Genomic DNA, 65,911 nt, shown 5'->3' with positions numbered 1-65,911 from the left:
TCCAAATCCTTGCCCTGAAGAGCCCAAGATGTCAGGATATATTTCAAGGGGTCTCTTAAACACAAAATTACTAAACTTTTGGGAATGGTACAATTAGGAATAAGGTACAATTGCTACACAAAGCAGTGGGAGAAAGGAGGGGGGAAGACATGAGTCATTCAAATATGAGTCAAAGAGGCATATTAATAATGGAAACTTTGGAAGAAACAAAGACCAAGAGACATTTCTCTGTCTACTTTTCCCATCTGTCAGCTATATAGCACGTTACCATAGGCCTCACTGATCCTGACACTATCGCAGCAGCCATTTCTTCATGTGGATGAGTTGTTCCTGAAAAATGCAGTTGGCACAGACCACTCTTATTTTTCACACAAGGAATGCAGGTCTTCCTGTTCCACATATTTTTCTTCAATGAGCGTAGTTATTGTTGTCACTGGGAGGAAAATCCTCTGTCTGTCTGCTAAAATACTTGAGAGGGGGAGATAAAGCATGAAATCTTTTTGTTGTGGCTGAGGATTTCCTCTGCAAGCCTCCACTTCAGTGATTCACTGCTCTTTTCCAAAAGAAATGCAAAGCTGGGTTGGGTATTAATTACGATTTGCAGTCCCAGGCTAAATCCTCAGCTGGTGCAACTCAAACGTTCACCGGCACCTATGAAGAAGATTTAGGTTGGCCTTGATGGTCAGAGCTCAAGTATGTGCCACCTCCTCATTCTGCTCTGGGCTCAGGGATGTGCCGTCACGCAGTCTGGGGAGCGCTGCTCAGTGCCGTTGGCGCTGAGGGGCATTGCCAGGTGTGGGACATGGTTTGTGCCGTACCCTTCGGCGTTTGCATGGCAAAGCTCAAGGCATTACGCAGCAAACTCTCTTTGGAAGTCACCTGCCAATCCGCATCACAGCATGGGGTCTGCTTTTGTATTTTTTTTCTTTTAGTGCAAGAAAACTATGCAGCTGATGGAGTCGTAACAAAATTTGGCAGGGTTGAAGCAGAAAAATAAAGGCAAGTGTTCTGATTTTTCTCTAAAGTTAGAGCTATTGTTCATCTGGGCAACTTTCTGTGTACGAAATGAAGGCAGAGATCTGTGTTTTGGGGGAGAGCCACACTGTGGATAAGTGCAAAGGAATTCTGCCACAGCTTCACCATGAATTATATGTTGTCTGAAGGATTTAACAATATCACAAAGTTCATCAAGAACAGGAACACTCATTTTCCTATCTTTTTCTGCCAGCAAAATGAACAAGCGATTTAGCTTCCTTAAAGAAATTCCATTCGGTAGCTGTGCCAGCTCTGTCTTCCTCATGTTCGTGTGCGTTTGCTTTGTTCCTGAGTCCCAGATGGATTTCTGAAAATGGCACAGGGTTGCCAAAATGCATCTGAAGACACATATCATCAGTATGCACAAATTGTAAAGAATGTAGCCCCTGGAGCGATGTGTGATTTCATCAAAAGTGACTTTCCAGCTACGCTGAAACCTTTCATGTCTCTTGTGCAATCTGCAATGCTAAAGCAAACAATTTGAGTGCCAGATTGTCATAAGTATCTGAATGCTTCAACTTATTAAAGGGCCACAACCTTATCAAATCAGAGAAAATATGAAATCTCAAAGAAGATTAAGCTGCTATAAATACACCCAGGTAGATATAATCAATTTCTCTCCCCTAAAAAAAAAAAGAAAACAACAAAACATCCAACTCTTTTAAACCTATCCTAGGATTTTTAATTAAAGCACAAAGGTATACTTGCCAAACCTTTGGGTTTCTTGAGCCCTTGGGCCACATTTTTTGTGCAGTGCTGTGCTTCTGGTGGCATCAGTGGAGTTTTTTTCAATGTCTCACCTGGGAAAGAGCAAGGAGATTTTGGATTTTTGGTGGAACTGTGTAGTGTTATTGCCTATTTTTTTGTTTTGGATATGGCAGCCTGTATAATCTTAAATTAGGAATATAATAAAAAAATAACAGAGGAAAAAGTGGATTCTGGAGGAGTTATGGAAAGTTTTCAAAAGGGTGGGTGGGCAGTAGAAGGTGTACTGTTTAGTATACATTGAAACTGAATCAAGTGCAGGAGTTTTTTGGAGCTGGGGTGCAGGGACAAAAATGTGTACACAAAAGTGTACCCTTGCAGAGAAACCCCCACAGGTTTGGGCACCACATTTTGTGGAAAAGGAGAAGAAATGAGGAAGCAGGAAGAGAGCAAGAGAGAAGATGCAAGCCTAGGAGGGACAAGGGTAAGGGCTTGGTGCAGTAACAACCTCCGGATATGTTAGTGGATGGCTGCAAGGAGAAAGGGAAGGTGTTGCTCTCCATGTCTCTTAGCCATTGAAAAGGGTGTGTGGCCTTTGAAGCAGAAAGGAAGGAGGCTTATGCAAAAACTTGCTGGTGAGGAAGATAGTTTGCTCAGGTGTGGAGCAAAACCTCCACCAGCGGGAACTTCCCAAAATATATGGAACAAATCTCTGCCCGAAAATGTGTTTGACCTGCTTTAAGGCAGGACAATGGACTGGACTTCCTTGTGAGGGCTGCTGAAGCCCAATTTTCCTCTCATTAGAGGTGGCTACAGCCACTGACTTGTGTTGTGGTGCCTTTTTGTAGCGTCTGAAAGAGGACAATGCCTCAACACAGGGAATTGGATATGGTGCCTGCATTTTCCCCCCCTCCCATCTCCTTTTCCAGGCTTTGGGAACAAAACTTAAATGCTCATCAAGTTTCAAGACAACAAATTAAGTAGGTCACCTCATAACTTTGCCAGCTGATTTGTTGTAAAAGAGTAAACCAGTGATGAATTCCGTACAGTCTGATTTCTCTTTCAGTACAGACACCATCTCTTCTTCAACTCAATTTATGGTGTTAGAAGGTCAATATTTTCATGGCACTTTTCTTCAGCTTAAAAGGAGATTTTTATGAAGACACCTTAATCACTTTCCTTCTTTCATCTATTTTTTTAAAAACAAATTACGAAGGTTTTTTGTGTTCAAAGGCAGTGCTTATATTCTGGTTGGAAACTTCTTTTTTTTTCTTGCTGAGGATTTCAGCTGGATCAGCTTCCTGAATTGAATTGCTGAATTAACACCAGGGTGAACGCAAGGGCTGGCAGGAGAGAAGCAGTGAGCACATCTGGCTGGAGGCAGGGGGTAAGGGAAAGAGACAGTCTGGGTGGGGAGAACAAAGCAGATCTGACCCCCTGGGTGCTTTTCCGAGGGTCTACCTGCACCACCAAAGGAGCTCACAACCGCAGGGTGGAAACTTCTGTGCAATGGCAACGCAAAGGCACAGCTGTCCCCAGAGCTGATTTTAAGCTGTGGCTTTTGTTTTCCTTCCAGACCCTGTGGGGATATGAGCAGGTCCCTCTCTGAGGTCGAGCAGCAACGGCGGCACCGCAGGTGTTTGGTCTCCCTTTCCTCTCCCCTGGTGTGGCTCTGCTGGCAGCCTTGTTTTTCCCAAGCAAAAGCCGGTTGATCAGGCCCAATGCAGAAGAGAGGCAGGATCCGGTCCTGGCGAAAGGCCGCCTGCCCCGCTGTGGCTCCTGTCACCGGGCAGGTGTTTGGTCCTGGCGAAGGCTTTGCAATCTGCGGAGCGGGGAGCAGGATCAGAAAAATGCTGCTCAGCTTGAGCCAGGACACGCTGCAGCCCTTGCTTCTGTACGTTTTGCATCCCACAGTCTGGGCTGTTTGCAATCTGCTCACTGGCAAAAGCGTCCTGCACCGGCAGCTTTTGTTGGTAGAGCTTTAGGGATGCTCATCCCTCTTCCCCTCCCTTCCCTTTTTCCTAATTTATCTTTTGAAAGGGACTGGAGGACAGGAGCAGTGAGAAGGTGGGCTGAGAGCTGATGTGGCCAGTGAGGCAGAGAGAGGCAGCACCGTATCCGAGGAAGGTAGGTGGCACTCACAGCTCCCCTTTTTTTGCCCAAATCCTGAGAGCTTTATCACTGGTGTTGTGGGGAGGTTGGGTGCCAGTGTGTCCCCGCCACTGCGTCCGTTCCTGCTGTTCGCTTTGTTGCTCTGTGGCTGGTTTGTGGCCAATATCTGCATGGGGCATCTACACGAGCCCTCGCTGGCATTGGGTTGGGGGGTGATGGATGGGGACTATGCCCCAACCGCCCACCCATGCCCATCAGAAGGGCTTTGTCAGACCCAAGCAATCCTCCATGAAGAAAATGCATGTCCTCTGTGCTTTCATCATATGCATGCTTACACAACTGGCTTTGTGACTCATCCTTTTGGCTTCTGCAATTACATTTAATAAACTGAAGGCTGAGGTTTCACCCCACAGAGAACAAAGCCCTCCTGGATGCAGGACGACGTATCATCGAGCCGCCCCGCGAGCGGTGCATTCCTGAGAGCTGCTGAGAGCAAATGTCTACACCGTGGGCCCGTCTGCATCAGCTGTGTGCTCCCTCCTTCGTACTCTTCGAGGCGTGGAGGATTTGTACGTGTGCTGCTTTGAGGTGTGGAGAGGGTTTGATATGGGCACAGGCTTCTGCCTCGCACAACCTGGTGGCTGCTCAGTTTCTGTCTAAACTAATGGTGGATGTGAGACAGAATCACTGAAATCTTAGGGAATATCAGCATTAAAACCACTTACGTTCCAGTCATCTTCCCTTGTAGTGCTTAAGCCTTAAGAAGTAAGAAGGAGATCTATGGGAAAAGCGATTTACAGTCAGGTCTCAGTTTTGCCACAACCCTTCATCTCTGACTTTGGCCAGGTTAATTCTCTTGACATCATGAGTTTCTCTAAAAATCATGAGGATAATATTAATTTTCATGCTTTAGAACTGTGGGGAAAATTAGCTCATGAATATTTGTAGTAGCTGAGACTCCTGAGAGGGACTTAGAGAGGTTTTGTGCTGTGGTGTAGAAACGTATTGAATACAGAGAGCATTGCAAACCGTACTGGGTATGGTTGTGGTCCTGCTGCCTAAGCCTGCCTGTCCCACCTGAAGGGCTGTAGAGGCTGACTGTTGCTCATAAGAAGCCTTGGCAGATAACTGATTTTGTTTTTAACATAATGCTCATGTGAGAAAGGCTGTATTGGTGGAAAAGCCCCAGCTCCTTCTCCATTTTGTCTGGAAATTCTGCCTGTGGTGGAGGAATACTCTTGGGAAGGGGTTGTATGAGCTTTGCTATATGGGTATAGTTAAGCTAACAGCTCGTCATCCCCTGAAGCCCTTTAGTTATGTGCCAATAATCTAATGAAGTTTGCATTACCATTGCCTATGGTTATAGGCCAGTTCCTTTGCATGGAAGTACTAAAAAGCCTCACCCATGTGTGTTTGTGGGGGATCACCAAGAAGCAGCACAGTCTTTATGTTTGCTCAGGCTTTGAGCTCTTTGTCTAACAGCGCCAGTTACAACAGGCTTTTGGAGTGGGGCTACTTGTCCAGGAGAACTGAACTGGGACTGTCAAATGGTCCCAGTTAGCTATGGTCTGGTTAGCAATGGTGCCAAGGTATAGCTAATGCTGTTTCCTCCCTGAGGAGAATCTGAAACAGTGCAAAATAAGCAACGTTTCATTGGCTGTTTCCTACTTTTTCCTGCCTCGATGAAACCATCTCACCTTTCTTTCCACATTTCTTTCACTGCCAGGGCGCAGTGCAGGTGGGTGTGCAGGACCTCCCCACGCCAGGTGAAGGGAACCGGTGGGCTGTCAGCAGATCTCTGCCCGGGAGGGAAAGAGCCTGTAGCCCTGCCACGGGACTGGGGAGGCCAGATTTTGGGACGCTGCTTCGGTTTTGTTATAGGCTCCTCTGTGACCACCAACAGCTCTGCAAACTGCCCTCTATTTCCAGTTCTCTGCTTCCTAAACCATTTGCTTTGCAAAACTATTGCAGAGTAGTTTGATTCACAAAAGTGCTCTGAGGCCTTGGGTGTGAAATGTTATGACAAAAGAAGGCTTTCCAGCTCTTTATTACATCGCAAATTTTAAATCATGGAAAATTGGTCTAAAATACAATAAAATTAGCATAAAAAGGAATGCTTTCCAATTGCCTGTCAGGATCCCTTCAGCCTCATAACTGTTTTCGTGTGAAGCAATGAGTGTAATGCTTGTTGATAGTTGTTTGTTCCCTTGTTGTCTCGAAGTTGCTGGAAGCAATTTGCAAGTTACTCTTGCTCAATGTCTAGGAAGGGAAGAGAATGGAAAATGTTTACTTGTTTCTTTTTGGTAAAGAGTTCATTCCCGAAACAACGGACTGGGCTAAAGATAATTTGAGCCTCGCCGTTGACTTTGGAGGGTGAAGGATCTGGCCCTTTGTATCCCCATCACTCACCATAGGTGGCACTGAGCAGAAATGTGGGTGTCAGGCCCACGTGCCCAGTGCTGTGCCTGAAAGTTTCAATGGCTATTTGTGCCATTCCCATTAAGGAGAAGGTTGTTATGGCAAGATGAAGGACAGGATCATTTACTGTTTGGTTCTATGTGTTGGTATAGAGTATCTTTCCCTCTGGTGCGCAACACAGTCCCATTCATCCAACCCACTTCGGCGCTGGCTGTGCCGCTGGCCCTTTACTGCCAAAACCAGCATTTTGCTCATCTGGTGCAAATCTGAAGACAGTATTCAGATACTTTTGGATCAGTCAGGGTTTGTTTTCCCGCATTAGCTTCACATATGCATGTCTCTTCCTTGAATGAGGGATGGCGTGTGGACCTGCAACGCAACGACAGAGTGTCTGAGGACTTTTTAAACTGCACTCTCCCTTCACACCTGCCCAGGGACACCGACTCAGTGCTTTGGGGAAGAGATGCGATCATCTCCCGGGGACTGCATGTCTCCAACAGCACCGAAAGCATCACAGTTTGTTCTATTTCACTTCCTGCAGACGGTCTAATTATATGAAAGAACATTGCTCTCCATTTGGTCAGAAGATGTATTCTTAGCTAAGTTTACCTAATGCTTTCCTGATTTGTGTGGTTTTTGCTCTTTTTTTCCCCCTCCTTGAGCTGGACAATATGATCTTAGTCCAGCAATCAAACATGAAAGAGACCCCATGTGTATAAAGTACCCTCCTCATGCTGGAACTTGTCCAGAAGAGACAAATTGTCTTCATGCAGGAGGTCTGGTTTTGCCTCTTCCCATTAAAAAAAAGAAAAATCTGGCATGAGAAGCATCTTGGGCTAAGCCAGGGCAATGCAGTGACCATTGCCAGTAGTGCTGAGCTGTGCTGTGGGACCCGAGAGCTCAGAGATGCAGTGACACCTGTGCCATGAGCGACTGCGTTCATGCAAAGCTGACACGGGACAGGTTAGAGGTAGGAGGGGATGCTGCCACTTGTCCCCTGCACCCCAGGGTGAGCAGCAAACTTACTGGCTTGGTGTCTTTCAGAGGAGACTTTCAGATGGTCTTCACTGGTTGCAATAACATTCACTGAAGTCCACACTTGGCTTCACCTGAAAAACTCATTCAGTGGGTAGAAAAGCTGAGAGTGCTGGTACCAAGAAGGGCTCAGCAGCTCTTGGCATTTCTGGGGGTGCAACGATGTGGTGGATGTCATTTAGCTGTGTGTGGGGTGATAGTGCTGCTGTTCCCCTTCTTTGTTTTGTTGCCAGACAATGAACCTCTTTGGAGGGCTCTGGCTTTGAAGAGGATGGAGAGCAGCTATATGCCTGCTGAAAGCATTGGGAAATTTTCCAGAAGGCAGTCTGTGGGAGCAACAGGTGGATATTCTTGAGAGGAAAAAAAGAAAATCTCACAGTTTCTATCAAATTTGCTGTACCCTATTCAAGCTCCGGTTAAAGAGACTTTTACAGCTCACAGTATAATCGCCAGCCTGGAGGTGTCAGATGGACCAGAGGGTCCTGTGGGAATCCCTGGCCTTGCAGATCTCCTCTTCTACAGCCAGAGTTATTTGGTCTCATCTTTGTAATGCAGGCCAAACACCCCCTGACAGTGACTCAGATGTCAAAGCTCGGCTCTCCTTCTGTGTGTCCCTTTGGCGTGGGTGAGGCCCAGCTCCCTCTGTGGCTGCATGGGTGCTGTTTCCATTCCAGGACTGAGGTTCAGCTTGGCAGCGTTGGATCTGGTACATAGCTGTATCCTGAAGTACGTAGCTCTTGGAACTTCCCACCGTCGTTCTGCTCCCCATCAGTGCTGGTGTTGGTCAGACACGGAGCTTGCCGCTGCTTTCCTTTTGGCTCACAGACTGAACCCGTGGGGCAACCCCACTGGCTGCAAAAGCAACGCTGTATTTCTGACCAGGCCACCCAACCTAACAATGGCAGACAGTTGTGTCTGAGGTTGAGTTTGGGTCAGCTTCCTCTCCCACCTCCAGCCTGTGCATCTCTGGTGGCTTCATGCCTCCTGTCTGTGTGCTAGGAAGATGAGGCCGGGTGGCCCCATCCCTGCAGGGAAAGAGGTTAGTTGCAAAGTGACCCAAGCCAGTGCCCCTGCTCTGTGGTGCAGCTGGGGGTGCTGGGAGGGGGGCAAACCTGCTGTCCTGGGTGGTTGATACAGTCGTGAGAGAAAGGGACTTGACCTTTCGAGCAAAAGCCGCATTAAATTACAAGAATACGGATGGCTGTGCCACTATGGGCACAGGCAAAACATAGTTATTTGTCAAGGTTAACCACTGCCATCGACCTCTCGCGGACAGCTAAAAGCTGTGGTACAGCTACCACTGTGCTGCGGCCTCTGTGAGCATGAGGCCGTGTGGGCTGTTATTCAGGAAAAAAGGCTCAGTAACTTTTCCTCCCCTTACACCTTTTAATTTGGCTTTTCTGGTATTGTGTACCTAGCGGTGATTAAACATGTGGTGAAATAGTCGGGGAATGGGCCTGCGAGTGGATGGCCAGGCAAGGGAAGCCCTCAGCCTGCTGGGGATGTTGGCACTGCTTCAGCATTTCCTCTGCTAAGCTCCTTTTCCAGACTTGCTGCCTTCCTTCTGCTCTCCCCTCTCTGAGGCCATCCTCCTTCATGCTATCATTACCCACACGCTGATTTAAATTTTGGTGACCCTTAATGAGGCCGCTTTGTAACTCAATGCACTGTTGTTTCGTCTCTACACCGGCCAGAAGGCAGTTCCATTCCTGTTACCACGTGCTCTTCCTCAACCCGAAGAGACTCCTCCTGTTTCTACACACTTTTTCTGTGTGTTTCCCAGGTAGGTTGTAGGATGAGGGTTGTGTAGGAGAACTGGGGCACTGAATTCAGGCCGGACGTGGTTTACAGCTGCAGAGGCAGACATCGCTTCGGCTCCAAGCCGTCACTCACTGGAACGTCTGGATGCGCTGGAATGGCCAGGACACGTACCCGTGAGCCGAAGCTGTGCTTCTGCCTCCTGGTGGGGGCTGGCTTCAGACGGGGGCATCACGCTAGGCTCCATCTGGGGGGTGATGGGGACCGTGGCAGTGCTGGGAAGCTGCTTGAGATTCACCCTCATGCTTTGTTGGCAGGCAGGAGGAGTATGAAGCCAGGCTGTGCCATGGCTGGAAGGTGCTCCCCATGGACTGCCCGATGGGAAACGCTGCCACGGCCAGTGGGACACCAGCATCCCTGTAGCTGCATGAGCAAGTACATTTGCACCTTTCCCACCTTCTTACCCACCTCAGAGAGTCCTGTTCAGCCCAACAGGGCTTGTCCCAAGGCCAGCTCTGCCCTGGTTCTGTTTTTTTGCAGCTGAGCAGTGTCCCCGCAAGGGCTGCCCCTGGGAAGTGGGGAAGGGGGAGGGGTGCAACTTGGCTTTGGGGGTGAACGAATGGGTTAAGCACAGCTGTGCAGAGGCAGGAGCCAGCCTGCACGATGGTGCTTGAGGGGGGAGCTGGTTCCCAAGCCTCCTCTGCTCCCCAAACTTTCTGACTCACACCCTGCATCTACCACCATGGTGTGCAGATGCTGTCCCTTGCTTCAGGCATGTTTCAGAGTCACACCAGAGCCCTCCTGAAATCTATAGAGTGAAGCACTGTTCCGCTCTAAGCGAAGCATTGGTCAGGCCCATAATAAACAGCAAACTCTGACATTTAACACATGTAACGTTGTTTGCCCAGTTTTAAAAAGGAAATATTATCTAAGTGTTCCTCTGAAAACTAGAGCCACCCACACTTAGTTTTGTTAGGTTTGGCCAGTTTGACCTGTGTAATATTGCTATCACTTCCAGAATATAACACTCTGAATCCCTTATAAACTGTGCACTTTACTGAATGAAAAGCTTTACTGTGTGTTTAAAAATCCCCCCCAGATCCTTGTTGTGATAGAGAACAAGTAAGGAAAACATTTATAACTCCCTAAACTGATAGAAAATTAGCAGAGTCATAAAAGGTGTATGTGGCTTTAGCAATGAAGCTGAAAGGGAAAAATGAATAAACCTGCCACTTGCAAAGGAAAAGGCAGAACCGAAGAATGACTGCTGCCACTTCGGCTGCCCGGCCCTTCTCCCACCATGTCAGTGCAAAACCAGCCTCAGCCCCCTGTGCAGGCCGAAAGCAAAGTGCTCTTCTGCAGGTCCGCTCCTGCCGACACTACACTCAGCAACGTACTGCTCTAAAGTGCATGACTAGAGGATATCCTAAATTAATTTACATGGATATATAAATATATGCATGTGTGTGTATTTTGTATGAAATATGAAACCAGCGATTTCTTAGCCAACCCCTTAATTTGTCTGAAACAGCGCAGGCATAATGGAAACTGCCCACACATTTTTCCATTAAAAGTTACAAAGGAAAAGGAGGGGGGAACTGGTGACAGAAAAACACATGCTCTCTCAGCTGTCACATAAATGCCAGGCAGCCAGGCAGCAACATGTACTCACACCACTTTGCTGGGAAAAGTGTCACCTTTATTCTGGTGCTTACCGTTGGTCTCCCTGCCTTCACCCTCCCTCCTGGGTGCCATGCGTATGGCGGGGAGGGATGGGGCCATGCTGGTGCCTGTGCAGGTGCACACAGTGAGCATAAAGAGACCTGAGCGTGGCCACCTCTGTTTTGCAGGCCTCCTCTCCCGGGTTAACCAGCGAGCGCCTTGCCTCGCCATCCCTCGCGCCATCTCTGACAAGCATGCAGGTGACTGCACGGAGCCCCCAGAGTAACGCTTCCAAATAGGCTTGGTCCTGCTGGGAGTGGTGCTCGCCAGGTTTCTGTGCAGTTTGTCCATCCTCAACCTGAGTAATTTTCCCTGATGATGGACGGACAGAATCACAGAATCATCTCGGTTGGAAAAGACCTTGAAGATCATCCAGTCCAACCATTAACCTCACACTGACCGTTCCCAACTCCACCAGATCCCTCAGCGCTGGGTCAACCCGACTCTTAAACACCTCCAGGGATGGGGACTCCACCACCTCCCTGGGCAGCCCATTCCAACACCCAACAACCCCTTCTGGAAAGAAATACTTCCTAAGAGCCAGTCTAAACCTTCCCTGGCGCAACTTGAGACCATTCCCTCTTGTCCTATCGCTTGTTACTTGGTTCAAGAGACTCATCCCCAGTTCTCTGCACCCTCCTTGCAGGTAGTTGTTCTTTTTGTAGTGAGGGGCCCAAAACTGAACCCAGTAATTGAGGTGTAGCCTCACTTTACCCGAGTACAGGGGTAAGATCACTTTCCTGTCCCTGCTGGCTGCGCTATTTCTGATACAAAATCATGACTCTGAGCCACATAGCATGAGCCAGAGCAGTGCCACCCTGCAGGAGGAAGATGGGAGGGGAGGTGGGGGGGCTGGGGGACGCTGGCAGCTCTGCAGCCTCAGGCAGCTCCTGGGCTGTTGCCATGAGGTACCGGAGCTCCCTCGCTGCCTTCCTGCCTTCAGCCACTGGGGAGATCATCCCAGGTCAGCGGCTGCGGTGTGAGGTGCGAGGGCTTTGGCAGGGGCACCCCCTCGCTACATGGCTCACAGACATGCTGCTGTGACGCAGCAGATCCCTCAGCGGGGGAAGGTTCCTCTTGCCCCACGCCCACCTTCAACACGCCTGGCCCCACGCGACTGAAGGGGTCAGGTGCATCAGTTATTGGCTGCAACCAACACCATCTCGACGAAAATGCTATATATGGAGAAGGCAGTCCTGTGAACTCACTAGCATTTTTTGGAAAGAATGCGTTGTGTTGACAGCGCTAACCATTTTGCACAGCGGGGGGAAAAAATGCAGCTGGTAACTAACGCAGGACTGTGGGGATTCGTGAATGTGTGTATGTTTTTGTTTTTCACTATATTGTCCTATAACCCATATGCATCACTGCGGGTTATGCTAGTGGAATTTTGCTGCTCGGCAGCTGTTCGGGCAGTGTGAAGCCAGGCCCGCTCATCCTTGTAACCATCAAAGGGACACGCTCCAGCCATTTATGGCTGCCTCGGGCACTGCTCCACGCATCTCTCCCGGCAGCAGCGCCGGCTTAAGGCGTCCCCGCCAGCTCGACTCTAAAGCTGTGCAGTAACTCTGTACCTCTTGATTGATTTGGGTTAAAAATAACCTGGATGACCTGACCGGTTCCTTTATCTGCACAAAGACCTGTGCCTGCCCCAGAGAAAGGTAGTGCAGAGGGACAATAGGCTGGGAGGTGCAAACACTCTGCTCTGGCTTTGCTGGTGAGAAATAGGTAAACGGAACCACTCAGGTACGGAGGGGTTGCTGTAAAGTCTGTATTTTGTTTTCCTGTGGGAAGCAGGCTGCCTACTGGTGGGGTGTCTCCGAGGATTTCTCAGTGCTGAGACCACAAGCCCTGTTTAGTCCTGCTTGTTTCAATTCCCCCTGTACTCTGCACTGGTGAGGCCACACCTGGAGTATTGTGTCCAGTTTTGGACACCTCAATACGAGAGAGATCTCAAGGTGCTGGAGCGAGTGCAGAGGAGGGCAACGAAGCTGGTGAAGGGCCTGGAGAATAAATCCTGTGAGGAGCGATTGAAGGAGCTGGGACTGTTTAGTTTGAGGAGGAGAAGGCTGAGGGGAGACCTCATCACTCTCTACAACTACCTGACAGGACATTGTAGAGAGGTTGGTGCTGGTCTCTTCTCACAGGGAATTAGTGACAGAACAAGAGGGAAAGGCTTTAAACTGCAACAGGGGAGGTTCAGACTGGACATTAGGAAAAAAAATTTCAGAGAAAGAGTGGTCAGACAGTGGAATAGGCTGCCCAGGGAGGGGGTGGAGTCACCATCCCTGGATGCGTTTAAGGGTCGTTTGGATGAGATGTTGGGGGATGTGGTGTAGGGGAGAACTTTGTAGAGTAGGGCTGATGGTTGGACTCGATGATCCCAAGGGTCTTTTCCAACCTGAATGATTCTGTGATTCCTCATATCTTTGGTTGGGTCTTCCAATACACCCGTTCTGTGCTAACTTAGAAATGTAAGAACAGCTTCTTCTAACTACTAACCCGTGCCTAGGAACGTAAGACCACAAACCCTTCCTTGGGTCTTTTTCCAGGATGAAGAGCCCTATATTTAAAAGACTGAGCCAAATTTGGTCATGGTAAACTCCAGCACCTTGATAAGGACTACTACACGAAGTCATTCCAGGTACAATTTTAGTCCTTGGGAAGGCGATAAAGAAAAGAAAAAAAGCAGCCCAGCCCTGAATGGCTCATAATTTATTATAAAATAGGACTTTGTTTTTCATAAAGACTGTTGCTTAAGACTGCAGAAGTGCAAATACTCTTTTGATCTGCGCTCCAGGACTCATCCTATGAAAAACCTGGTAGGTCCTCATCAGTGGCTGTTAGCTCCTGCAGAGTTTCTAGACTTGGCAAATTATGAGTGGTAGCACTTGAAACTTTGTGTGCCATTTCATTTATTAGAATAATTTTTCCTCTTCCCTGACACTTTGTTACGTTCAGTATTAATGGTGTAGCAGCTATTCTCAAAAGCCCCATAATTTACTAATCCATAAACTACAGGGGTGTGTTCTATATTTCAGGAATTGCAACCACCCTTTCATCGCCTTCCCAGAGAAACCCGAGACTGTTTTCACCCCCCTACTGCTGAGTGAAGTAAAAAGCAGAGCTTTCTCCCCCATGTTGCAGAAAATACCTGTCTTCCCTATTAAGTGACAGATCCTGGAGCTGCTTATGCCTTTCATCCATCTGCTGTCAATTTAACTGCCTCCGCTAGCTAGTGGCTCCTACTTATGACCTTGCAAGAATTTACAGAACCTGTTTTTTATAAAAATTAAGGGGCAATCCCCATGTTTACCCTCTTGCTCAACTAACCATGCTTTGTTACTACCAGCTAGTGCTAGAACATGCCCCCGTCTCTCCCCACCTCTGACTCAGACCTGCATCTGGGAAGATCCGATGACTCAGCCACGACTTTGGCTGCTGAAGTTACCTCAGCAGGTGCGTTGCTGTTACATCTGTGCAGTAGCTTTGCCCGGACCGCTGTGTTTCTGGGAACGCGGAGCGTAAGCGGAGCGCTGCGGCTCTGCAGCCTGTCGCACTAGGTCTGGCAGATCCGGGGAGTGCCTTCGCAGCGCACGCACCACACGTTTGGTCAGAGTGGGTGTCCAGGTCCAGGCTGCTTTTTAATCCCCTGATTTGCTCCACATAGGCAGACCAGCACAAGCCTGACACTTCCCAGACTCGGCAGACTTACTATGCACATGTTAATGCTGGGGGACCGTGCACACGTCTATCCGGGAAGTCGCAATCAACTGGTGCCTGAAAGGCCAACAGAGCTAGAGAAGAGATTTACACTATACACGTGTGTATGCATATAGCAGAAAGAATCATCTTTCATGGCTGTCCTGAATCCTTCATGAGGCCGGACTGCAGCGCGAGACCGGCTCTACCATGGGGTGAGGTTCCACATGCGGGGCACCTCTGTGTGTCAGACAGCGTAACCCAAAACCAGGCACTGCTCTAGTGATGCTGAGCCTGAGTTTTCCAAATGAAGACATTGACTTGCAGCAAGACGGCCTTTTACAGGATGGAACCGTAAGTATTTATTTACCCATGGTGTAATTTTTATCTTTCATAAGAATGCAGGTATCAGCTGCTTAATTACAGGATAATGTATGTAAACTTGCACTTTATAAAAATTTGGAAGTAAAACCTTTGCCTAACAACAGTCTTATTCTTGGCAATCAAGTTCCATCTACAGAAGCCTTTCGTGTTCGAGACATATCCCGCATGTGAGTTATTGTTACAATTCAATAAATACTTTACAAAAATAATGCTAGCTTTTTAAAAAAATTAAGACATTTTAACTCACCAATAGTTCCTCCCACACAGCTTCCTTAAAGAATAGCTTCTTCTGTAGGACACTGTGAACCCAGCATATGATAAATGGGGGAAAAGGGCTGATTGCATGCTTTATCTCAGGGAACTTAGGAGTGTGTATCCCACTTTTCCTGTTCTTTAAAAAAATAAACTTTTTCCTTTTCCTAAAAGAATCAAGCAGATCTAAATGCTCTTCATATTAAAACTGGGAAGTAACTGTGATTTTGGGGGTGGTTTTTTTTATCCTTTGAGCTAGTTTCCTTCTTTGGCCTCACTCCTCCACAGATGTAGGGCATGCTTAGTTTACAGGTAGCTGCCCCAAAGACCTGCTCCCCAGCACGAGACGTAAGCCCTGACAGCTGTAGCTCCATATCTGAGACGTCTCCAGGAGTGGGCTGTTGTAACTCTTGCAGAACCACTGCATTGGGACTTGTCCTGCTCTGTAGGAAATCCACAGCTACATCTCCCTGCAAGCCTACCCCAGATGGACTGCAAAGACCTGAGCTAGAGGGTAACAGGACGAATTTCAAGAAAAAAATTGCTAGTAACTGTCTACATTCACTTTTGAGTATTACCCTTCCAAAAAAAAATTCTTCCTTTTTTAGATATGACTAGTCATGAAACCAATTATAGAGAAAACTGATGCTGTAGGTGTATTAATCTTGTAAACCATTCCCATATGGAAAAGTACATTCTTCAATCCTATTGTTTATAACAACTTTTAAATACGTGCCCTCCTCAGCTGGGGCCCTGGGGCCTGATGGTGATGGCAGCTGCCCCCTCCCCACCGCACACTTACGTTACAGTTGGGGAATAAAACGAAATGCACATTATTAAATGAACATTATTGCAGTATAAAATCCTACCAGGACAAGTTTTATGTATGTCTGTATGTAAAAATAGGTGTGTGTGAGATAGAGAGATACGTGTTTATAAATTACACACACTATGAAAAATACTTATGTATTATATTACAACTATATACATTCATTAGAAAGAAACTGATCAACCCCTGTCAATGAGACAATGCAGCAGCCGTTATCAGTTCTTTGGCATCCAGGCAACGAATGCTATTTTGTGTCCGAAGAGGAAGAAAATCTTCTCAGTATTCCCTTGCTTCTTGAAATTGCTTGTAGTAGTCTTCGTCTGAAGGGTTTTCTGTACACTTCTGCCCATTGTTTGGAGGCCGTGCTTCATTGTATCGGCTCCAGTCACCTTTGCATATAATCCAAGGCAGAATGTCCACTTTGTAATGGAGTTCTGCTGAGAATTCGATGCTGATCAGGTTAGGTGTACCTGCCCCTTTCCCTCTGGTAATCAGCTGCATGTTATCATCGTAGCAGCAGTGCTGCGCTGCAAGCGTTGTGCTTTCCAAAGAGAGCATGGAGCGGATGCAGTACCGTGCAGTGGGCTTATAGATCTCCAGTTTTTCCTTTGGACCACTTGCATCTTTCCAGCGAAAGTTTTTCCTCTTAATTCGATCGTAGATTTCAGCAGTGCTGTATGCAACTTCTCTGGGGTAGGAGCACGGGCAGCTGGGAAGATCATTGACCACTTTGTGCATATATTTCTTCAAGAACTCGCTTTTGCAGCTCATCCATCTTTCACAGCTATCAGTATCTGTTTAAGGGCAGGAAATGGAAACTTAAGATACATTATGCAGCATCCCCGTTCGTATGATCACTGATAACAACCGAGTAAAGCGTAACTGTTCAGCACCAGTGCTTTGCTTGAGAAAGAAAGGGCAGCCAAAGCTCACCTCCCTGCCTGCCATGTGCTAACATGCTGCCTTGTCAGATAAAGAAATCACACGTGTGAGTGGCTTCAGGGCCTCTGGCAGTGCTCGTCTGAGTTACGGTGCAGCGCCAGCCAGTCAGAACCTCTGATGCTTCTTCTACCTGGCAAATTCTAATTAGGGTGCTGACATCCCCATGCAGCACAAGAGACACTGTCACGGGTTTACAGGTGACAGAACTGGAATAGGGAAATCGCAGTGATTTGATGCCGGTCTCCAGTTTGAAACCCTCGTCCAGACACCTACCCTGTAAGAACAGCAGATTCAGATGCTGAAGGATTAAGTTTCTCATGATGCTAGAAATACCAAGATGGCAAGCAAGGCCTGGATTCCTTTTTCTGTTCTTTTAACTAACAAATACTTTTTTCTATTTGGTCTCCATCTTCCTGAAGGGGTATTTCAAGCAGCTGTAGTTCAAACATGGAGACTGACACCTTAGCTGGCAAATGCAGCCAAAAGTGATTCAGATTCAAAAAGGGAGTATGTGACATAATATCAGTGTCTGTACCTTAGGAGGATTTAATGGCACCAGAGCCACAACTTATAGCTGGGATTAAAGAGATTTATAAACTAGTAGTATTTTTAATACTGGCACTTTATTATTTTGCAAGAGTCTCGGGAGAATCCAGTTAAACGTCTCCTACCTAAAACATTATTTAAGGCATCTGTATCATGCTACGGCTTTCAAAAAAACCCCTGCACATCTTGCTCCACACTTACTTAACAGGACTCTGGAGCAAGGCAAAGACTGGGACCTAAAAACCTTACAGCAAACATTCTTGCAAAATATTTACTTAGTGATCTGTGTCCTGTTTTTCTATCTCCTTAAAGAGTCCTATCCCAGCTGTCATTAACTATTGTGCTCTGCCACCATAGGAGGGAGGTGCTGGATTACATTATTTATCCAATTAGTCCAGCATCCAGTGCCTGAGAGTGGCCACACTGTGCTTTCATTGAAGGGATGAAATCAGAACATTACAGAGCTTGGGCTGGGTTTTAGCTAGAGCAGTACTGAGTCAGGCCCTACAGAATTGCTTTGGCTAGCCCCACTGCAGCACGCATGCTTATAAAAGCTATGCATGCTCATAAAAGTCGTTGTCTTTTTTTTTTTTTTTAATGTGACAGCTGTACCTAAAACACTTTTATAACATCTTCCATTCGAGGCTATTTCAGCAAAACGCTAAACAGTGATTTTTTTCCCCCTCCATTAGTGTGGAGCCTTACAGCCCTTTTCTGAACTAGAATCACCATTTTATAATGAAAGAAGCACAGAAATTTGCTATGACTTCAGAGGAGAAAGATTCTACGACAGAAGCAAGCTAAGGTTCAGATCGTAAATTTAAGCAAGATAATAAATGGCCATTATTATTGACGTTTTTAAAGGTAAACTCAAAATCTTGGTCCCGCAGCGAGACTCTAAACAGGAAAATCTAAGGAAGTCTCTTATCTATCACTGAAAGATTGGCTAGGCTGCTTACCAACTTCAAACAGTTTGGTAGCGTTGAAGTCTTCACTTCCTGCAAGTAAGCTCACTTCTGTGGCAGCTGTCCGGAAGGTATCTTCGATCCCTAAGACAAACAGGTGTTAGCGGTGGTGGTGTTTTCCTACTAAAACACAATGCAGTCAACTGCCTCCGGGCCATCCCCTCCTTCCCCAGTTCTGCCTGGTGCTTTTGTTAGGCAGGGAAGTCATCTGAAGGTGCTGCTGGGGAGGGTGGTCATTTAAAAGTATAATGACTAAGGAATCTGTGGTGTTAGGAAGATAAAGCGTTAGTTTAGCCCAAAGGTCAAAAGTTTTCAAGTTTTAGAGCTGAGATTATATTTAAGCAGCAGATTGGCCAGTTATGAACCCAGTGCAGGGAGAGCAGTGAGGGAACCAATTTTGTTCCTCTTCCCGATGCAAGGCTTTCCAGCATCTCCCAGTAACTCAGGCAGGAGCTGTATGTGACCAGCATCTCCTCCAGAGCACATATCACAAGGGACTGACAAGATAAAAACAAGTGTCCCAATGGAAGCTCTAAAGCCCTGGGTAAAACGTGATGTCTAAAGGAGACAGCCTCTGTGCCACTTTCTAAAAGACGGGTGAGTAAGTTCATATCTGTATAAGGGCAACTGTTTTTCAGGATGTACGAGGAAGAATGATGCTATTACAAGGAGACTGAAGCTTGTTGGTCTCTCCCAGTGCTAGAGAGTTGAAAGGTGTGAGTAGGTGAGAGAGAACTAACCTCACCAATCACCCCTACCTACAACAATCAAATAACATATCAGGATTTTAAAATATCAGGATCTTCCAACAATCTCCAGTTAAGCATTTGCTATCAGTAGAGAGAAACACAGATAGCCAGAAAAGTTATTAATTGATCTTGCCAAAGTAAAGATCCTTTCACTGCTGCTTTAGTTTGGCCTACCTACCAGTCTACTGTTTCCCTCAGGTTTCTGTACCATTTAGCCTTAAAACAAATGTCTCTTCAAAGAACTATTTGAACAGGTTTGGGTTTTTTTTTTCCTCCCCATTGAATTAAAGACCTCCAAAGAGGGCAGAAAGCTCTTTAATATGTGATAACTATATGGTTAATTATGAAGTCTGTCCACCATCCATCTTCTTGCCAGTGAGCTTTCTCCTGATCTCCTGAACTGGGGCATAATAGTGGCTTGCAAAGCTTCAAAACAGCCTCAGGCCACTTTTCAATAAAATTATCATAGGGTTGTGCCTTAACTCCAGCAGTAGATGCAGAATAATAGATACCCAAGAACCCATTACAAGGCAGTAATTCACTGCTGGAATTATAAACAGTAGAAGCTGAGCTTTGCCCTTGTAATTTTAAAAATGTCAGCACAGCCTCAGAGAGTGAATATATTTTGTTGGCTGGTCGCTGGGGGTCTGTTATATGACATAATATATTCTTTCAAGTTTGCCACTGTTTGATGCTAGCTGGTAATAAATACTGGAGAATATAACTGTGGGGTACATGCTTTCTTCTGGAATGAACCCCTTATTATCGAGGGTTTAGGAGGTATGGCAGCATCCAGAAACATTGTTCTGAGCTGCCTAGCAGCCATTACCTTGCAATGGATGCACGCATCGCTCTGCGAGTGAGAAGCTTCTCTCCGACTCTCTCACTGAAGCTCCTATGTCTTCTCTCCAGCACTACTGACATTTCGCTTCCCACCAAAAAAAACCTGACCTCCAATTTAAGAATTTCTGCCTTTCTGAGTCATTAAGTAAACTCAGTGAAATGCATACCACCACGGCATGTGTTTTTACTTTGATTTTGGGAAGTAATGCAGTTGCACATATCCCATGCGTTGTGGCAGCTACTGCATCACTGCCTTACAAACTCGCCTAAATCCAAATGCACAGCAGCATTTAAACGACATCATAGGAAAGTTTTCCATAGAAGCTTTAAATTTTTACGATGTAGGTGTGAGTGCTCAGCCCTGCTTCCACCAAAGCAAAAACTGCATGATGGTAAGGACACCTCTGTTACTGGCATTTAAGTGTCTGTGACTGTAGAGGGGCAGGAGCTAGGGTAAGGCTCCTTGGCCATATTTTTTGAATACATTCAAGCCAAAACTATATGTTCCTTCATCCCATTGTGCGCAGCTGTTGCAGGACCAAACTTGCTGTTTTATAATGCTCCAATTATCAAGCAACATGTAATGAAACAGAGATGACATTTCCACCTTAACACTGGCTGTCTAGGACAGGACATTTTGTAGCTTAATGCCCAATGAACCCAATATCTCTGGAGCGAAACGCTAAGCAGGTATTTAAAGTATTTTTTTTTCATATTAACACACATGCAGTCTTAAAACAACTGTGTATACATTAGGCACAAACTTAAAAGCCAGATAATGGGGGGGGGGGGGGGGGGGGGCGGGGGGAGGGGGGAGCTATTTGTTCACAACATAGGCATGCCCATTCACTGCACAGCAAAATAGGAGCTCTCTGAGGTAGCAGTCAGCACAGCTGTTCTGAAATTCTAAAATATACAAATTTGTTTCAAAAGAGTAGATTATACCCTTTGGAATACAAAACTGTTCACAAAAATGATGGCCGTAACTTAAAAAAAGTCTGTACTTGTCTTTTAAGTCCCAGGAGATAGTAGGCTGCATCTAGCAGCATATCATTACCAGCCAAGAACCTGCCATTTCATAAATGGCCCTGAAAACCAGCGAGTCTCTTCCCACCACAACTCCCACCTAGCCGGGGAACAAGCAGGCCCTGGGCTTTGTGCATGGGAGGGTTCCCCTCCCCACCCTCGGCTGCCTGCTCCCACTCTCCTCTGACAGCAGTTCACGTGAACAGAATCACAGAATCACAGAATCGTCTAGGTTGGAAAAGACCTTGAAGATCATCCAGTCCAACCATTAACCTCACACTGACAGTTCCCAACTCCACCAGATCCCTCAGCACTGGGTCAACCCGACTCTTAAACCCCTCCAGGGATGGGGACTCCACCACTGCCCTGGGCAGCCCATTCCAACGCCCAACAACCCCTTCTGGAAAGAAATACTTCCTAATATCTAATCTAAACCTTCTCTGGTGCAACTTGAGGCCATTCCCTCTTGTCCTATCGCTTGTTCCTTGGTTCAAGAGACTCATCCCCCCTCTCTGCACCCTCCTTTCAGGGAGTTGTAGAGGGCGATGAGGTCTCCCCTCAGCCTCCTCTTCTCCAGACTAAACCCCCCCAGTTCCCTCAGCCACTCCTCATAAGCCCTGTGCTCCAGTAACATGGTCACACCTGGGCAGTTGGGCCTGTCGCAGGTCCGGGACTCGGTGGCGGTGCAGGCGTACCCGCAGGACCTCGTCCGCTTCTGATTGCCGCTCCCACAGGTGACGCTACAAAGGGACCACGGGCTCCAGTCTCCCTCGCCATCAATATAATCTGTGTAAGAACAAAGATGAGGAAGGAAATGAAGAAACAAAACTCCTACTACCCAAAACTACTGTGTAGTGTTTTTTATTAAGAAGGCAAAACAAGAATGGAATCCAGATGTCTCTACCTGAAACTTGGGCTAAATGCCAGGCATAAGCCTGCTGTTTAAATGGTTTTCACACTTGATGCTCCTAGGGGAAATGCATGCAACATTATTTGAAAAAATATTTCCTTTCTCTTTTGACCTTCTGGCAGCTGAGAATCCTCAGCTGCAAAGCTGGGTCATGAACTAACAGTACACATCTATTCGCATAATTTTCCTGTATATAGGAATATCTTTTCTGACCACAGACTAATCAGGCACAGGATAAATGTTTCTTCTTTTCAAAACACACATTGATAGCACAACAATACTCAATTAATTTTTAGGGCACAATCAATGTTGGACTATGGGAGTCTGAGCGTCACACGTGAAAACTGTAATTTTGTTTTTCAGTCCCTTGAACAGGAAAAAGATATTAAAGGAATACTGCCAGGAATATAGGGACCCGCATATGCACCTTGCACCCAGAACAACATGCAATTTGTACCATTTCATGGGAGTTATTAAATAACATAAAATCTGACTGTTTACTAGCAGGAACCTTCTGAAAATGAAACATGACTATATTGTCTTCTGGTAGACATCCAAGGGCAAACGATACCAAGCCTGCGCCACCGTGGCTCGGTGCCACTGTCCGTATCTAAGCCCCTCAGAACCAGCCTCCACTGTGTGCTGAGTTATCCGCTGCACAGCCCGCCTTGGGAAGGCCACCGAATGGAGTCTGTGACCAACCCCAGTTGTCTTGCCTTCCCACCAGCCTCCCCAGCTGAGTGTTGGCTCTCGCTAGGGCATGTCAATCACAGAATCACAGAATCATCTAGGTTGGAAAAGATGTTGAAGATCATCTAGTCCAACCATTAACATAACATTGACATTTCTCAACTCCACCAGATCCCTCAGCACTGGGTCAACCCGACTCTTAAACCCCTCCAGGGATGGGGACTCCACCACTGCCCTGGGCAGCCCATTTCAACGCCCAACAACCCCTTCTGGAAAGAAATGCTTCCTAAGAGCCAGTCTAAACCTTCCCTGGTGCAACTTGAGGCCATTCCCTCTTGTCCTATCACTTGTTACTTGGTTCAAGAGACTCATCCCCAGTTCTCTGCACCCTCCTTTCAGGTAGTTGTAGAGGGCGATGAGGCCTCCCCTCAGCCTCCTCTTCTCCAGACTAAACCCCCCCAGTTCCCTCAGCTGCTCCCCATCAGACCTGTGCTCCAGAGCCTGCACCAGCTTTGTTGCCCTTCTCCGGACATGCTCGAGTCAGTCAATGTCCTTTTTGTAGTGAGGGGCCCAAAACTGAACCCAGTAATCAAGGTGCGGCCTCACCAGTGCCGAGTACAGGGGTAAGATCCCTTCCCTGTCCCTGCTGGCCACACTATTGCTGATACAAGCCAGGATACTGTGGGCCTAATGTCTGGCTTAATGGATTTCTCTGCAACCTACAGGAGATATTTAACCAACCCTGTGATCATAACCTGCAGCCTTTGCTCATTTGGGTTAAACTGGCACGGGTAGCAACGCAAAATCGGGTTTAGTGACTGAGCCAGCCCTGCTCTATAGCTATAGGCTGAATGTGTATGTACAGGCAAGACACAGGGACAGATCCCTGCCTGCACTGGCCTCTGTGCTACACGCCATTCCCGCTCCCCCCTCTCCGTGCTGTCTGTGGGCTTCCTGAGCTGGTTAGTAGAACACGTAACTTGATTTGTACCATATGTAATGACTGACGACAACTCTGTGGGGTGCTATTAAACATTTATTGCCAGGAGTATGGGAAGGTTATATATCTCACTTGTAGCACGCTGCCTAGATGCGAGTTCCTCATGGCAAGGACCTTATGTGCTTTTCCTCCTTTTCATACACTGCTGCCAATCGGGAAGCCACCACACTTGAATCGGGTGTCCACGGTGTGATGTGGGTGGGAACGTGGCTACTGTCTGTGTGCAAAGACCCGTGACTCTGGGGTTTGCCAACAGGTGGGCACTACAGCAGTCTCAAGAGGCATAAGTCTCCTCAGGAAAATGTGATCTGCCCTCTCTCCCTGGCCCTGCGCTCCTTCCCAGCTCTTTTCCAACTCTGATTTTCTTTCTCTGCGTGCCTGGTGAGGAAGAGGGAGGGTGAGCAGGTGCAGTGCTTGTCAAAGAGCCCAGCCTGGGAGGCCCAAGAAGGGCAGGCAGAGCCGTGTGGTACTTTTTGGCAGAGGCAGGACGAGGGAGATAGAGCTGTGAAACGTGTGAACGGGTCAATGGGCGGAACTGGCAGAAAAGCCCCACACGGGCAGGACCTGCTGCTACATCCTCCTGGCCAAGGCCAATGGCACAGGACATTTTAGGTTAGTCAGAAGGCCAGGAATCTTTTCCAATTAGTAGGGTGCTCTGGTGTAAGGCACAGAGCTCTAGGATAATTTTTAGGCCCACCTACCTAGTGTTTATACTGCACCATGAAACACACAGTATCTACTATTAAATACATCACATTAGATTTTCAGCTGGAGTTCAACCTGTTCTTCCTATTTTTATGTTTGTAATTCTTATTCTTTTTTTCCCACCACAATTATTTGTGAAAGCAATTTTATTTTACTTAAATGAATAACTACCTAATATATGAATTCTTGGCCATAAAGTGTGCCCACAAATAAATGCAGGTGCAAAAAGAAGGGATAGACTTTAATCTTCTGGCCACAAAATGTAATACATATGTATGTGTTTAGATACACCACTCCACGAAAAGTCTGTCTCAACTGTTAAGGCTCTAGGACTTAAAGTTAACCAAAATGGGAAAAATAAGACTGAATCAGTGCATGACAGCCACGCTGCAGTATCTAGAGAATGCAACAGAAGTGCCAGGGTAAAACTACTGTAGCTCTGAAACCCTGCTCTAACTAAAACCCTTCCGTATTTACATACAACTTAAATCCGAGAGGCTCTGAGCTATCTGTGAGCACATATTAGTTGACCCCCCTCGAGTCATTCCCACGTGGATAGTTACAGCCCGTTGGGGCAGTGAATAACTGTAGCTCCTCTCTGGTTCTAGTTTCTGCAACTGTTTCATACAACAAGCTGAAAACAATTGTTTTCGCCATGACACATCTGGAAGAGAATTACACACGCAAATACACAATGTTCCTGCTGCATATGCCACTCCCCAAACATGCACCAAGATAATTCATCTTATTTGTGTATCCACCAAATACTACCACGTTTTAGATCTTGCTTATTTATCCAATCATTATATTTTGGTTCCCAAACCACCGCACGGTTCTAAATTTGTACTTATCCTTACTCTAAAAATAAATGTGAAACCTTGTTTCCTTTGCTTTTAAAAAAAGTACACTTAGGACTAAAAAAAGGTCCTCTTATGGGATAACTGGTATGATTTTCAAGATTATAGACTTACTAGTGGAATGCAGCTACCACAGTACAGCTTGTGCATCTGCACAGATTTGTATTTAAAAGCTGATGAACAAAAGCCACATGTTGAAAAATTCTATTTTGCTTGGCCTACTTTCAGCGATGCCTCACCATTCTCATTTCCCCCAAACTCGTTTTTACAATCCCAAGATGCCCATAAGAGGCCTGGAACGCAAACTTACCATACTCTGGCTGCTCCTTGGACTCAAATGTCCGGTGACTGGGTGCATGACTATCCCACCCACCGAGAGGGTTTAGGAAGTTGCTGTCCTCAGTAGTGCTGTCATACTTGTAGTCCTGGTCACCGCTGCTCATGCGAGTCAAGGTGGAGGACCTCTGCCACCAGTTCCTCCAGTCAGGTGATGGGACTGGCCAGCTGGGCTTGCTGCTCTCTTTCTGCAGCTCCTTGTCTGTCTCAGTGTCGGGGCCATCCACCACTTCAATGGTAACCTGGGGGATGCAAAACAGACCAGCCTGCCTGTCAGTATCTCCTCCTAGTCAGTGGGAAACTTTCTATACGGCGAAGACAAATGACCAGTGTTGCCTTGCAAAGGGGCTGTGTAATGCTGTAGGGTTCACATGTTGTAAACCATATGTGGATTACTGAGCCCAGAGATATGCAGCGGCTGAGCGATTCCTTCTGCTACCTCTGCTGAATCAGACCTTGGAACAAAGGCTAGGAAAAATCCCGTACAAAATAATAACCCACGCTGTGCCTAAAACCTTTGCAGCAGAATTTTCTGCCTGATGGGGGAAAGATGTTTAAACCCAAACATATACGACCAGGAAAAAGAAAACCAAATCTGTTACTCTAATTACGCTGAGGCTGAATTTGAGGCAAGCATGAAGCACACCAGCATGCACAGCCCCTTCCAAGGACTCAGACTGACTCAAGACAGGGCTAAGGAAGCTCATGAGTGCAAAGGTGGAAGACGTGGAGCCGGGGGGCTCTGCTGGGTTTGCATTTGCCTTGCCCTCCAGCAGCAGCTGAGCCCAGCCCCTCGCACAGCCTCCCCACAGCACCCGCGTTTCCATCACACAGCGGCGTGGGCTGTCACCGCTCCGTGAAACCACACTCTGCGGTGATGAGAGCCAGCAGCTCTTTCAACCGTCGCTAAGTCACTTGCTGCTGAGCCCTCTGAAGTAGGCTCGCTTTCTGTGCTGGAGAGTGCAACGATGTACAACCTCTTTACGGCTTCTACAGAAGCCCAGAGCCAAGACTCAAAGTTTGCTGCTCGATTCCCTCATGCATGCATGTAAATATAGTTCTGCATAGGAAGAACCCTTGATTACTTCTCTTCTGTGATGAACAATGTGCAGTTGTGAAACTCCTGGATAAATGCTGTGCGTGTATACAGGTGCCTATTTAAGTAGAAATAGGAACTAGCCATCAGAACCCTTGGCTCTATCAGTCATGCAAGCGTAGCGTGGCCACAGATAAATCATAAAATGCTCTGATGTTTCATGCAAATGTGGTTCAGGGATTACGCAGGACTGGGTAAACAGCTGTGATACAGAAGTGACTATCAGATATAACTATGATGTTTAATAGGTACGGAGGTATTCTTCATGTTTTATAGATTTACAAAGCAGTCTTTCAAGACAGTACTCCATGAAAATTGTGTAAAACCAGGAAAAACAGAATAATGTACTTTTATGCTAAAAGTAATCTACATGGCTCTATGGATTTGCATTATGGATAAAAAGTTTTGTTTCATACAGCTGTTATTAGTAAAATCGCAAGACACACAAGAAAAAGAAAGAGAAGACTGTCTGTGTTTCTTCAGCTACCTGTGATCCACAGAGGAGTGTGACAGAGGAAGCAAACCAGAACTGCTGCCACAGCTTCGTGGCTGCAGACACAGCTGCACAGACCAGACAATGCCCACGCATCCTTTTTCGGAGAAAGGAGATTTTGCATCTACTGCATTTGACCATAGACCAAGCCATTGAAATGAAACAACTTTGAGGCTACTAAGAAGCTCTACTGGGGGAAAGAGCAAGAGCGAGGGAGAGTGCAGTTGTCAGCCTAATAACATCTTTACACAAGAGATATTTTACTCCCAGACTAAATATGGAATTGGGATGATTACTTCATTAAACCTCAGTTTCTACAGACCAAGAATTAAAATGGATTTCATAAGTTTGAAAACATCAGGGTTAGTTCAGGGATTCAAAATTGTCGCATCTATCCAAGCAAAACAGAGTTTTCACAATAAGTGAAAGGAAATAGTGTTACTGAGCGGCTAACACTGTGCACGGCTGGCCAGTCGCGGGGCTTTAGTACTGCCCACGTGAAAAATTAGCCTGATTCTAGTACTTTAGTAGCAAGTATTTTTAAGACCACATTAACTCTGTAAGCAATGACTCAGCAAAGTGAAAAAGACCCCAAACTCAAAACGAAAAAACCAAAAAAGATAAAAAAAGGCAGGGGGCACTTGATAATCATTCCATTTGCTTTGGTAAGCTGTAGTGAAGCAGCATGAACTCGCATCATTTCAGCCAGGTACAGTTTGAAGAACCATAGGGATTTGATTTAAAGTATTTATTCAGGATGCCAAGTCAGTTTAAGCAAAAGAGGGTTCGTAGGGACAGAGAAACTTCTGCCGAGCTATGTGCTACACCGGGGAAGAGAGGCAGGTGTAACGCACAAACTTCCAGGGTCATAAGACCTCTTCAGCCCACCAGCAGCACTGCCACTAATTTACTTTCAAGCCCCATCTGTGCAATCAGATATCTCTCCTCAGTCTTTCTTTTGTTGCTAAGGAGGCTTATTACAAAGGCCTTTAAAATGAGTTTTCCAACACACAGCCGATTTAAAAAACGAACACAACAAAAAGAAAATCCAGTGTGGTAGTCTGACACACGCCTATATTCTTCTCTGCTGTTTTAAGCTTTGATTACCAAGTTGTTTGTTTAATTTGTGGCATAAAAAGCATGGAGTGAAAGGAATTCTACAAAGAATCCTGGGATTGTCTGAACTGCCACTCTTGGAAATTAAAAAAAGGCAGCTTCGGTCGACCCTAGTTCTGTTTGTTTTCAGGGACTCAGCTATGCTCTGCCCAGCCCCATTTAACTCTAATGGGCCTTCCAGAGGCAGGAGGAAATCAGCAAGTAATCCTTGTAATCCCGCCATGGTATGACCCAAAAATTAGGGCAGAGATGTGTGAAGAGGCTGCTGCGTGGGGTGAGCAATTATCACAGTCTAAAATTTCAAAAAATCAGCATTCACTGAATTCTTCCCAGTACTTACAGCTAGACTTAACATTAGCCCATGACTATAAATATACAGGATACACAAACATGTATCTTGTTTGATCAGTTTCTATACTGGGGGTTGTTTATAAAAAGGAAAAAAAGAAATCAGATCTAGAACTCGAGTCATTAAAAATGGGCATTTAAAGCAGTTCTGGAAAAGCTTTTGTGCTGTATAACTACTCCAACAAAAACATGTTCTCTCAAAAATTAAAAAAAAGACCTGGTTTAGTATTTCTATCTTGGAGACTGTTTTAAAGACTTCATTTTCTCTGATTTCTTCTTCCAGTGATTATCAGAACTGTAAAGGTTATTTATTTTTTTTCTCAAGCTTCCCAAAATGTCTGTGGTAATATGGTTCTCGTATAAATCCACAATCATCTCCAGAAGTATTCAAACCTAAAATGAAGCCGCTTCTTTTATGGTTGCGTGAGCTATAAATAAGGATGTTCCTCTAAAAATTGTTAAAGACAATTGGCATAGGTACATCAAAACAACAAATTTGCAGTCAATTTCTAATGAAACAAATGTATCAAGCACAGATGTCTCGGGACACCAACATCCAGTTTTCTCCTGGCCAAAAATATACAGAAGATAAATATTATCCCTGCCTGTTGGAGTGCACAAAAAGTTCTGTGTACTTCGTCCTGTTTACTGAGACAAAGTTGCTGGATTCACTTTAATGGTGTAAACATTGCCCTAGGCAACTGGAAGATTATGTTTCAGGAAGAACTACATTTGTAATATTGTGCAAGCAGAGGATTCTATGACATTTCTATCCTCTGCTTCCCTCATACAACTGATGCAAATTTGCAATGCAGAACTTGCCATTCTGTAAATGTGGATATGTGCAAGTCAGCAATGAGGTAACCGTCACAGCAGAACAGAAATGAGTTCATTATAAGACACTGAAATAGAAAATTTAGGATTACACCACCTAACAACTTCAGTTAAAATGGTATCAGTAGCGACACCAATTTACTTCTGGTTATGTCATGACAGTTCATTTAGAACGGTTTTCTGGACTTGATGAAAAGTCAAGGACCCTCAAAATTTGCTGGGAGCAAAGAAGACAATGTGACTTGAAACCTGAAATTTGTATTTAATGTTGTCAATCTTATCTGCACTCTCTGATGGGCCCAACTGAACCCCGGAATTAAAAATGTGGTCTGAAACCCAGCTGTGAATTCTGCACTCGGCAGCGAGTTCTTGTTACACCGTGACATTAAGAAATCTGCACAGAGGTAGTAACAGCCCCGGTATTGAAAGTGGTTTAACCAGGGCCCTCTGGCAGCCTGCTCTGCATGGACTAGTCTCTCCAGTTTTGCTAAAAGGACTAGCTAGTTCCTGGCAAGGCTACGCTGTGCTTCCAGGGCTGCAGCTAGGGACAACTGCTTTGCTACTACCTTAAACTATTAAGCCTTAGAGGAATTACGAGAAATAAGCACTACTGGAGCCCTTCAGTTCTTACTGTGCTAGATTAGGCATGAGCTCAGTCTTACAGACACTGTTGAGTCTTTTGTGATGATACCGAGAGGGTGTTGCTTTCCAGTGCAGTGAAACCAGCAGCTTCAAGGGACAAATAGAAATGCTACCTAAAAATACATCTAATAAAATGTGTTAAAAGTGACACGTGATAAATAGAGGTGAAGGAAATGGCCACGAATGAGCCCAGAGAAGAGCCGGTTTAAGTCTGCAGTTCTTTTTTAAAAGCAGATCATACAGCCTTGTTTCTCTGTAGTTGGGTATGTTCCTAGAGTGGTTCTGTGTAGAATTTTTTTAAGAGAAGGTAGAAACTTAGTAGATAACAGAGAATAAATAAAGCTAACACAGCAGCACTGGAGTGGTGTGACTGGTGGATATGGCCCACCAAGCAGGCAGCATTAACTCCTTCTGGCTTAAAACCATTCCTAGCAGCTATGACCAATCCCACCACTCAAAACGAGGATAATAATCACAACAGATTTAATCATATACTGATTTACTTTGGTTTTCCAGGGTACATCAACATGTTTTTAGGACAGGAATCCTACCCAAGTCTGCACAGTTTCTATTTGGACCCTGTCACCTCATCCGAAATGTTCAACACTTCCATCGCAACTGGAACTCACCCAGCTGTGTTTTGGGTATACTGGTTGTGAAGCTTGATCGAGATTCAAGTTCTCGGAAGAGCATTAATATCAACAAAATGCCCTTGCCTGACAAACAGTAAGGAGTTTTCCCTTTTCTGCTCATGTGTCCTGGTGCTGAGCACTGCTAGGAAAGCAGCAAAGCAATGGGACAACAGAGAGCAGCGCACTACCTGTTACGGTACATAAGCCTGGGAAACCAGGAGTAAAAAGAAAAGGGGAGGGACAAGAGCAAGAGCTCAATTGCAAGTTGAAGCTTCTGGCTCCGTATAGAGGATCAGCTGCAGAGAAGAGCTGAGAGATTGTAAAAGGCTGGTTGGAACAGATGAGAAAAATCCGTCAGAAATGGAAAATAAGCAGGCTCCTATACACCTCCCATGCGACCGCATTCTGTTACTCAGGGGTAAGAACAATTCTGTCTTAGTCTGAATAATAACCCTGCTCAATTACAAGGTCTGCATAGGCATCCCTCAGCTAGTTCTTCAAACGAGTGCAAACCTACACAAAAGGGATTTTCCACTTGTGAAAGGAAATCCAAAGAAAATGTGTGATCAGTTTTTGTAATCACCTTCTCATCCAGAAGTCTTCCAGGCATTGATGGAATTGTTAAAATGTCAAAAACGAAGAGAAAAAAATACCCCAAACCAAACAGCCAGCCTTTGCTCAACAGCAGCTACTGCAGTTACTCTCAACCAACCAGCATGGAAGCAATGCTAAAGTGTAAAATGCCACTTGAAATGATGGGAGATTTTACAAGGCTGGAACGCCACAGAAGGACCAGTAAGTGTCCTCCTGGTCTTGCATGCAGAAAGTCAAATTGCATCTCAATTACTGCAGCTCTGACTGTTGCTTCCAAGGTTTTTCTAGAAGACAGTCCACCATACGTATATTTGATTATCACCTGATGAATACAGTAGTATTCATACAGATGTTAATTTTCTGAATTCCTGTGATGGTGTTCTGATATCCATCACCTCCTCCCCAGAAGAGCACACGACACATGATACGGCAATTGCCGCCTCACAGGAAACCAGAGAAGAAATGGCCATGAAAAGAACTGACTGGAGTATCTTTTCGACCTGTTTTTTCAGGCTGGGTTTTATGCCTGTTTTTAAAATTTCCAGGTATGATTTCCCTTAAAAATGCTAATTTTTGGTCCATACTGGTTTGTACTAATAGAAGGGAAAAGAAGTTGTGGGTCTTTGAGAAGTTAATGCTCTAGATTAACACACAGGCTTTCTTCTCCTTTCCAACCTCGCTGTCGTAGGAGGACTTTTGAGTTAACGCTCCCAGGATTGTAACCTACAGAGCCCGGAGCCATTGTGCAAAAAGAAAAAGCAGTACTGATTCTGCTCTCACCTGCCAAGCACCTGATGAGAAAATTGCAAGTTAACAACTGCCATGATTTCCATTCAGGTTAGTACGGTACTGTTTAACAAGCAAGAAGTCACTATAATCCTGTTTTTCCCGAAAGAGTAGGCCACCTTTTACAACCTTTAGGCAAAGAAATAAACTTTCATTGACTCTCTAATGAATTAATGGGAGTTTTATCTCCATAAGGCCTGACCTGCTGCAGGACTGTCAACCAGGAACTTAAAGAAGCTTTGTATCTCCCTATTTATGCACCTAGGTGAGCAGAGTAAATATAATGCAGACCTTAGAGAGCCTGTTTCTGAAAGAGCTGATCCTTGTGCACAAGAGCTCTGGCATTAATGTTGCCCAATGTTTTCCAGTTTATAGGACCAGGCTTCCCAGTTCTCAGAGTCCAGCAAAACTGCTGACATAGTTGGCTGACACATTTCCAAGTTCAGGTGGTGGAAAAAGAGGTCGTAGCAGAAGCAGTTACTGTAAAGACAAGGCAGGGAAATGTTTCCATTTCATTTATCTGTTCCCTGGGTCTAAACATTAAATGCTGTTACCAATCAGAGAAGTTTTTTGTTTCGTCCTGTCCTCCTCTGCAGTTTACATACTGTTCAAACAATGACGTTACGCTATTTACCTCATGCCACAGTCTGGGGCCCCTGTAGCTTCCCTACCTTCCCTTCCTAAGGCTTTCTGGAAGGCTTCTCCTAGCGTGAGGGATGTGTACAGTCACCACATGTTGAACACGTTTACTACCTTGGCCCGTCAAGTATTGGACCCGCACTTGATCCAAATCTGTTGGGCTTCTTAACATCGCAAGCCATCTATGACGTAATGGGGTGCAGCTTGGAGACAGCTTGTTCTCACCCGATCATGTTGGTCTCTCACCAACAGATCTATTATATCTTTACATACGTACTTCTTAGACATATGAAAAGGATGGTAATTTTGTGGGCTGGGGGACTATAAGAAGCCAGGAATTAATTTAACCAGAAACCCAGTTCTATTAGTGTATTGTTTTTATAAGTACATCTTAGGCAGAACAACATTTCAATTTATTGTTTTGGTTAAAAAAGACTGCTTATTAATGCCAATTTTGCTTTAAGGCTCTGAATTAAAAACAAATCACTCATTTTTTCCTCTTTCTAATCCTTGAAGTTTCAAGATGCAAGTGGCTTATAAGAGGCCATTCCAAACCCAAGAACAGTTTGAGGAATAACATATAACAAAGTTTCTTGCAGACAACTTTTTTTTACTCCAAGCAGCTGCTGCAGAAATAAACTGTATGTCTCAATTCCATACAGAAGACCACATTTTGAGCTGAAACTTAAAGACTTGTTCTCTTATAACCTTCAGGGATGGCTGCATTTTATAATAGCATACCAAAAGAGAATCTGTTCACAAACAAATTTTGCACCAGAAAACTGAAAACAGAATTTGAAATATCCATTTAATATCAACAAAGATAGTATGTTCCAAAATGGCAATAGCAAAGATGGCTTTGGTATCATAAATATGATGATACCCACACTTATGCAATCAACACTATCCAAAGAAAAGTTCAGAAAAAAATTGAAACCTGTGCAGTCGCTTAAGACAAAAAGTATATTACATATTTTATATATATATATTTATATATTATATATTTTTTATATATATAATATTACATTGCACTATATTACATTATATTCATTCTCTCTTGGTGCTATTAGTAGAGAGACAGGATGTTCTGACTGCATGTCATGGAAGCCAGGCTGAAACTCATCTTGGTTCAGTAAAATAATTTTGTGCAGCTCAGAAAAAAATCACACGTTAACGTAAATTTGTACCTGAATGTTGGGATTCTGCCCATTGATATCTGCTTTTGACAGGTCAGGGAAGTTTGGGAGATCCAGGAGAAAAGATCTGGGTCCATCTCTTTGCAAAGACGTATGTCCGTTTTCCTGCCTGAATCGCTGCTTAGGGAAGGGCCGGTGGGCAGCCTGGAGATCAGGGTATTCTCTTCTGTCCTCGGGGTTCAGGGTGAAGCTGTCTTCAGGTGAATGGTCATCTGCAGCGAGTGTGTTCTGGGGAAAAAAGCAACGCACTGTAAAACAACTGAGAGCGTGCAGTCCTGCCAGCGGCCCCGTCTCCAGCTTCCTGCCAATGGTGGCCACCGAGTGCGTACAGAAAGCCCTACACAGACCCATGGCTAGGTACTGAAACACACAGGATTTATGATTGGTATTTTCGAGGGTGCCCATGAGTTTGGCACCACTGGACCATACTGGGTTCCAGTGGTGCAAACCTGTAACCATCTGACACGAGACAAAACTGAGTCAGACTTGGGTGCTCAGCTCTTCCAGGTTCCTGTAACATTCCAGCCCCGCGGTGAGCACCTGCACATTGACACAAGCATCCAACTTAAAGCAAATCCGGAAACATGAAGCTCTGAAGCAACCCCCGGCAAATCAAATTATAGCACGTTAAACTTGTCCCTAAAATGGTCAAAGGTATGTTTATTATACACTGATTTAGTTTGCTTTGTTCCAAAGTAGAGCAAAACCACTGACTGCTAAGTGCATGTTGAAATTTATGGTATTAGAAGATCCTACCGCTGAACTGGCATCCTCCTCCCTCCCCTCAGTTTGCAACAGCTTCCATCTCGTTGCCTGTGTTCCTCACCCAATTCCTCTGGTCTTGAACATCTGAACCTTCCTTCCTCTGGGATCTCATTTTCATGTTTGCCTAATGGCGGGATTGAATTTCACCAAGTTGTGGGTCAGCGGTTAATGCTTTTGTTATTGTTGAGCGTACTTTCGGGTTTTGTAGTATATTACAGCAGGCTGCCTTCGAACCAGTAGCACTGCTGCCACTGCCTTTGACCTCACCAAGGAGATACATTCAGTATCAAAACACTCGCTCCCTGGGTTAGGACTGGCCTGGGGACTCAGGGAAAAAAAAAACAGCAGAGAAGTCAAATCTTCTTACGGCTACAAAAAAAATGCATGCGGCAGATTCAGCACAGGTTTTGCTTTTGACTCAGCTGAAAAATTTTAGGCTTGAGGTCTTAGTATGACTGCCTGGGGAGCTTTTATTTTCAGTTCATAAAGAGACAGCAAGCATGGAGAGGGTAAATGTTAAAGACCTATCTTTTAAAACAAGCACAATTAAAGTGGAATGGCCACATGTGGTTCTGGCTCTACTGAAGCATATTTTTGCCAGCATTTCTGGTTAAACGCAATCTCCATCCAGCTCCCCTGGCTCAAATTAAGCTAGCATACCTTTTGTTAGGCTCTCAGATTGATAACAGTTCCATTGCCTTTTCTTTTATTTTGTGTTTATTTGCTTAGAAGGTCCTGAATTGACATTTGAAGAGATTTTACACTATAATCTGTGCACATTACAGGAAAATATTCAGTGAGTTAAATAAACCAAGATTTAAGAGTTAATCTGGGACTAAGTGAAATCATCTCAAGCAAACACTAAGGTGATTCTCCTCTTCTTGCTGCACTGCATCTGTAAAGAGCAAAATCAGATTCAGCAGAATTAACGTCTTGGTATTTTCATGATCAGAATGGTTACACTTTGAAAGTGCCAAAAGGGTACTTTTCTACATCCATCTACAGCACAGATGCACAAAGTTCATTCTGAATTTGTGTATGTGTGCAGTGCTAAAAATGTATGTGCTCCTGACAGTCTACATTGCTTGAAGGCTAAACCAAGAACGTTCCTCTCTGTTGAAGACCAGGAAGGACTTTCAGATGCCTTTGGTGGGTCACCCATTAACACACCCCTTATTCAATATGAAGTAGAAAGCAAATCACACAGCAGCAAGCTCTGGGAAAAAAAATCGAGAGCCACTTAGCTAGCTTTAGGTTCCTTACCCATCTGCTAGTGCTTTAACTTAACACTTATCAAACAGAATTTAACTGCAAACTTCTTGGTGCATGAGGATTAAATGGCTTCTCAGTTAGGTCTGACTAACAACAAGGTGTAATTGTGCTGTTATTAAATTACTTCAGACAGGAACCAAAAAAAAAGTGGTACTTTACTTTTTTCTGGGGTATCATGCCCATAATCTTACCTTTATTAAAAATAAAGTGATATTTTATTAAAAAATAATAAAATTCTCACACACAATTTCATACTTTCCCTATCTGCTTGCCACTTCAGGAGCATCCCGATTCTCCACATTAACATACCATAGAGCTAGAGCTGGCCAAGGACTTTAGAGACCTACATTTAATTCTCTGATAAGACTCGCTGTGTGATCTTGGCAGGTCATGATCTGTCTGTGCCTCGGTGGGGATAACAGCACTTCCCTTCCTCACTGTGATGTTTGCGGGGAGCTCAGCAACTACAATAATGAGGGCTATATAAAAAGTTTTTAATAGTGTCAGACAGATGGAATATCACATGGAGTTAGTTAGAAAATTGTCATGGTGAAGTAATGACATCAGGCTGATCGGGCCCACTACCAAGCTGCTTGGGGCAGGGACTGTCATTAATTACAGACTGAATGAGTTGGGGTTGTTTAACGTTACAAAGAACAACGGAGGGGGACACAAAAACCGTCCTATTCCAAAGGCTGCTGCAGCGACGAGGCGGATGGACCACTCTGCTTGCTCGGGGTGGATACGACCAGAAGACCCCACGGGGTTCAACGTGAGCTGCACATTTCTAACAGCAGTGACAGCCAGTCGCGAGCTCAGACTTTGCGGGGGGACGTGGAGTTTGTCTTCAACCTGTCCTGGCAGGAATGGCACAGGTTAAATAGTGTCCCCCTTGCCTAAAAGCACTGTTCTCTCTTGCAGTCCCTCTCAGGCTAGGACAAGCCCACGCTAAGCCTCCTTGGGCCTTCTGCGTCATTCCGCGACGTAAGCAAACGGATCATTTCAGTCATCTGCTCACAGTACCATGAGCGAAAGACCATTTGTTTCCAGTTACTAAAACTAATACAATGCCTATTCTTTAGGTAGGTAATTGTTGGTGTAGTGTCTAAGCTGATTTGCAGTATTATTAGAAATGTGTATTTCTGGTACAAAGATAAAAGAGGCTGCCATAAATAAAAAGTGATCTTGAACTGCATGTGGAGTGAAGACTATGGGCTCACTCTGTTCTACTGCATTAACTCAGGCCAAGGCTCTTCCAAGGCCAATGGAAGGATGCAGGATAGCAGGATAGCAGGAAAAAGCGTGTCCTTCCTGCAACGCCATCATCCCTTCTGAAGAAAACGGGGTTTGTGTTCCAAAGCTAATAGATGAAATTTAATTTCTTTTTTTGCAGGGGGGGTGTACTCTTCTTATTTCTACATTATTTCAAATGTTTATACTTCACACTATTTATTTTTAGGTGTACACAATTTGTATTTCCGATTGCTTTTGGGAAAGCAGTGTTGCTTGCCTTCCTTTAAAAGCTATGTCACTTCATTCTGAACTACTGACTCAGTTTCTTTGAAGCTATGACATTTCTAATTCAGGCACATTGGTTCCTTACCCAAATGATGCATCTGCTTTAAATATTTTAAGATAAATTGCTTTTTTTCCTTCATTTAACAGGATTATCCACAACTTTTAAACTTTCCATTAAGATGATTTTAAGGGGTTACTCATGCTTGCTGTCAGCTACAGTTCTGCTGCCTCATGGGATCAGATATTTATAGAAGCTCCTAATACAAAAACAGCTTAGGATTTCTGAGTGTTCTGAGTGTGGACAGTATAGAAGGACAGGAACACATTATTCACAGCTGTGTGACAAGGCAACGAAATAAAACCTAGAGAGAGAGAATCTGCCATACTGCTTGTATTACAGAATAACACACCTTGCCACACCCATCACTGAAAAAGGGACGGCGATGTGTCATCTATAAACCGAGGAAGAAGAGAAACTCACAGGGATTTTGTGAGGATAACTTTAAATGTTGGTGATCCAGGCGGGCCTTGCACCATGGCAGGGTTTAAGGCACCAAGAAACAAACCTGCACGCAGGAAAAATTTCTTACCTGATACTGCAGTTTAACTTTTCAATAATCAAATGGGTATTTTAACTCCCTCCATTGCCTTCCTATTTTGTTTCTCCCTCTTGTCACGTTAGACATTAGCTGCAGGGAAGTGAACCATTTCTCTTCCCCGCAGAGAAGTTAAACAGAAATGGGAACTTGTAAAAATACCAAACTAGGGAAAAAGGGAATTTCTCTGCATTTCTACCAAGCGAGGAATTCATCTCCCTCCTCTCTTCCTTATTTTAATCCCACTAGTTTCCAGTTCTGGAAAAACAACCAAGACGGAGAATAAGTGAGGAATGATCAGAGCTCCAGAAAATATTCTGGAGCAGCTGCTCTTTCTCTGTCCTTCATACTTCTTACCTTCCTTCGCTCCCTCCCCACTTGCCAAACTAAGGGCACATTTGCAAGCATTGCTAATGATGGAGTTGAAAGAATTTGGGAAAACTGATGCAGCTTATCCCTAACAGCTCCCAGACAGCAAGGGAATCTATTACTAAATCCCTGCTGCAGCTACATTGCTTTTTTATTTCTTGTATACTCCTTTGAAATATCTTGTAAAATGATCTTGACAAGAGGTCTTGAATTGAAAACCGACAGTCTGTCAATGCACTTTCATGATGCACCTGTACAGCATCTTCAACCACCAGGAACAAGGAACGTTTATTTATTAGGAAACTTCACAGACGCTATAAAAGATTATATTGCTATCAGAGACAAAATGAGGCCTGGGGCCTTCACAGAAAACCATTACAGCCATTAGGACTGGTTTCATTTCCCACCTGCCTAAACAGATTGTTTTGATTTTGAAGGCTGTCGTGTGTTTCCAGGTTAGTGCTAAATGATCACTTTAAAATTAACCGGTCTGGGGAGGCTGAGTAACACACCGGGATACTACATGAGACTTTCACCTCTGCAGATCCAAGATCTGTAACGAACCTGGGTGAGCTAATTCCTGAGTTTTATTTATTTTTTTGTCTATCATGAGTATAAGCAGCACAGGCCCTAGCAGGAAGAAGTATGAGGACAGCGTTAGATAAGCAGACAGTGAAGTTAACAGCTGAAAAGCATTATCAGAGATACACGGAGAAAAATTTCTTTTATGATTAATGCCACATACAGTCCAGGCAGTCAGAAGACATTTGTTCTGTTCTTGGCTCTGTCCTGGATTTCTCATTTAACAGGCAAATCACTCGGGTTCTTATTTAATTTCTGTGTGACCAGCTGAAAGCACGCGGTGCTACTGAGCCTCACAGCTCTGGTTCCCTCCAAGGAGTCACCGGTGGTTTGTATCTCTGGAAGAAGTCAGACCACAGGGGTGTCACATCAACTGCTGAGACACTCCCATTTTTTCTTAAAATGCACTCGCCCTTCATGTTCACATATATCAATGAAGTGAAAGGCCTTACTTACTATCTTTAGAAAGCCGCACAAATTAATTGTTGCAACAATCAATAGCACGTTTTAGATAATCCCTGTTCATAAATAATTTAAAACAGACTACATTGGCTTGCGTGTACGCAATTGTTTTCACTAAGGGGCTCCAAAATTTAGCATCTGCTTTAAACATTGTGTAAATAGAAGATGAATCACTGATTACAGTTGATAATAAAAATTAATAACAATTTAAAAAAAGAGTTCTGTTTATCAGGGTGCATTTTTTAATAGTTCTCTATTTAGTCTGGCAAAACTAGTAAAATGACATTGTATCCAGTTCTTTCTGACTTGCAGCACATCTGCATGTGTGACCAAGCGGCTACGCAAAGACCAAACCCAGTCATCCCCCAGGGCACTGCTATGGGACACGGTAGCTTCAGGGGCCGTACGGCTCTTGAAGTGATTTTGTTTCTGTGGAGAATAGGATGGAATCGCAAATACTACTGCCATCAGGACAGCAGAAATTCAGAGCAGACATGCTGATCTGCAGTCACTGTTGGAGCAGAGGTCTTCCGCCGACAGCGCAAATGTTGGGTGCCAGTGGCAGCAGTTCGGCAGCAAGGTGCTTGGGATGCCCAAGTGTCTACCCAGCCCGCCACAGCTCGTCTTCTCCCGCATGCTGAAATAGCTCTCAGGAGCTGCGTACAGCAGAAGCAGAATCTCAAAGCATCAGGGCGTGTTTATCTCAGAATCACAGCCTTGGAATTTTAGGGGTTTTACACTAAAAACTTCTAGCCCTCACACCTACACAGAAAATCTTGAGTACTGAAGACGAAGCCAGGAGTTACGACTGCGGAGATCCCAGGGCGGTAGTGCTGAGGCCCCCTTCACATCTAAGGGCTAGTAAGTCCCAGACCACTCTTTCGAGGCACATGGCCAACACTACGACAGGACCCTCCGCAGCGGAGGAAAAGACTGTTGCCTTGCTGAACCACCTGAACCGATACATCCCAAGTGCCAGAGCAGCCCTACCGCCACTCCTCCCGCACTGAGCCTGTTTATTCACTTGCAGTCGTTGAGCTTTGGTCCATCCTTCGTTCAGCCTCTGGTTGGGAATTTCTCTCACCAAGCTCCCTGTCTCTTCCACACCATTAGTAAACAGTGGGTCTACATCTGAACTGCTCTGGCAGACAATAATTTTTCCTCAGAGCTCAAGGAGAAAACCAACCATATTATACTCAGATCTGACAATCTTTTGCTACATGTTGTGGACACACACTTCACAGCACAGCTATTTTTTTATGCTCTGTTGTTTGCTTGTATTTCATCTTTTCCTTCAACTGGAAAATACAAACAGTATGGTTCAGCTTCGAGGTGAAGAACTGCCAGTTTGTATAAACACTTTGATAATAAAAAGGACTTGGTGGTGATTACAGCTCAATGTCTGCTGGAAAAAACAGAGGCCCTTTAGCAAATTTTCTAACGTAGTACACACTGGTGCTTTGTTCTTCAGCAGATACTCAGCCATCCATGGGACGGCCAAGCGCACAGAATTAAAATCGTGTAGGGCTTTGACAGATGTTCAGTGCCGAGTTTTGCTTGTAGTTAAAAGATATTTTCAGTTGCCTAAGCTGGTGGTAAACATTTAATCGTTCTTCACGACTCCAAAGATCTTCCCTGCAATCACTGCCTGGCTGGAGCTCCTCATACAGGACGCATTGATTTAGTGGTTGAACAGGCAAACGTACAACTGAAGAGTAGCCCAACTATTCCACTCCAATAACCTGCGGTGCCAAAATGCAAATTCTCTGCAGTTCTTTTTAAGCTTTATTGAATAGTTGCATAAAATCAGTAGTATAATAAAGCTTTAAATAGAATCCATTTATACCATGGCTAAATTTAATTGAACGAGCCTAAGCTCACCCATCATTTGAAACCTGCATCATAATTTAGACATCAGGTTCCAACAGAATGGGAAAATCTGCCTTAAGCTGCGATCAAAACCGCAAAAGCAAAGGAAATCCAGAATATTAATGCTTTTTGTACACAACTTCTTGGTCAGGCTTTGCAGGCCAGCACACACAAAGTCAGTGTAAACGAAAGAGAACAACCATACATCTGAAATTATTTTCATGGGTTTTAAACTAGGTCCTTTTGCAAGTTTATTCCACTAAATCACTATGGCTAGGATTTCACTAGGTGAACCGGCTTTAATAAACGAAGTTTTCATCTCTCCCTAGCCAACAGAGTAACCTTACTTGAAACATTTTCAATTTCCAAAGTTGCCTTCAGCTGTTAGTTTCCAAGAAACAGCTATTCCCAGCCTCTGTGTCTCCCTCTCATATGCCACTGAATATCCACCCTATGCTTTCAAAAGTGTCTATGACTCTGGCTGTGTTAGCTGGCAGATGTTTTTAGAGACTAGAAAGTGTTTAGTCCCTGTGGACTAAAAGTTACATGATGACTTCATCACATAAGCAAAAGCTAATAACGGGAAAGCAAGAAAGCAGACAAGTGTTATATTCCAAAAACATGATGTTTCCTGTGCTTCTGGCAATGCTACTTCTGTGCCTGAAAGAAGGCAAATCACTTGAGTCTTGATGCTCAAAACATGCACACCATCGAATCACTGCGAGATGACTTACTTGACCCTCCCTTAGCTGCCCTCCCCACCAATACTCGTTTTTCTTTTGATGGAAGTTAGAGGGTGAAGGCAGAGGAAAGGCAGTGGTTGTTTACATTCAATATCTGCGCACCACCTATATGCCTCACAACACTCCCTGGAAGGGGTTGTTACTACACCCAGGAGTTTACAGCAAAACAGCAGCAGAAATCTGAGCGGCTGCCTCAGGACCACGCACCTCCGCTCCTGCAGCGAAGTATTCTTTCAAGCCCGAGTGTACTGTGTTACCCTCTCCATTTAGAAAAGTTTGGAGACTGGTACTCGAGCAACTGGAAGTCATTAGTATAAATGGCATCTGTACACGCAGTGCAAGAACTGTCTTATTTTCGTATCGAGCCATCAGCAGTGGACATTATGCCCTCTCTCTACATCTCCGTGAACTGCCCTAATGACAGAACAAGAGAGAGAAACGAGAGGAAGCACATACACAAGAGAAAGGCCTCCCTCCAGTGACACTACGGGGAAGAAGAGCAAGCGAGTAGATAGACAGTTCACCGTGACAAGACAATGTGAAGACCCTTCTCTGTTTAGGAGGGGAGAGAGAAAAGATTTGCCCTGGAGAGAAGTGTGGGCTTTTTGTATTATGAATTCTATGCATGTATATATAAATTTTCTTAGAACAGTAAGGGAGGGGGGCTATTTCCTAGAGCTGATTAAAGAAGCATGACTCGATTTTCAATTTCAAACGACTCGGGGGGCATTCCGATCGACTGCAGACAGGAAATGAATACCATACATGCACTGAACAAGGCAGATGCTTTTGAATCTGACACTTACGTGAAAAGAAAATATCTTCATTTCTGTCTCCCCTCCGCCCCATGATCACCACTTAGTTCTGAGCTATTTTTAGGATAAATGGTTTTATTTTTCAAACTTGTTATAATCTTAGCATGTGCCCGAAGCCACCCAGACGCCACTGACAATAAACTGTATGGAGCAGGCCAAATGCATCTTTAGATTAGTCCCAGCAGCCAGGCGCAGCAGCAAGGTAGAAGAGGAAAGATAAGCAGTTCAGGTTTGAGATATCCTGACCTCCTCTGTTGAGGAAGAGAGATGGGACCCTAGCTGATAGACCAGATCCCAGGGAGGGATTGCTGCTGCTGTACAGAGAAGACTCCAAAGTGTATACGGAGCAGAGCAGGTTGGAAGAGCATTTCCTGGTAGGCTGTGGCACAGAACTCACTTCCAGCTACTTAACTGTGCTAAAGAGATAAATATACATCTTTTCTCCTCAATCGGCTCTTACAAGTAAACTGCAATAATTGTCATGGGAGTATTACAGGGTTTATAACCAGATTGCAATGTAATTGTGGCTCCTTTTATCAATGGCAGCAGTGCGTATTGGAGAATTGGCATATACAGCTCTCTTCCCCCCATTTAGTCTTCACACCATTTCAGCTGCAAACTCCTCTTGTATTTTATTGTGGGAAGACATAAATGGGATAAAGAAAAAAAAATCAGGGACGTGGTATTAATCTGGCCCTTACTCTGATGTTCTGCAAATAATTAGTTAATTTTATTTTGATGTTAAGACTGCCATAGCTATATTCCTAAAAACACTAAAATAATCATCCTCTTAGGAGAGACAGAGGAGAAGAAGAAAGAGGAATGGGTAGGTGAGGAAGGCAGCTCTGATTGACTTTATTCAGAAAGCCATGAATGCTACATCAAAGAAGAGCAGGAATCAAATTCACTACCACTGAAGGATTTCAGCAGCTTTTTCCAGAGCTATCGGTCCCGCAGTGGCAAACTCTTTTAAACACTAGGTGATGCCTCTAACTAGCCAGAACTCCCACCTTATACTGGCTAAGCCTCACTGTAGTTGGCTTTCATCAGCCGGCATACTGGGGAAAGTAGAGAGCGCTAAGACACTGCTGTCTCTGGGCCTGATGAAGGAGACATACAGCAGAGCACAGAAATAGCATGTGTGCATTTTCTGCACCAGATGTTGCCTTTTTAATGGCCATCATGGTAGATGTTAAATAAAAGAACAGATTCCTCACTGAAGAGCTGTGCATTTGGTGACCACCGACACCGTGGAGTGCTTTGTCCAAGGACAGAATGCAGCCACCCTGGGTGGGAGAGCCCTGGGCAGGGTTTGTTTGCTCAGCGCTGACTTACTGATAAATATAAAATCACCTCGTATTTTGTTGTGGGATGAAGGTGGGATAAGACATCTAAGGAGCTACTGGCTAACAGCTCAACTGGCAAGCAGTGACTTGCTCATGAGTCTGGACTCACAGGTCTAGTCTGAACACCTAGAAGGCACAGGATCCAATCCTAAATCAAGTCCTGAACTGTCAATCACACAACAGATTGGCATCTTCCCCCCCACCCCCCTCGTCGCTTCACTTCTTTGGGTCAGGTGTCTTCGGAGTCTGGTAGAGAAGCTTCCAGGTGTTCTGCCTTGTCGGGACACTTTAGGATCATGCCTTAAGCAAGAGCCACTGGAATTGGGTGCAGTAAAGCAATTTAACCTGGTGCATCCCCAGAGGTTTCCTAAGAGCTGCCTTTGGGCTTCCGATACAGATCCACTTGCAGTGGATCATCACATCATCACGTCCCTGGGAACGCTCTGTTCATCCTGCCTTCCACATCTGCTACGTTACACACGTGGCTACAACACTGTGTTACAGATTACTCAGCTCTTTCCAAGCTCTGCTCACAATTCAAAGCCCATTTACTCCCACCAGCACTTAGTGCAACTTGGTACCTTACACATTTTCACGAAATGGACGACCCTTTGATCAAGAGTTAGCGCTGCTGCCATTTAAATGCATATCAAAAGCTCCAGGCTAAATATCTATCAGGCTAAATAGTTCATTTGAAACCTTTGGCACTATTGTTCCAGTACGCCTGAAGACACAGGCACAGTGTGGCTGCCCCAGGTTCTCTTTTGATAGATATTTTCACAAATGTTAGACATATACGTATCAACCCCTCTATTCTTTCCTAATAAAAGCTTGCACTCTAAAGCACAAGATGAGGAATAGATACTCTGTTGGGCAGCTGCAACAAGCCTTTCATAAATAACGCGACAATCAATCCCTGTAAAGGAAAATGATACTCCAGAAGCTCTATCCTCATCTGTTTTCTTACTGTAGGAATAAGAAGGTAGAAAATGTTAAATGCTGAATGCCTAAACAAAGTCTGAATTAAGAAGAGATGGTAGTAGTAATGATGGATGATTTGTAAACCACCTGCAAACGTTAAGATTGTTGCACTCTGCTGCAGACCACTGAGTCTACACTGCAAACCTCCAATAGACAGGGACTGCGCTCTATAAAAATCATGATGAATGCAGGCTTGTTTTTATATTATGGAGGTCCTAATCCTCCTCCTCCTCTGCCTTTGCTCTATTGTTACAACATCAAAGACCAACTGCTGGCCGAGATACAGTCAATATGAAAAGGGCGACCAGCAAATTTACTGCTTGACTTCATTCCCTTTAAATGGAATAGGCACCATGGCCCTTTTTCGAAGTCCAATCACAGACATATATCTTTTTTATTGGACATCATGTACAATAAAGCAAAGCTGTAACTTGGAAAAAAAAATAGAACACCTTAAAAAAATCCCATGAGGTGAACATTCCTTTATAAAAATATCACTGTGGTTACGTGTTTTGAAAAACTCCGGGCACTCTGCAGGGCAAAAGGCACGGGCTGGCTAGGTTATAGTTTAGCTAAGATGCATACCCATGCCTAATATCTAGTTGGTTTCAAAAAAAACCCCAACTAATAAAAAGTGATATATTTAAGACGGAATGCCAGTGTCATTCAAATAAACCGAAATGGCAGCATTCATGTCACAAGAATCATTAACTGCTTTGTTATAGCCTGCTCTGTGCAGTGAACCTTTACAGACTTCTTCAGTCCAGACAATCTTAAAATCAGTGGCACAAAATGCCAATATATAGACTGCATCTTAAACAACTCCAGTCTGATTACTGAGGTAATTTCAAGAGACACTTTCACATGACAGTTGTATCTGTAAGGCATTAAAGACAGGGACAGTTTTATTGCTGTTGTGTTGCTAAATAGATGCTAAATAATTTCTTGCCATGAAATTAAATAGTGTATAAGCAACTCATATGATGTAGGAGGTGAGTATATGGGGGTGTTACAGAATCCACGCTAGTTAGCTATGGCATTTTTTTAAAAAATAAATTATATGTCAATATCGTGAGAAGTTTTTGTTTTAAACTATTTAAACTATTAGTCCTTTTTGTTTCTTTGAGTAACTTGTGCAAACAGACATTAGTAAATATCTGATGACTAATGTTACACCTAGATCAAATCCATACTGATTTTAAAATCCTGCACTGACATATGTGGCAGATAAAACCAAGCACAATTATGTTTTGGTACACCTACAGTAATCTTCAGCAGCTGGTTCCAGTGGAGTAATTATGGTTTCCTCATGGGAAAATCTGCTGCTGCTGAGTTACTTCTAAGGCAAGAAAGGTACCAAAGCTATGTGACTAATTTTTGAAGCACTAGCTTCAAAAAATAGCCGTCTGATTGCTAGGTTGTCTTCGCTGCTCTTTCCGTTACATTATGCTCTGCTGTCAGTCACCTCCTCTTTCCATCGCAGCCTACAACAGTTCTTCTGGTGCAAGGACCTCACCTCCTGCTCAGCCTTCCCGGGCACGTACCAGAAAAAGTGGTTCAATTGTTCAACACCTGAATGCCCAACTCAATGGGAATGCAAAGGCGAGATGCCTGAAGGAAGCTTACACCTGGCCCATGGACAACACTGACTCAGTTCCTTTGAAAGGGAGGAATTCACTTTTTTTAGAGCGGTCCTGTAAACAGTGGCAGAAGAAGGTCAGGCACATTTTTTGGGTGGTTGCATGTACACATCATGGTATTGTCACAAGTACTGATCTCAACAGTCATGCAGACAAAGAGGAAATTTTAATCTTCCCAAGGAAGAAGAGCTCCTGTGGAACAAAACAGTCCAGGATTTTTCAGTGCGTATGAAGCTAACAGCAAAACATAAAAGATGGCAATGAATCCATGCAATCTGAAGAAAGCCACCCGCAAAAGCTCAGCTTGTCTTCATGGATGGAGGTCCAGGTTATGTGTGTGACATGCATATCAGTTCTGTAGAAAAACTGAGCTGTGAAAGATTCAAATCCAAGAGGAACTTTGGCTGGGTCTGCAGCCGACACAAGTCATTGACTCGTCTTGCTCCGTGAAAGTCGGTGAAGCAAGGTCAATTTAAACACACCGAGAATGTAGGTCTAGCATGGACACATAAAAGCCAAGGTACGTTTGAACTTCTGCCTTTCAGCATGGCCTGACTCCACCAAGAATGTCGAGAGAAATATTTCATCTCTGATCTTCCACTCTCGTCTTTCTGAGCACCTCTGTATCATTAAAAGTGCCCAGAGAGCCATCACTCTACAAGAGCTTAGAGGTGAACAACTCCAGGCCTGCTTTCATCCTGCTGACTGCTAAAAGGGACGAATAAAAAAATATGACCCAACGCTATGAGTTCTCCAAGCACTGAAAAACAAGGGCAAAAGGATAAAGGAACTGCTTACCAGTACCGCCCACACCAGCTCCTCTGACCAAGTATTATACAGCCACACAACTGACCGCTGTGGCAAGCCATCACTTATTACAATAATAAGTTACATTTTACTTTGTTTTCTTTCTTTTTCTGGTATTTCAAATCGAAAGTACATGAAAATACCAACACTGGAAACATTCTGCTCTTACTGATGTATCAATGAGCTCACTACTCTGTTTCTTGGAAATGTTATTCATCTCTATGCTTTGGACTATGAATTTAGCCTGGCATTTTCTGTCTTGAAAACTTGTAAAATTGCTATCCGGGAGGCACAATGGTATTAAAGTGCAACAGTAACCTCTGCATCATTTAATGCTTCCTTTTGCAACTTACTAAAGCACTTTGTGTTTTTCTGCACTAAGTTATCACTTCATTATTCATTTGTGACAGTGCTTTCAGCCTCCATTCAGGCCTGGAGCCCTGTCATGCTACACATTGTACACAAGCAACACCACAACAACGGAATCTCAACCTCAAAGAGCTTGGGTTGAGATTTAAAAAATAAAATAAAAAATAAAACGTGTCAGTGACCTAGCTCTGCTACCACTGAAAAATAATGCTTTAAGAGAGTCATCTTTTATGGAGAACAGTATTCAGTCAATTCAAAGAGCTTTTAAATAGTGTAGTCTTAAAGCAGACAGCAAGATAAGAATCTTAACAAAAAGACCAAACAAGCACTAAACAACATGTGAACAGAACAAATGAGGCATAACTGGGCACTACCACATTTGTTTGCAAGACTGGCAAAACAGACAGAAGAGCAGAAACCCACCAACTCTGACAGTTAAACCTGCCAAAGCTGCTAAATCTTGCCTAATGCTACACTTTCAGGATGTAAGCACAAAGAAAAGCTACATTGCTTCAATTTTTTCGTTTATGTTTGTGTAAGGAAACATCTACATTGTCTGCTTATATATTTGAAATATGAGTGCATTTCAAGATTTTAAAATGATGACCAGAAGAATGTAAGCATAGGAAAAGTACAGCAAAATAATTCCCTACTATTGCTTGCATTCTGTGCACTTTTACATAGTGAAGGGAAAAAAAAAAAAGAGAAAAATTCTAAAGCATGAATATATACAAATCCATGCATCTTAAAAAACGAAGCAACTTTCAAACCAATCTTTCCTCCCCACTGGAATACACAGTGATGACTGAGTTTTCAGAAGTCTCGTCTATCTCTGTCACAGATTGTTTTAGAAAACTTTTCAAACGTGACTAGTATATGTATGTATTAGGTTGGCAGGCAAAGATAGCATAGTCTGCATCACTATCTATACTACTGTCTTCTGCACTTTCTGTAAAGTTTTCAGATGCTGCAACACACGGCCAGAGTTTTCAACTAATCAATAATTCTTTCATTGTTCCTTGTTTTCTTTGAAGATGTTTTCCACCATTTTGGAACACTAAGGTATTGATTATTAATATACAGATACAGTAGATAGGAGTAGAGACAAAAGAACAACTGCTGAATTCAAAACATGGTTCCCAATTTACATTTAATGCAACCTGGATTGGTTAAACAGATGTCTCCTCAGCAAAAGAATTCCACAGCAGAGCAAGGTGTCGAAAACCTTAGTATGCTGAAGCTTTAAGTACTAGGGCTCGGTTACCTATTAGCAGGCCATAACATGTATGTTAAAAATCACAAGGGAGTACACAGTTGACCAGCTCCAGACAGTAAAATGATGACGAAATTGTTGGGGCCATAAAAACCAACAGCAGAGATTCAATTCAAGGCGTCCTGTTTTTGTGGACACTGGCGTTATGAAAGGACAGAGCAGGGAAATGTGACTGAATCTAAGGGCTGACAACCGGAGCTGGAGGAGCGAATGAGAGGTTTTTGTGCCAAGCAGACAACAGCGAGGGGTCAATAGCGGTGTGGTTGTACCACTGTTATATTGCTGTTACAGCTGTGACAGACCAGCTGTGTTCTTCCTCCATACAACAAACTTCTCTACATGATCAATGAAATTGAATCACATTGAATTACTTGACATTGAATGACTCGAGCGTGTCCAGAGAAGGGCAACAAAGCTGGTGCAGGGTCTGGAGCACAGGTCTGATGGGGAGCGGCCGAGGGAACTGGGGGGGTTTAGTCTGGAGAAGAGGAGGCTGAGGGGAGACCTCATCGCCCTCTACAACTACCTGAAAGGAGGGTGCAGAGAGCTGGGGATGAGTCTCTTGAACCAAGTAACAAGCGATAAAACAAGAGGTAATGGCCTCAAGTTGCACCCGGGAAGGGTTAGACTGGATATTAGGAAGCATTTCTTTCCAGAAGGGGTTGTTGGGCGTTGGAATGGGCTGCCCAGGGCAGTGGTGGAGTCCCCATCCCTGGAGGGGTTTAAGATTCGGGTTGACCCAGCGCTGAGGGATCTCGTGGAGTTGAGAAATGTCAATGTTATGTTAATGGTTGGACTAGATGATCTTCAAGGTCCTTGCCAACCTAGGTGATTCTGTGATTCTGTGATTCTGTAATGAAGACTACGAAATAAAATCTACTCCAGAACTAGTGCTGATTGTCCAAGTTAGATGAACCAACACAAAAAGTACCAACCCAGCTCCTCCCAGGATCTCTATGCACCCAGACCTTGCCTCTCCACATTCATTGTCACCAAGCATGATCATGACAGCTCTAGACCTTCCCAGGAACTAGACTCAAACCTACCAGTCCTTTCACTAGCATGAGTCAGCCATTCGACCGCCGTAGGGCTCAGAAACCCCTGCTAGCAGGCTTCCCTTTAACCACACTCCCCCCCCACACAGCCTTGGAGCACAGGTAAGGATGGACTGAGAGAAGAGAAAAGCAAAAGCAGGAATGTCTCTGGGACTTCTGCCCTGCAGTAGTCACTGTGGTTTGTGTCTGGCTCCCAGGCCCACGGAAATGGACATAAACACACTGTGATGACTGAATTTAGAACTACATACACTCTGCTTTTCTCATACAATTACCCCAGTACTATAAAGAGCTGGAAAATTATCCTAAATCTTGCACAAAATAGAAATAAAGAACTCCAATTGATTCTTCTGTATAAAGCACTAGGAAAAAACTTCTCTGAGCTACAGTTAGAGAGACAAAATTGAGAGGCACCCTGTGATTTAACGCCAGATGTTCATCTGCAATGATCCAAGATGAGCAGCAGAGTAATTGTTAGCTGTTGAGCTGAAGATAAGTTCAGCAAAATGTGCCTCATCCAAACATCTTCGTCAAATCTGATGCAGGAAGTTACATTCCTACCTGCCTAACATTGCTCCTTGCAGCCATAACTAAATAGGATATTCCTGGATCCCTGCAGTAGTCTTAGCCACTAAAAATCTTGCCACGTCCTACCCTGAAGGTGTGGTAGCTCTTTTCCACCAGGGATGCTTTAGTTTGCTAGGAAATGAGTTAAAGTGAGAGGTATGAAGAGAAGCTTAATTAATACTTTCTGGGGTTTTCCCGAAGTCAGGTTTGTAAGGTGGAAGAATCTCTCCTGGTAGCAAGAGTCAACAGCAAATTGTCCTCTGCTCAGACCAGCAGCCTCACTCCTTCACCATTGTTTCCCATTTTATCCTTTGCTTCCATGCATGCGGCAGCAGCACACGTAAAGCTAATCACCCTTCCTTCCCCCTAGATCCTGGAACAAGCCACAGCCCACTAGCAAAACCACTAAAGAGCACACATAATTCTCCCCCTTTGGGAGACGAGAGAATGAACTGCACATGGTCTAAGTCATTCGTAAAGCTTAGTGCATAACTGGAAGAACATATGCTAATGGTAAGGGCGAGCTTTAGCTAAGAACCTACACAGCAAAGCCTGCTGAGAACAGGCAGGTTTTACTATCACTGTCAAAAAGCACGAAACAGCAACCTCTGTGATGAGTAACAACCTCACCGAAACAGATTTCGGTTTTCAGAGAATCAGCCTGTTTCATTCACGAGCCACCTGCTCTGAAAGTTATTACTCAAATTGTGTAATGTACGAACTGTTCTTAAGGCAGAGAAGGATTCAGTGCTCGTATTAAATATACGATGTACATCCGCTTATTGGCATCTTATATAGGCTAAAGACAGCCTGGAAAATGTGAATGCAAAACATTGAATCGACAGTTTTTCAGAGATGATTTAGATGATCAATTTCCTATTAGAACTAACCAAACATACAGCTCCAGAGCTCAAACAGGCTTTAAAAAACTCCATCTAAAACTCTCCCAAAGTAAACAGCTTGAGTCCTACTTAAACTGAGAAAGCTGAAGTATGCCACTGTATCTGACTGGAGATGATTTTGCAATTTGCCTGAACCCAGTACAAGGGGCAACAGGAACGCACAAACCTTAAGAAGACTGAAACGCACCCCAGCAAAGGTAAACAGGCAGCACATCATTTCTGAACTTCTCATCGTGTTGAGATGTGGATCCGAGGAGGAAATTAAGAAGCTCAGCCCTGTAAAGGACTCCACACACAGCTTGGAGAGCGACTCTTGTGCAACCGCTTATAAGCAGCAGTATGTGTTTCTTCTGGTAGGGCTCAGAGAACATTTCTGACGCGCTGTAATTGCTTGCATGCTTATTGAGGAGGGGGGCAAGGACAGGAGCAAGGAGATTAAAAGTAAAAAGCTGTTTACGGCATTGTGCTTCTTTTCAAATTACGTTCTCTTATATGGCTCCAGCTTTATGCACAACTACTGAGTTTCATGCTAATGTAACACTGCTGCAAGTACCGCAGTGGAGAATCTGACTTCATGTGCTATGGCATATATTGTTGGTGGCTCTGTTACTACATTTTACAAGGTCATTTTTCTTGGTGTGGGAACGCTGTTTTTCTTGGTGTGCAAGGCCTGCTATGGAAAAATTAGAAGTGATGGGAATAAACTTCTCGATGAAATATTTTCTCTCAGAATGAAAGCACAGATTTTAGAGCATCGTAAAGTATTACAAATGTCTTTCAAAATTTATGTTCAAGCCTTCCCTTCAATTTAGAACTATGTAAAAAGATAAAAAACATACCCAAGCAGCATTCTTCCATCTCTTAATATAGCTACACTTGCTCTTATTCAGAAGCAACAGTTTGTACTTACTTATTTCATAAATATACTCCACAATAGTTTCTGGATGCTAATTAAGTGAGAGCTCTCACCAGGAAAAAACAAAATCTCCCCCTCTCCCCACTTCTCCTTTTTTTCTTTGGTAGAGATGAAAGGAGAGAATAAAACCTGACTGAGAAATAAAAGGATGATTCGCTCTCAAAACTGCGAGATATTTTACAACTCCAATCTGGTTTTCCCATTTTACGCTCCCACAAACCAACTCGAACAGCAGGGCGAAACGGCAGCGATGCAGAGGTCCAGTGCCTGTTTCTGCAGCAGTGAACCGAGGAAGCCTGTGCCTGTATCCCACCCATCCCGAAGAGGACCAGCAGAGCACGTCAGAGATTTTCTCCTCACTGCTGCTCCATTACAGCCAGTCACAGCGGCACAACACAATCCCAGACAGCTGGGAAACTCTAGAGACACGCACAGTACAGGGAAAGGCACCAAAAGTAAAAATAAGAGGGAGGAAGAAGTAACTTGTTTAATTTTAGGATTGAAGTTTTTTTCTGGATTTATTTCATCTATCAGTCTAATGAATTGCAGGGGTTAACATAATTGAAAGACAAAAAGAAATGAAAACCTCCAAAATCCTTCCTTCATCTGAAGGACCAAGGGGTGGGAGAAAGATAAGCTCTTCCTTAGCGAATCAGACTTCAAATGCACACAAGTCTCTATTTTAGACTATTTAAATCTCCCAACAATATTTTAAGATGACCGAGGATCCCTCCTGAATCCATTTTATGTAAAAAGGCTCAAGGATGTGCTAAGTTTTTGGAGTTTGGGTTGGGTTTTTTTTTTGGAACTAAGACTAACACTTCAGATTTTCTTTCAGACACACAGGACCAAATTCTGACCGCTTTATTTGTGCGAACAGACGGCCTAAGTCCTAAAATACCATACCCTGCATTTGGTAACAGACAGTTTGTTTTTATACAAATTTGCCTTATCAAAATACATCTATAAACGGTTGCTGCAAAGATTGCTCCTTCCTGGAGTTGCTACAATGTGCGCAACAGACTTTGTCAAATGAAATTTCATCAAATGAAACACTGACCTAATGACTTCTCACAACCTCTTCTCTCTATAGACCTACCAAGACAGAAAAAAACAATAAGGTTCTTTTCAGCATAAGCGCTAGCAACCTCAGAGATTTCTATTTGCTTAAACCAACAAATCTGGGTTTGTGCAGCTTTGCTTTCCACATTGATTCTTTACCTGGGAACGCAATGCACTGGGATTTTGCATTTCACTTTGTTACGTGCCACGGTAACAGCCCAAGAAACCCCAAAATCTGAAGATCCCAGTGCAAATGTGCCATCGAGATCTATATTACGATGCTCTGAATGGAAGCATCTGCCTGTCGGAGTACAATTGTCTAAAGCTGGTTACAGTATTTTCCGGCTAGCGATGGAACCCATGAAAGTTGTAAAACCGAAAAATTGATCGACTTCTATCTGTTTAACTGATTGCTCTAATCAATATACTTCCCCCCCATAATGTCTTGTACAGACACACTCTCACAAATACATAAGTGCGGAATCAATTCAGTTGGGAAAGATATAAAAATTTCAATTCTACAAATGGCAAAACACAATGAAAATATGAACTGCTAAAGCTATCATGATGCTTAAAGGCACAGAGTTTCGTTATCTGTAAAAACTCACCAGACAGAAAAAATTCTTGAATTCAACAATCAACAGATTTTCACGAGACAGCTAACTACAATGATAATACTCTAAGATAATTATCTGGAGATGATTTTCCTCTTGTTTCACCCTAACCTTACAATAGTGCTCTAAAAAGAGTTCCTCGGGGAAATGGCATCACCCAGAGTTCCCACTTGCCCAGATGTTTCCCTCATTATGTTACAAGCCTGTCAAGAAAAGGCAAATTCAGGGTTATTCTAATGATAGCAAACACCTCATAAAAAACCTCTCCAAATTTACTTTTCCAAGGAACATCATTTTAAAAGGCATTTCAAGTGCCCATGAGGAAAGAAAGCATCATTTATAAACATTATTACCAGAAATCTTGAAGATATTAAAAAAAACATCCTGGAATGTCAAGCCGGTGATAAAACTGCAGCTCAAAGAGAAACAACATTGTGGGGCCTTACCCAAAGCACGCGGCCGAGCACTCCCAAGCAGGACTCCCACCAAGTTCAGCAGGAGGTTTTCTGAGTTTAGAGGACCCGATTCCAGCTTGTGACTGGGATGTTGAGTCTGCACATCTGGGTTTGAACCTAGTCTGCACCCTTCTGTAGCTAGAGGTTTCACTTTCTGGACCACCAGCTGGGGATGTCGTGCAAACAGAGTGATCCTTACAGCCTGCACGCTCCTTATTTTTCCTCATGCTTTATAGAAATGTGCTCTGCTGGTGCTACAATTCTTTCCGAGATGATACAGGGGTTTACGTAAATTTATGGTGGTAATAATTATACATTTTTTGTCAGTTCTTTGCATGATTTGCTGGTTGATTTTTCTTTTAAACTTGGATACAAGGAAAAGAAGTTGGTCAGGGCACGTGCAACCGACCAGATTTATAAGTGTGGGGATTTTGATGATTTTGCAGCTTTTATCACTGTCTCCAACCCACTAAAATGAATGGCAATATGTGATACTGAATAAAAAAGAACCACCTGCAAAAATAAGGAAACAGAACAAAAAAGTCCTTTACTTGTGCTGGACATAATTCACTGTTGGGTTTCATGGGATCATAAGACTGGAACGGACTGGCTGGGTCAAAAGCCCTGTCCTATCATGCTGGTTTTTGGCTATTTCAGGACTATCTCCACCTGTCTCTTGATGCTTTCCAAGGAAAGCCACGAATTTTGTTCCCGTATTTCCCAACGCCATACACCTATGTGGTCCCCTCTGCCCTGGGGGACACTGCATCCTCACAGGGGTGGCCCTGGGTGGGCCACGCCGCGTCCCTGCCTGGCCCCATCCCCGCACCCCAGGTGAGACGGTCGTCGCCCGCTGCCACCCGCCCGCCACACGCCGGGAGCCGCCTCGACGCCTCCAACGCGGCATCGACACGTGGGGTGCGGCTTTGCCTTTTCCCACCTCCGTCCCCCGAAAACGTGTGAAATCAAGGCGGGGGGTGGGGGGGGGGGGGGGAACCGGACATGAAGACACCCCAAAAAGCCACGCGAGGCAAGTGGGTGAGCGGGTGAGTGCCCGCGGGGGGGGAGGCCGAGGCAGGTGCATACCGCCGGCTCCATCCAGCCCCGAGGGGAGGCAGGTGGAGCCCGCTGGTCACGCGTGGACGGATGGGGGGTATGGGGGGTACGGGGGGAGGCGGGGCGGCACTCACCTGCCGCTGGCTGTGGTTGCCGGCGCCCGGGGGGGCGTGGGGCTCGCCGCCGCCGCGCAGCACGGTGATGTGCAGGGTGAGCAGGAGGAGCCCCAGCAGCAGCAGCAGCTCGGCCGCCAGCCGCACCATCCTCTTGAGCCGGGCGGCTTTAGGGCCCCGCGGCGGCGGCGGCCGTGGAGGAGGCGGAGGAGGAGGAGGAGCCGCGGCGGCCGCCGTCGCCGCCGCCGGGGCCGCCGCCGCCGCCGGAGCGGCCCCGGCCCCAGCCCCAGCCCCAGGGCCGGTGGCGGCAGCCGCAGGACGGGCGGCGGGGACCGCGCCGCTCTCGGCGTCGGCGGGGCGGGCGGCGGGCGCGGGGCAGCGGCGGCAGCAGCAGCAGCAGCAGCAGCGGGGGCCGCCACACCACGGCGGAGCCACGTCGGGGCGGGACGCGGCGGCGGCGGCGGCGGCGAAAATCCCGGCGCTGCCCGGCTGCGGCGGGGGGCGGCAGGTAGCCGCGACGGGGCCGCGGACCGGCGGCGTCTCTGCGGGCAGCCCTGCAACCCAGAGTCACCGTGGGCCGTCGGAGGGAGGGAGGGAGGGAGCGGGCCGAGCCCCCGCCGCCTCGGGGAGCCGCGGGCCGGCGGAGAGCAGCGCGGCTCGGCTGCCGACGGGGAGACGCTGCGAGGACGGGGGGGAGCCGGGAGCGTGTGTGCGAGTGAGAGGGAGGAGGGAGGGAGGGAGGGAGAGAGAGGCGGGGGGGACTGGGGACGACTCTCACATGGCGGGGAAGCCGGGACGCTCCGAGGGGAGGAGAGAGCTTGGGGCTATCGCCTCCCTCCTCGCGAGGGGATGGGGGTGGCCCCTGGACCAGCTTCCCCCCCCCTCCGCCGTGTCCTCGCCCGCCCCGCCGCTCCCCCCCTCCCCTCACGACGCCCGTCGAGGCGTCGCCCGGGCCCGCCCGCCCCGCCGGGTCCCGTCCCGTCCCCTCGCAGCGGGGCTGAGGGAGCGGGGCCGCACCGCCACCCCCGCCGGCTCCCAGCCCTCGACGGGGCGGCGGCGAGCTGCCCGTGGGGGGAGAGGGGCAGATCACTGCTTCACCCCCCTCGAGCCCCCTTCTTCCTCCTCCTTTTCCTCTCAGCCCCCCGGCTCGGCCGTGGGGAATTGGAGAGGGGGGGGGGGCGGGTTGGCGAAGGGCTGCAAAAAGCTTCAGCCGCCTGCCCTCGCTGGGAGCTGGATACCTGGCTCCATCTCTCCTCTCTCCCTCTCCAGCGGCCCTAGGGCTGGCAGGGGCAGCTCCGCACTCTCTCCTGCCACCGTGCGTGCGTGTTTGCAAGCGGCTGCCTCTCCTCCCGGCTCCTGCTGCTGCTGCTTCCACACCAACTTTCTGGCCCCTTCGCTCTGTGTCGGGAGAGGTGCGTGTCGGATGCTTTTATACCGCCCTGCCTCCCTCCCCTGCTGTCCTCCCCCCCTCTCCTTCCCCCTCTCAGCAGCTCCCTGCTGCAGCCTCGCATCACCCCCCCTCCCCGCTCCCCTCCTCCTTGTGCTGACCTGCCCCTCCGCAAGCCCCGGTTTGGCAGGGGACCCTCCCGCGGGGACCCGCACCCCGTGTCCCGCTCACGGCTGCACCTTGCGTCGTGGCTGCCAGGGATCGAGCCCTGCTCAAGTGCCGTGTCCCCTTCAGCTGGTCCCTGCGTCCCCAGGAGGCACGGGGGGGGGACGCGGGCTCCTGGGGTTTTACACTCCTCGCTGTTTCCCTTCCTCTTGGTTGCTGACTGCATCACTACAGTGGAAAAAACTTTCTTTCTCAGATGGGAGGCCCCTAAATTTAAAATCAACATGAATTTGAAAATAGGTGAAAATGAGGGATGGATTGTCGCTTGCTGTAAATCAGTACCTTTGCATCCCTTTGCATCCAGTCTGATGGAGCCCAACCTCTTTCTGAGTGCTGAAGATGCAGCTCAGTGTAACCAGCTCAAATAAACTTGAAACATCAATAAAGTCACCCAACAAAAAATGGGAGTTTGGGAATCTTTGTCCTCGTTCGTCCACAATTGGGAGTGTTATGTGTAAAAATGAGGATATAAGCAATCAGGGCCTGTGCGAGAGTGACAGCTGGGAGGCTGAACTGGCATCAAAATGGCTAAATGGGCAAATTGGGGGAAAAAGCGTTCTCCATCCCTAACTTTTTCAGTCTGAGACCAGTGTCCTCAGCAAGGTTACTGCGATGTAGGGGTGAGGTTCCAGCACATGGTGCCAGCCGAGGCGTGTCGTGAGGGCCTCTGCCCGTGGTGTGCCTGACCTGGGAGGCTGGTGGATTTGGGGCATGAGGAGAGTCGGAGCTCGTGGGAGGCTTCTTGCAGGTCTCGGTGCATCTGAAGGCCGTGGCCACGAATGAGTTGGAATGGTGTCTCCTACCCTTCCAGTCAGGTAGGTTTCCCTTCCACGGATAACTACTGTAAATGATTAACCATCAGGCAGGAATATGGTTAAAATAATTGCACTGGAGTATTGTTAAAGATGTGACCAAAGCCACAAAACTGAAACCTTCAGATTTAAGGCTTTTTAATCCGCAAGCACGTTCCATGTTAGCACTGCTGTAGGAACGGTCGGCGTAGATGATCGTGCAGGGTAGGGACTCCCACGGGGCTGCCCTGAGCGCGTTACAGTGAGGTACAACCCCTCCGTGTCGTGAAATCACTCGTCGATAAATACCCGATATCGCGCCGATGCCCTCGGTTGCGCGGCAAATCACACAGAGCTATTCAATATTACATAAAGCCATAACAGCCTGTGGGACCATCACGTGGTTTTGAAAAAATGTGTTGGGTTTTTTTAACCCAAACATTCCTTGGGCTAATCAAAATATTGAGAAGATAAAAACACTGATGTACTTCAGCTGTCATCGCTGGGCCTGGGCTCTGCTCCTGCCGCCATTGCTGTGATCCCCCCGGGCAGGGATGCCGGTGGCAGCGAGCACGAGACGGGGCCGTTACGGAGGCAGGTTTGGGGAGATGGGCAGCAAAGAGGCAGGAGAAGCATCCTCCAGGTTTGCCAAAGTCTGACCCTACCTAGTGGCTGCCAGTGGATCCCGGCTGCTGAAGAAAAGTGGAAACTTGGCGCGCGAGTTCTGTATTTCAGAGCTTAATAGTACAAATCGACAGCCAGAGCGAGACTGAAGGCTCGTAATGCGAAACAGTCCAAGTGACAGCCTGGTGAAAAACACACACATGGATCTGCTGCCGAGCTCTGGGTAATGTAAGTTCTCCCTCGCCTTATGAAAGAGACTGAACCAAAAGACATCTTTAATCCAGATGAGATGGGCCCGTACTGGTGCGCGTTTCCTTGTGGGACGTTAAGTTTTCTGCATTAAGCCGTTGTGCAAGAACGGTGAGGGACAGCGATGCTACTCTTAGCAGCGAGCGGATGGCAGCAAGAAACTGAAGCCTCTTCCCACTTGAAAAAGTCGAGGTCAAAGCAGCACTTGGGTACGGCGATACTGCCTGCGTGGCTGCGCTGGGGGCGACTGGAGAGGAGAGCGTGCGCATGCCTGCGCCGTAGATGGCAACTGAAGTTCACAAATGCTGTTAAATCAGCAGATGACTTCATCGATGAATCCAGACGGCTGAATTGCAACCTGTAGGGAAGATGGACTGAAAAGCAAAGGGAAAAGCTCTCTTCCTGGCTGGGTGAACGCTTGCTCCAGCAGCTATCATCTAGTCCCTGGAAAATGAAGACAGGGTTTGCCTGGGGGAGGAGACCCATCAGTAGCCCAAGGGGGATGCGATTATGGGCACCCAGCAGGGAGGTAAATCAGCAAGAGGCTCTGATGGTGGTGCTGGAGTAAGGGAGGTGTGTTCCTTTGATAGCTCCTTCCCTGGGAAGGTTCACAGCTCACGCCTCACCCCTCCAGCTTTTACCTTCCACTCTCTGGCCTCAGCTCCTGTGCTCTCCCAGCCCCTCGCCAGTGCCAGCACACTGAGCCCAAGCTCTTCAAAACAGGATTAAATTCACACATTTTATGCAGCATTTGTGATACGGCCAGTGCACTACATGGTCAGGTAGTGTAGCTCAGCTGACGTGCGAGGAGTCAGTAAACCATGGTAGCTCATGGTCTGACGTTCTGCCTCTCCTGAGTCTCGCAGATCCAACGTTCCTCATTGCACAGCTTCAAGAGGGGGTTGTGGCTGTCCCAGTTACAGCCCCCACCATGGGGTGAGGACTCTCTCCTGGGGAGGTGTTTCAGGGGTCTGTTGGCTCCAGTCGTGGCGCTGCCAGATGAAAGACCCCAGTGGTCTCCCTCGCACCAGCCTGTCAACAAAAATGCACCACAGTTGTCCGTGGCCACTGTGCCACCTTCAGTGCTCAAGGCCAAGATATTGTGTCCAGGGCTGAATCTGAGATGTCCTTGCTGGCACGTCCCGCTGGTGGTGTTCCTGTCTCCTGCTGTGGCCATCGTGGCTGACCACCCTACGTGCTGTCCGACACACTGCCGAGGGCCAACCCCACTACACAGCTGTGCAGGCACCTACACGTGGTGTTATGAGTCCTGAAAAACAAAGTATTGTCTCACTGAAACACAGCACTTCACAGAGTCTGGGTGGTCCTAGTGACTGAAATGAATAGTACATCAATTGTACCTGGTCAAGTGTGAAAAATCCTCATTCTGAGTGAGTGCCACCAGGTGACATTCTTCAAGGCCAGCATAAGAATTGCTGGGTAAGGAGGGGGGAGAAAAGAAATACAGAATGATGTAATGTAACACAACGTAAGTCACTTTGTATGCTTTATCTCAGAAGCAAGGAGGACGTAGAGGTGGGAGCACCGCTGGGTTTTATGTCAGAGCATCACGGCTCACTTGGGTCCCGCACCCATTGTCCCAGTGGTTATTGGTGCTTACCTGCTTGTCCACTTTACCCCTTTATCATCAGTCCTGGTACTGCTCCAGGACTGGAGGCATCCTGTCTGTAAAACTGATAGCTCTTCAGAGGAGCACAGCTGGTAGAGGCCCATCTGCCCTCCTCAGCTCGCTCCTGCCTGCGCCCACTCCCAGGATGCCGTTGTTTTATCTCTAAGCCTGGGGGTTGCTTTAAAATTATCTGGGATGAAAACCTGGCTCCACTGAAGTCGTTGGCAAAGCTCCCATTGACTTCAGAGGAGCCAGGATTTCACCCTAAGACGCTTTGTAGATTATTGGTGAATGGAAAGCATACGTCTGGCTTCTTGAGGGTTATTATTGTTGGTGGTGACCTCTGCTCTGGCGAGCATTGAGCAAAGCTAGGTTGAGACAGATGGCTAAAGCCTTTCCTGCCTCTTCCTCTGCTTCCTCACAGGGGCTCATCTTCTTGGATGCTGCTTATCAAGGAATACCTTCCCGTCGCCTGCCAGTGGAATTTAATGCCTGTTTGCCCACATTCCCCTTCCCCCAACGCCAGCAGATCAGCAGATAGGAGACAGAATGGCTGATTAGCTTCTAGCTCCAGCCTCTTAGCTATAAGCTGCAAGGGTCTTCTCTAAAAAAAGAAAAAAAAAGAAAGAAAAAAAGAACAACCTTCCCCTGCAGGCAACCTAAGTCTTTCTGTGATGCATGGTTCCTTTATCTCAATAAATTACAACTTAAATAGTAACCACCCTCTTTTTAAAAGAATTGATTAGCTTAGAGTTCTCCATTTTCCTGCTTCTCCTAGACCTGTACTTTCCTTCCCGTCTACATATTTTGCCACCAGCTGGGCCTAACGCCCGGGTCAAGATTTCTGAATTCTGCAGTGCCTTGTGTGACAGACTAGAAATTCAGCGGCCACTTTATTAAAACTTGAAGCAAAAGCGGAAATATATAATGAGTAGTCTGAATTATGGAATATGGAAATGGGGAAAACAGTCCAGCCCAGTTTCCCGCCTGTTATTTATTTTTTTTTAATATCGAATTCTGTTTCTTTTACACTCTGCCACATTTTCACTTTTCAATATGCTGCACATTTTTGTACTGATGATGTGCAACTGCACTGTAGCATTTGCCAAGATGCGGCCGTACGGGACTGTGGGAATCAGCACGCTGGGCAACATTTTTCAAAGTGCCCAAAGAGCCTAAATTCTGCTGACTTTCATAAGAGCTTGCCACAAGGCAATTTTTTGCCTCTTTAGAGAAATACAGTGAAACCAGCAAACCCCCTTTCCTCTGAACACAGTTCTATCGCCGCAGAAGTGCCGGGGTTGGTTTAGCTGAGACGAGTGCTACAAATGGAGTAAAGGCTCAGACACCTGATTGAGTTACCTTGGTTCAGCGAGTCACAGCACATCAGCTGAGGCGAGCGCTTTCCTGGTGGTTTTTCTGGCCGCGGTGCCAGCCATGTGGCAGAGCTGGCCCCCTGGCCTGGAGCAGGGAGGCAGCCCTGCGTTTTGGCAGCAGTGAGCCATTAAATTGGCTCATCCATTAAACTGACTCAGCCAAATTTATCATGAAGTTTAAATTATTACACACAATAACGAAAAATGTGGCAGCTCACCCTGTGTGTACCTACGCAGGCCGTCTGCGGGCACATGGCAGCGGCTGTGGGACGGAAGCTTGAGTTGGCTCATCACTTCTGACAAGTCTTAACCTATGTTCAGCAGCATAGCAGATGAGCAGCTTTTCTGATAGTTAGAAAAATAAATAAATAGATATAAACAGACCAATTCACACCTTCCACACCTATGGTTTTCAACCCTTCACTTCCCCTGGGGAAAATACCACATTACTGGCTTGCAGTTGGCTTTTTTTTAAGACTACTTCTGTGTCTCTAGAATTTAAAAAAAAAAAATATCAGAAAGCCAGCTGAGTGGCTGAAGGACAGCTCAGCAGGAGGGAAGGGAAAGGAGGATTTCACAGCAAATACTGGGATGGTGGGTGAGATGAAGGGCTGTATCCTAAAAGAAGTTTATCTGTCTCCAGTCCAAGGAGGCTTTCCTTCCCACAGAGAAGGTAAAGAAAATATAGCTCATTTCTCGATGGCTTCAGGTGGTAAGGGTCACCTGGCTTCACTGAGGTGATTTAACACAGCTGGAACACAGCCTGTGCAAGGGGACTCAGACTCCTGATAGTTCATTGTTGCACTGGCACAGGTAACAATCTTCCCTGGATAGGGGCTTCAGCAGTTTTACTTTATTGTTCTTACTAAATCAGTTCCTCTACTTGAGAGCTGATGCTCTGGATTTCCTAATGCCTTTGTGCAGTGCTTTCTCATGTCAAAATTGTGCCACGTCAATGAAACATTCGCTTTTGAATCCTGCATGTTCTAATGCCCGTAATACTAGAGTGTTGAATTTACACTGAGGTTTCTCAGTTCGGTTTTGAGCCAGTGGTTTAGGAGCTAAATAGTATTAGTAATAAATGTCCTCTTCCATAACGGAATCTCCAGCGAGTGTTACCAGATAAGTACTTCACACCATGTACCAAAGCGAGTGGAAAAATGCCACAGTCCTGTCATTACAGAGAGACTTGTTCAGCAAAGGTGGCCGAAGCATGGAGAGTGAGGGCAGGTTTTTTTCCTGCTATTCACCTCTTTCTCTGAGGCCCACTGGTACCCCCAAATCTAAGCCTGATGACAAATGCTGTATTGCCTGCAGAGATGTCTGAATGATCTGCAACAGCCTTTTAAAACATATATGTTTACTGAGATTGCAGGAAAAATGCTCTAATGGGAAGTAAATCTCACTTCTGTAGGGATTGTGACAACGTGCTCAGTGAAGGCGTATCTGTTACACAGCCATTTGGCATGCTGTAAGGAAACAGCAGGAATAGGCTCATAGTTATTACTGCAGGTGAAGAAACCATTTAAACTAGCACATGTCCCTTCTCTTAATGTTTTTTTTATTAAGTTGCTGAAGTCTCAAATTAATTTCTGCTGGACTAAGGATGGGTGGTTGGATTAGATGCTCCTTCCACCAGTGTTGAAGTGCAGGCTGGTTTTTATGTCTTCCCTTAGTGCAGCCTTTATCATAGTGGTGCCCGTGTTTGCGATACCCCAGCACCTAAACATAATACCAAAGAGCGATAGACCCCCTGGGGAACATCCCAGCTAGTAGAGGACAGGAAAAATTTGAAATGCGTCTTTAAAGGAGGATGATATTACATCAAATAAAGCAACGAAGAAAGAAAACAGAATCTGGGGCCTCTCATTTAAAGTAATTAATTCTAAGAAAAATGTTCTCTGCTACCCAATTTCAGGTGTCCTGTCTGGCATAGAATTGTGCACATCGCCGGTGCTCTCGAGGGCAGTCTGGATAGCAACAGCTTCACCTACTATCCAGGGTGGGATGGTAAAAGTCTCACTGGATCTGGATGAGATGGTCAGAGCACAGAGAGAAGCTGCAGATAGGTGCCCAGAAAGCCTTTGCAGAAGATCTGATGCCTCACAGTCACCCCAGGCAGAAAGACTTTGCAGAAGAATCTGATGCCTCACAGCCACCCGCCAGTGCCTGGGGAAATCACATGAACACCTCTTCTGGTCCTGCCAGAGGTAGAAGTTTTGGAGGAAGTGCAGCGGTAGGCTGGAGACACGGGGCTGGGCTGGCTGGAGGCTCCTCTTTACAGGGCCATGGTGGGTTTACAGCAGCGCTCAGCACTTGGGAGAGAAGAGGGAGGGAGAACGGTTTGGATGTGCAACGCTTTGGTACACATGACTGAGGAAATCACTAAAGATCAAAGTACGTGTTTATTCAAGGCAGCTGACCTGTCTGTAGAAGATTTTCGCTCCTCTAGTACCCTGAAGACAACCGCAAGTGTGAAACAAAACGGCATGGAAAAAGCAATACCTGGAGCTCCACCTTGCTGCCTGAGACAGTTATTTGCTGCTGATCAACAACTAAGATTTTTCTTCTCTCTCTATTGCTTATATCCTCGTGCAGTGAGAACTGGCTTCAGGAGGTGGTGCGACCCTACACAAATCCTCATGGGAGGCTTGAGAAAGACTGATAGAAAAAAGGGGCAAGAGCCACGGAATAACCACACAGCCCCGTCTGATCAAGCTCAGACTTCATCTTTCCACTGTGCTGGCTATAAACGTTGTTCATTTTATACAGTTATATCACGTAACAGTTTATACATTTCCAGTGCATTTTCTTATACATAATGTCATTCTCTTAAAACATGGGATGTGTGGGCTTATTCTTGCTTTTGAAGCTGCTGGTGGTGTTTTTTTTCTGGATAGTCCATGAGTCTGATCAAATGGCAGGGCATTTGGGCCAGCCTCTTGCGGTTTTAGTTCCAGAGTCACCTCTTCACAAGGTTAAAAACTTTAAGGCTCTTTCTAGTGCTAGATCCAGAAAGCAGGTGGTTGATAAGATTATTGGCTCAAGAAAATAGGAAACTCGTGGCTGGGCCCACTATAAAAGGAAATTCTTTTCAATGATTTACAAATAAATGAACTTCAGTGCAGGCAGGATCAGACCCTTGTGTATGAAGAGTCTTTTTACTGTATCTGGAGACACTAGAGAGATCTTTTTTAAACAAGAAATAACTTGAAACAGAATGAGAAAGGAGGGAAAAAGCAAATTAACCCTTTTTCTGACTTCTGGCACTTAACCTCAAGTAGCTTTTTAGTAGAACCCCGAGGGAGTTGTCTGTAAAATAGTACAATTTACAAGTGGGTTTAACTACAACATGTTGCTTTTCAACCAGGACAGACAGGAAAAGATCCAATTGACACCTGCTTCAGACAACAAATGAGACACAAAAGATGAAACTAATTTCAAAGGGACTGTTTGTTTGTCTCTTGTCATGGATTAAACCAGCCGGGCCACTATTTCAGGATGGATTCTGCTCCCATTCCAGTCAATGGAAAAAAAGTCTATTTGTGTGGGTAATGCAGGACCGGCCCTTGGCAAAGAAATGAG

General features: G+C 45.6%; 1 protein-coding gene and 1 long non-coding RNA gene across 2 annotated transcripts; one reads left to right on the top strand and one right to left on the bottom strand.

Moving 5' to 3' along the window:
* Positions 1-14,853: 14,853 nt before the first annotated feature.
* On the bottom strand, positions 14,854-56,197 carry ISM1 (isthmin 1). Its single transcript, XM_074820583.1, has 6 exons — positions 56,066-56,197; positions 33,889-34,125; positions 25,496-25,763; positions 21,666-21,809; positions 18,400-18,489; positions 14,854-16,746 (listed from the first exon to the last, which is right to left on the bottom strand). Exons 1-6 carry the CDS (start codon positions 56,192-56,194, stop codon positions 16,229-16,231), a joined length of 1,386 nt encoding a protein of 461 aa, XP_074676684.1. The 5' UTR covers positions 56,195-56,197; the 3' UTR covers positions 14,854-16,228.
* Positions 56,198-56,415: 218 nt separating this feature from the next.
* On the top strand, positions 56,416-58,050 carry LOC141921661 (uncharacterized). The gene is made up of 3 exons (XR_012622724.1): positions 56,416-56,552; positions 57,314-57,456; positions 57,853-58,050. It is a non-coding gene; the product is annotated as an uncharacterized LOC141921661 (long non-coding RNA).
* Positions 58,051-65,911: the final 7,861 nt, after the last annotated feature.

This window comes from Strix aluco, chromosome 3 (genome assembly GCF_031877795.1).
Source record: "Strix aluco isolate bStrAlu1 chromosome 3, bStrAlu1.hap1, whole genome shotgun sequence".
Taxonomy (NCBI): domain Eukaryota; kingdom Metazoa; phylum Chordata; class Aves; order Strigiformes; family Strigidae; genus Strix; species Strix aluco.
This window is presented reverse-complemented; position numbering and strand designations above follow the sequence as displayed.

Excerpts from the sequence above, each read along its gene's own strand:
- ISM1 (XM_074820583.1), bottom strand. The coding sequence starts at position 56,194 with ATGGTGCGGCTGGCGGCCGAGCTGCTGCTGCTGCTGGGGCTCCTCCTG. Across the intron at positions 21,810-25,495 it reads CAAGGAGCAGCCAGAGTATG|ATTATATTGATGGCGAGGGA; the intron begins GTAAGTTTGCGT and ends GTTCTTACACAG. Across the intron at positions 18,490-21,665 it reads CGACAGGCCCAACTGCCCAG|GGATCGAAGATACCTTCCGG; the intron begins GTGTGACCATGT and ends TGTTTGTCTTAG.